The sequence below is a fragment of the Martes martes genome (assembly GCF_963455335.1).
Source record: "Martes martes genome assembly, chromosome: 12".
Lineage (NCBI taxonomy): Eukaryota > Metazoa > Chordata > Mammalia > Carnivora > Mustelidae > Martes > Martes martes.
Genome location: NC_137900.1, coordinates 11,248,898 through 11,318,521, shown reverse-complemented (window position 1 = coordinate 11,318,521; position 69,624 = coordinate 11,248,898). Strand labels below are relative to the sequence as shown.

General features: G+C 37.9%; 1 protein-coding gene across 2 annotated transcripts; it reads left to right on the top strand.

The window, feature by feature from the left end:
- The first annotated feature begins 8,915 nt into the window (after nt 1-8,915).
- On the top strand, nt 8,916-51,012 carry PTAR1 (protein prenyltransferase alpha subunit repeat containing 1). 2 transcript variants are annotated; one of them, XM_080820516.1, is made up of 8 exons: nt 9,007-9,115; nt 18,621-18,790; nt 29,259-29,325; nt 38,655-38,759; nt 40,749-40,962; nt 47,079-47,377; nt 49,709-49,743; nt 49,828-51,012. In XM_080820516.1, exons 1-8 carry the CDS (start codon nt 9,030-9,032, stop codon nt 50,049-50,051), a joined length of 1,200 nt encoding a protein of 399 aa, XP_080676642.1. In that variant the 5' UTR covers nt 9,007-9,029; the 3' UTR covers nt 50,052-51,012. The 2 variants fall into 2 exon arrangements, with proteins under 2 accessions (XP_080676641.1, XP_080676642.1); XM_080820515.1 differs by having other exon boundaries at nt 8,916-9,115; nt 49,709-51,012.
- Nucleotides 51,013-69,624: the final 18,612 nt, after the last annotated feature.

Below are 69,624 nucleotides of genomic sequence, written 5' to 3'. Positions count from 1 at the left end.
GTGGATTATACCTGCAAGAGTGGTAAGACACAGATTCTATTTAAGAAGGAGTTCTTAGGGAAACCTAAGACAAAAGGGGAGAAGAAAATAAAACTACACCCGAGGAAACTGAATCCTTGGCAACTACAGCCATAACATGACATACAGCCCAGCTCCTAACCATATTAACATAAAACCTCTCACTTAAGGCCTATTTACCTCTGTTTCAATTATCCCTAGACCATGTCCAGTTTTCAACAGAAGATTACATGGCATGCTAAAAGGAAAGAAAATAAACAAACAAAAACACCCCACAGACTCTGAAGTGACAAACCTAACACCAGAACCTGATTTGGTAGGGGGTGAGGAAAATGTTCTGGATCACACGGTGCTGATGGTTGTATGACCTTGTAACTATATTAAAAACAATTAAATTTTATACTTTAAAAGGGTGAACTTTCTGGTATTTGATAGTCTGTTAAAAATGGTTTTTAAAAAGCCTTACATATTTATAACTTTTTCCAAAAGTCTTCTTATCCCATCCATACCCACACAATTTGTGAAAATAACATAATAGAATAAAATAAATCTATTGAAATTACAACAGTTGAATGGTAAATTTTAAGAGTTATGATTTTCGTTGCATAATTCTTTTGCTATCCATAACATTAACAATAAAAGAGCAAACATATTTTCTTTTCTCCATTCAACAAATATATACTTAATGTCTGCTTCATGTAAGAAACTGTACTATGTTGTTCGGATACAAAAATGAAGTTGACAATCCCATAAAACAAGGCAATATAGAAAAGAAAAGACTACACAGAGTACAATGGAGTTGAGTTTAAGAATATAGGAGAGCGTTTCTGGCTGGGTGATCAAAGAAGGCTTCACAGCAGAAGCAGCATTTTAACTGGGCCTTTAATCATTTAACAAATGTTGAAGGGTTTATTATGGTCAGGTAATATGCCAGGTGCTAGGAAAACAAAATTAAAAATGAAATGGATTCTCTCACTGATATTTATGTACAAATATGTGTGCTAATTTACATATGTATGGATAACTAAACCAAGTATACAGTAAAGAGAACACTCTTGAAGAATGAGTGGATGTCATCAAAGAACCATAAACCCCTTCAATGGCTCCTTGTGGCCTTTCAGAGAAATTTCAACTGCAAAAATATGGCCTCAAGGGGTGCCTGGGTGGCTCAGTGGGTTAGGCCTCTGCCTTCGGTTCAGGTCATGATCTCAGGGTCCTGGGATCGAGCCCCACATTGGGCTCTCTGCTCAGGAGGGAGCCTGCTTCCCCCTCTCTCTCTGCCTGCCTCTCTGCCTACTTGTGATCTCTCTCTCTCTGTCAGATAAATAAATAAAATCTTTTTAAAAATATGGCCTCAAGTTTTCTCGTGAATAAGCCTCTGATTAAATTCCTACATGACTTCCTCCACCACTTTATTGCATCTGTACTCTGTGTTGGCTGTTCTATCCTCTCCTACTTTCCGCATCCTTCTATTTGTTCATTTAAGTAGTGATTGAGAGCCCCACTATATGCAAGGCAAGGTACAGGGGTACTGCACCACACAGGATAAACAGGGTTCTAGCCCTTGTGAAGTTGATATTCTGTAGGATAAAGATACTGAACCCATAAGACAAATGTTAATTACATTTGACATATGCAACAAGAAAAAAAATACAAGAGTTTATGAATATACAACGATAGTCTTTCTTTCCTCTGAGGTATTTGACTTCATGATTAGTGAGTAGTAAATATTCTACAGTCTTTGGTAAAAACATATATGACAGAGAATGGAAAATAAACCCGTAAAATATTCAGGGGACTGCTATCATAGTGAAGTTGCTAAGATTTCAGCCATCTGGGGCACGTCACAAAATTTTTTTCACCAAGGTGAAGGCCAACTTGTTTCATGTTGTACACTCCACCACTGAGAAAGAGACATATGGGTCACTTTGGATTCAGGAGGCAACAAATCCTCTATTTGAATGTTCTAGTTTGAGTAATTCACTGAGTAACTCATAGTTTTTAAGGGAGCCCAGAGCTTCCAGGCAAGCTGATCTTGGGCCACATGACCAAGAAGACCCAATGGTAAGGGGGAAAATCATGGCAATACCCTTAGGGTTTAGGGAAAAGAGCCCATTCCTCTTCCTGATGAAGATTACCCTTTTGAGAAATAGTTCTAGGCTTGCCACTGGGCTCCCAAGACTAAATAGCTGACCCATGGGATCCCAGATAGCCATGCAACATGAGCTGTCGTGGTGAACTGCCCAGTGTAGCGCAATAAAAACACAAAGGATATAGAAAGGGAGAAAAACTGGAGCTATGCAATCATGCTCATAGTTGACATTCAGGTAACAGCAAGATTGAAATCACTTTACAAACACTGTCAGGTCAGTAAAAGTTACTAAACACTGTCAGGTCAGTAAAAGTTACTAGTTTGCTTCCTTCAATTCCTGAGACATGCCATGTAGGCTCCTTTCTTAGAGCCTTCACACACATTGTTTCCACTGCTGGTGAGGCTCTTTTCCAGCTTTTCATAGGGCTGGTTCCTTCTCATCTTTCATGTCTCAGATTAAATGTCACCACCCAGAACAGACTTCCCGGCCACACTGTCTAAAGCTCTGCCCTTACCCCAACACTGTTATCATCTATCCTGGTCCTTTCCTTTTCCCTTTTGTGCCATGTGTTACAATTTGCTGTTGCATATTGTCTGTTTATTTGAATACTGTGTATCTCTACCATCACACTGTAAGTCCCACAAGAAGGCAAGAATGGTATCTGCTTTCTTCACCATTGTATATCCTACAGTTGGCACAATGTCTTATATACGGTAACACTAAAGTTCGTAGAATAAATAAGTACAACGCTTGGACTCTCATCTTCTCAAGAGCGATATTTGGCCTTCTCCTTCCATAAACCCAGTATTCCATCTTTCACACTGTGATTTGGGAGACCTACCATAGAAATTAAAGTGCTTAAAGTCGGGAAAAGTTGGAGAGTTACTCTCGGCCCTTTCTTGAAACTTAGACTATGGGAATCTACTTCTCTATAAATGCTATACTGTAAGTTAGAGCATAATTCAATATTTAACAAAGAAAGCTCAGCATTTCCTATGGGTGATTTTGACCAAATGTTAATTTTGACGAGTCTCACCACTGCCTTAAAACATGCAAACAGGACAAAAAGGAGAAATAATGTAAATTTTTGTGATAAAATTTCTGAGCTGAAAAATTAACTAAAGTGAGATGAAAGAAAGGGAGGTACTGCTTTGTCTTACTTTAAGGCAATTACTGAAGAAGTCTCAGACTCAACCTCTTCTGTAGTCAAAATGAAACTTTTACTAACTTTCTAAGTGTTTAGTTATGATTTTTTAACCTAACTCTATGGTTTTTATTACTGTAATATTTATACTAAAAAATAAATAAAATGTAAAGCAGAAAAGAGCCCTAAGAATGTATTCATAATTGGGAACTTCTTTCATTTCACCATCCAATGGAAGGCATATCACCAGGAAAATTTCTACAACAATTTGACATCTTCAATACATGAGAAACATTCATCGCAGCATGGTAGCATACCTATCTCCCCAGCTGTTTCCGCATGCAGGTCCTGGACTGGCTCTTTTTCTCTGTTTCTCTCAGACATTTTCTTCTGTTCTTTTCTGAAGATTACATTATAGGTCTCTTGGGCCTCTGTGGTAGGAAGGAAGAAGAGGGTATTTTCAAACTATCAAATGTCAAGAAAAATATCACTTACTCAGCAACAAAAACCTGATTATGCAACTAGTATCCTCACTTCTATATCCTCAGGGATTCTAACATCAGCATTAACTGGTCATTTAAAGTCATCTTCATGATTAGCATCTTGATAACATTTACCAACTTTGTCAGGTTAAAAAATAATTCAAGGTTTAACTAGGAGACTAATTACAATTGCAGTATAATAATTTTCTGTAAACCTGTTTTAGATTTTCATATTGATAGTATTCAGTTAGTCTTGGTTTACTATTGTGTTTTAATACTGACTTACTCATAATGAGGCTTTCACAGAAATAAGTCATAATTCATATAGTGCTTCATAGTTTAAAGATGAGATAATATGTCATAGAAATAAGTCATAATTTATATAGTGCTTCATAGTTTAAAGATGAGATAATATGCATCTTCTCATGTTTATCTCAACAATTAGAATAATGAAGGGCTAGCAATAACAACTAAGTGTAAGAATAGATGGCATTTGTATTCATGGTTTCGTGACTTTTAAAAAAATAGTACTTGATTGTCTATGAAGTTTTGTTTTGGGGGAAATAAACCCATACAGCAAGGCAAAGCGTATACCAAAACTCTCCTAAGTTAATGCACATGTTACTTAAAATTCATTTATTAATTTCTATTCCATTTTTTGAAGTGGTATTTAATATAATAAAAACTTTAAAAATGATTGCTACTTCTGTTAACTTTTCTTAAGAATTCATAAAAACACATAGATAATGTAGCTTTTTGACTAGTGTTATTTCCCTTCTATTTGCTAATTAAGTTCTTGGGTTTTAAATGTTATGATAGTGATAAAATTGAAGTTTGGCATACTATAACTATATAGTTACAATGGTAATATTATGAAGCATTTAAAATTGAACATTTACTTTTTCTTAGTGGAAAGAAGTTTGTTGTTTTTGTAATAATAGCTAGTACTATTTACACTCTATCTTATGTAACATTATCAAGGGAAATGGATCAAATAAATGGAGTAAATAAACAACATATCATAGTGATGTAAGTAGAATAACAGAGTGAAACTGGAAACATTTTAAGTTTCTCCATGGCTCTTCACAAAGTAATTACTAGGCTTCTCATTAAAATCACCTTGGCAGGGCACCTGGGTGGCTCAGTGGGTTAAAGCCTCTGCGTTCAGCTCAGATCATGATCCCAGAGTCCTGGGATGGAGCCCCGCATTGGGCTCTCTGCTTGGCGGGGAGCCTGCCTCCTCCTCTCTCTCTCTGCCTGCCTCTCTGCCTACTTGTGATCTCTGTCAAATAAATAAATAAAATCTTAAAAAAAAAAAAATAAAATCACCTTGTCTTCTTTCCTCGCAAGGCCATCAACATATATATTGGGTTTTTCGTTATAGGAAGTTTAGAGTATCCAGAAAAACATAAAGAATACATATAGGTCTTAATTATCCCTAGTAATTCTATCATACAGACACAACTATTAACATTTCATTTTATATCCTCCTGGTCTATTATACGGATGTATATGTGATTACATTGATATTACATATAATTTGTTTTATATATATAATTAGGGTTGTCTTGCATGCTGTTTTGGTATTTCTTTTTGTCATTACATATCTACCTTTCCCCCACCATCAAATAGTCTTCTATAATATGAAAAGCATGAGTAGGGGGGAAGGGTAGATTGTCAAAATATTTTCACAGGGGGCACCTGGGTGGCTCAGTGGGTTAAAGCCTCTGCCTTTGGCTCAGGTCATGATCTCAGGGTCCTGGGATCGAGCCCCGCATCAGGCTCTCTGCTCAGCGGGGAGCCTGCTTCCCTTCCGCTCTCTGCCTGACTCTCTGCCTGCTTGTGATCTCTGTCTGTCAAATAAATAAATAAAATCTTTAAAAAAATATATTTTCACAGATACCTTAGAGGTCACTTAAAGTCACTTAAAAATCAATACATCTCTGGGCGCCTGGGTAGCTCAGATCATTAAGCATCTGCCTTCAGCTCAGGCCATGATCCCAGGGTCCTGGGATTGAGACCCACATCTGGCTCCCTGCTCAACGAGGAGCCTGCTTCTCCTTCTCCCTCTGCCTTCCCCTGCTTGTGCATTCTCTCTCTTTGTCAAATAAATAAATAAAAATCTTTAAAAAAAATTCAATACATCTCTAAAAAAATATGAGTAAGAAATAGTTAACTGATTAACAACTAGATCTTTGTTTTTATAAACACATACTTAAAAAATTCTTTTTAAATTACAAAAGTTGTAACTTGTTCTTTGTGTCAGAAAGTAAAATTCTCCTATGAATACATCTCCCACTAAGAATTTGGTATATATTCTTCTAGTTTTAATGTGCTTTTAAGTGACTAAATAGTATTTCATCTTACAGATTTACTGTAATTTACTAAATTCCCAACATTGGGCACTTAAGCTATTTGTAATATTTCATTATTTTGCAGATCCCTGAATGAAAATCTTTGATTCCTTCAACAAATCATGCTAAATTTATCATATCCTATTCTTATATACATATCATAGTTAAGTCTCATGAATTTCAATACTGAACTTCTTTGAACCTACTTCCTTATCTGCAAATTTAGGGGGTTAGATCACAGTTCTAATATGCTCCATTTCTAAAAAATTTGAGTTGTAAACATAGTAGCTCCTTAATAACTGAGTGAAAGCATTTGTGAACTCTTAGAAGAAACATGAGATATGTAATTCATGTCTTTCAAATGAGTACAAAGAAGGTGTATGTGCATTGAGGTGTGTGTATGTGGGGAAGGCATAAACAGAACCATACAGAGGAATTATCTTTCTAGATCACCAATTTTATTTCAGGATTGAAGGATAAAGTTTGTTTTTTTTCCCTGTTAAATATATTTTAAGATTTTTAAATCTCACTAATCTTTAAGATAAAGTCTTTGAAAAAAATTGTATTTTTGAGTATGGTGCCCCCAGAAGTCAGGATTTATTTGCTACTTTTATTAGGAAAGAATGCAAGGCTTTAAACGAAGAGGAAGACTTTTCAGATGTAACCCAAACCATTTGAGAATTGGCATCACATTCTTTTTTTTTTTTTTTAAAGATTTTATTTATTTATTTATTTGACAGAGAGAGAGAGAGATCACAAGTAGGCAGAGAGGCAAGCAGAGAGAGGGGGTAAGCAGGCTCCCTGTTGAGCAGAGAGCTCAACTCAGGGCCGGATCCCAGAACCCTGAGATCATGATCTGAGCTGAAGGCAGAGGCTTAACCCACTGAGCCACCCAGGTGCCCCTTGGCGTCACATTCTTAAGAGTAACTAGGATATTTGAAGTAATGCTTGGCCTTGGAATCTAAACACACATTCACTCACTTCACTGCCTCATTTGAGAAGTTGTCAAGAGCTTAAGGTTTGTTTGATTTTACTAATTCAAACCTGTCCCATCTTGCTTTTATACAATTTCGTGAAACTTCTAGCTCATTTCTTTTAAAACCAGGCTAGTGTCCAGACAGCAGGTTTAACTTTTATCAACATACCCAATGTTGGAAACAAAGGCAGAAGAAAAATTATTAAATTTTGACAATTTCTTGAAACAGGCAGAGTGACATTCTTCTGGGGACTCAACTGCCTCAATATTAATACTTTGCTAAGGGCAAAAGGCAATCCTAGCCTGACTGACAACCCCCAACCCCCCCCCCCCCCCACCCCAGGATACTCTACTTTAACATATAAAAATTCCTTTAGAAATTTCCTTTATCTCTAAACCCCCAAAATACCGGTTGGCAATCACCCTCCATGACTAAAGTCATGACTAAAGTCTTGACTAAAGACTCATGACTAAAGTTTTATTAGACAGTAATAAGTGACCTTGTCCCAACAATAGCTAGCCTACCAACAACATCCTGGAAACCTTGCTTCCAAAATTCCTTAGGGACTTGGGCTATCCCTGACCCCCTCTCAACTCGAAAGTATGTAACAGGCCACGTCTCCTGACCCCACTGCACCTCTTTCTGCCCATGGGTCCTGTCCTCGTGCTTTAATAGAATCGGCTCAGGAACTCTACCTTGGCCATTGGCTTCAACCCCTAACGTTCTTTCCTGTATCAATACCCACAGGGAGTACTGTCCACTGAATGTAGTTCACTTACAGTTCTCATTCAATGTTTTATGAATTCTGCAACAAGCGCATGGCTTTTACATTCACAATCGTCTACCTTCCTTCAAACGCTCCACATTATTTCGCATTAAACAGACCATGAACTTGCTTTTAAAAAGTTTTTAAAAGATAGATCTCAAGGAGTAAAGTAAACTGAACCCAAAGCACCCAGATTTCTCTATCACAGAAGGGTGAAGGGAAATGTGACATAAGGCATTTCAAAATCCAAATGAGCTGGAAATCCAGCTTTTCTTACAAAAAATAGTTGTAGCGAGGTTAATGGCTATTAAGAGCAAACTCTGTCAGGGTCTTGGTTTTCTAACTCCGAAACCGACACGCAACCTTCAAAACACATCAAGTGATGGACAAAGTGAAGTACACTCACAGAAAATTAATTTAAAAATTTCCGTACGTCTACTATAGCCTGGGAAACAACTTTTCTTTCCTTTCTCTTCTTCTTTTAATATATTAATTTTTTAAAAAATTATTATTATTTTTTAAATGTCCGCCGAGGGGCCGAAACTGGCACGCGGGTACAGAAGGAGGTCACCGACACGGCCCCACTGGGCTCACTCGCGACCAGCGTCGGAGGACCGCGCCGTCCCTGCATCTGGGAAAAGAGAGCGAAGAGGCTCGCCACACGCCCATGGGCCAACCGCTCAGGAGGACCTGCCCCTCAGTTAAACTTTCCTGCAGAAGCTCCGGAAAGTCGGTTCCCACAGCACTTGAGAGTGGGCGGCCGGGACGGGGTGGGGGTGGGCTTCACGCCGACTCTGGCTCCGGAGGAGGGACTTCAGGACCCCTCCCTCTTCGGCCCCGAGTGAACCAGAAATTAGAATAAAATGTGTAAAACAGCGACCTCAAGTAACTTTGCAAAGGAATCTGCGGCATCTTCCGCGGACGCTTAGAACCTCGGCTACCAGAGAAACGCCGGGGACCAACCAGTCCACCTCAGCCTGGGTGGGAGGCGGGCGCCACGCCCCAGCCTCCGGCGCGTGACCCGGAAGTGCTCGGCGGCGGCGGCGGCGGCGGCGGCGGCGGCAGCGACGGCGGCGGGGGCGGGGGCGGAGGCGCGGCCAAACCGGCGCACACGCGCGCGCTCCCCCGCGGAACTCCCGCCGGCCGCCCGGCGCTCTCCCGGAGGCGCGCCCGAGCCGCCGCGGCCGCCGCCAACATGGCCGAGACGAGCGAAGAGGTGGCGGTGCTGGTGCAGCGGGTGGTGAAGGACATCACCAACGCCTTCAGGAGGAATCCGCACATGTGAGTCGCGCGCCGGCGGCGCCGCCGCCTCCGCCGCTTGCGGGGGTCGTCGGGGGCGGGCAGGGGCGGGGCCGAGCCTCGAGCCGACCTCTGGGGGCACGTCCCGGCCCGCGCGCCCCTCGCCGGAGGGGACCGATCAAAGTCCGGGGCGCCGCGGTCGTCGGCCGCCGCAGGGCCCGCTTTCCGCTACCGGAACGCGCCCGCGGGCGAGTCTCCAGAAGTGACCTCGGAAAATCACAGCGGAGCGACTTTTTTCGCTCCGTTTCCCTAGGACTTCACGGAACTCGAAGGATTTCACGCGTGTGTCCCCAGCCTACATTCGTGTAAGGTACACGGGCACGCACGTTGTGGTCCTGCAGATGCTTTGTAAACACAACTCTTCTGAGGTTCATCCCGGACCGGTAGTCGGGGGGGGGGGTGTCACCGATCATCTTTCCTTCAGTGGGCCAGTTTACTAGCTAGAACTAGTTCGAGGCTGCTTTTGACTCTCGCCCCACTTGTCCCGAGATTGTGGAGGGACTCGGATGGACCAGTGTGCCTTGAAGGTGAACAGAGCATTCACAGGAGTGTAGCTTCTGTAGGCACAGGATGCGTCTGGTGTAAAGCCCCGGAAACCTTGACACTTTTTAGCATTAGCTGATTCATAGTTACGGGGAACATTTTAACTCTTTTCGTATCCAGATGCTGCCGCCCTCTCTAAGTAGGACACCACAGGACTGACACGCGTCTCGCTCCCTCCTTCCTTTGCATGGTACTAGGAGGACTCCGGGAAGATAGCAGAAGAGACTGAATTCTTTTTGACACTTTTGCTTTTATGCAACGAGTGAAAAAGGAAGCTATTAAAAGAAATGTCTACAGTGTACAAAAGAGGAGGGAGAAGCAAGAATGTTTAATTTCCCTTCCTCTCTCTTCTCCCCGCTCACCGCAAAAGAAAGATACATGGAATCCAGTTTTACATTACTTTCACTTTTTCTAATTGTTCGTGAAGGTTTTCTTTTTAATATTTTATTTTTTAAACTGGAACACATGAATTATGCTTTTTTATGCATTTTAAACCGTAGGTACCAACCCTACATCTAAATGAAGTGTTCTTTTCCTTCAAAGCTGTGCTTATAAAAATTAAGAAGACCTCAGATGTCTTGCTCCCTGCGGTACACAATTGGAGACCTGTAATAGTGCCTCATTAAAAACAAAACGCTGCTATCCTCGAAACACACCTGCCTCTGACAGTGTCCTCTTCCTTTCCCCTTGTCACTGCTGCCTTTTTTTTAAATGAGTGTTTGGAATGTTTTCCTGGCAGTAACCATAGCGGGTACTGGGTCTTGTAAAGAATGCTTTGATGCCTTGTATATCAGTCTTTCAGTCCCTTTTTGAGAATGAGAGCTTCAGTGTAAGTTAAGAGACAACCTCAAAAAAAGAAAAAAAGTTTGTTTAAGGGAACGGCCTATTTTCTCATCACTGACGTTGTTTTTCTTGAAGAAATTGTAGCAGAGATTAGAAGCCTAATAAATACAGCAATCACAGTTTCTCTTCTTTAAGGTAGATTGAAAAAGCACATCAGAGGCGCCTGGGTGGCTCAGTCTGTTAAGTATCTGACTCTTGGTTTCAGCTCAGGTCATGATCTCAGGGACTTGAGATGGAGCCCTGCTCCTGCATCAGGCTCCCTGCTCAGCAGGCAGTCTACTTCCCCCTCCCCTTTAACCCCCCTTCCCCCCCCCCCCCCCGTTTTCTCTTTCTCAAATAAATAAATCTTTTTTAAAAAATCAGTGTTTTATATTTGAAGAAACAGACTGAGTGTTCACTGGTTTGGTGGGTGAGAGCACAGTTTGGAATACATCTCAGTTTTTCTGGATCATATTTATTCAAACTCATAAAGGACTTTAATGCCCCAATCATATTTTTAATGGTGAAAGCTCACATGCTCTCTATCAGTGCATAATTTAATATTATTAATAAACATTTGGGTCATTCAGAGATTTAAAAGTTTGAAATAAGTTGCAAATAAGGTGCAAAGAATTTAAGTAGCTTAACTCATTGTTTAATACTAACTTTCAGCCATTTTGTAGTATATATTTCCTATAATAACGATATCTTCAATAATATTACTACACGGCATCTTTAAAAATGTCTTAATGGTTTGGATTTTTTTTTTTTTTTTGATTGCCTGTACTTCTTCCCCTAATCTAGCCCTCTTACTTCCAAAATAAATAGGCTGTATTTCTGGTTAAAAGAAAAAAAGAAGACGTTGTTTATCTCAATAGTTAGTTACCTAATTACACTTTTCAGTATTATAGGAAAAAGTTTTTCATTCTTTTAGTTTTCCTTTTTTCTTCATACACAAGACAGATTGTAATTTTATTAGACATCATCTACTCCATTAAACATATTGACTTTGTTTCTGTAGAAATGCCTAGCCGGGAGGAGTCGAACATACATTGGTTAAGATGTGGATTTTATTACTGGTAGATGTGGATAGGTTACCCTATGTCAACTTCATTCTCCTTTTGATCTAGTGAGGTTGATGAGAATGCAGGAAAATCACCTTGCCCAATGTCTGGCCCTTAGCTGCCACTAGCTAAATATTAGATTTAACCTGAATTTCTGTATTCCTCAGAAAACCATATTAGCTAACTGCATGATGAATGTGAAATACTTTATAAATTGAAAAATACTGTACGAATTTTTGTATGGTTGACTCTTGGAGAATACCATTGGAAAAACAGCTGAAGGCTTGACCCAGGGACTAGCAGTAGCTTAATAAATAGGCCTATGCTGATGTGGAAGATAGCTCTGTTTATGGTGTAATTAAGGTCATGTCAAAAGTCTCTTGCCCACCAAGTTATTTTTTTATTACTGTTTAAAATATTTATTGAACTCTCACTGTTGATGAGATGTTGTAGGTACTATCCTCATAGTGTGGAATGGGAAGTATAAAACATAGTTCTTATACTCAAAGCACAGAAGTATCTGTGGTGGTGGCATTGTCCTGTCTGTGCTGTTTAATATGCTTGCGTACTTGAAATGTGGCTAATGTGAATGGGGAACTGAATTTTAAATTTTATTTAATGTTAATTAACGTATACATAGTGGCCGTATGTGCCTAGTGACTACTGTATTGCACAGTGTAGCTCTGGATGGAGACGTTAGACCCACCTGCATGAGCAGTGAATTAACCCTGCAAAGCAGCTGGTGATAAAGTCTGGACTGGAAGCATGGTGAGCAAGTGCTGTGAGAGTGTATTAGGCATAGGAGGAAGGCTTTGTGTGTCTAGGCCAGGGCCCTTAAGGGAGGTGGGTTTTGAGCTGAACTTTGAAGGCTGGGTAGGATTTATAGTCTCAGAGACAGAGCCGAGGACCTCCACACGAAACTGTAAGTTAACCCAAAGTAGCAAAATGTGATTGAAAAGATAATAGTAGAGTCAGATTATGGAAGTCCTTGACTATGTGGCTTAATTTCTTTCATTCCATGTATGCGTAGCAAAAGAGCACCTGTATTTGACAGATACGCTTCTAGACCCTGGATGTGCAGGTCTAGGCGTGGGGTGCACATATCACACATCGTCCTTGGCCCAGTAGAACAAACCAACACACAGAATATGAAAGGAGCCTGAAAGAATTAGGAGGATACTTTGAAGGAATAATAACAGAGGGGCCCAACTTAAATGAGAACCTCAAAATAAATCTTTTAAGGAAATAGCAACTAAATTGGGACATAAGCGATGGATGAGTTGGCTCAGAGAAAACAGCCTTCCGAGGCAGTGAAGAGGCCCCAGTGATAACTTTGGAGTAAGGGAGTAGTAAGGAAAAGCACATCTTTAAATTGAATTTGAAGAGTAGGAAGCCACAAGTCTGAATTGTGTTCTTACACTTTATTTTTTATCTATGTATTTAAGTAGTAGCATAGTTGTAAACATTTGAATTTGGAATCTGGCAGTCCTGGATTTGAATCTTAGCTTATCAATCAGTAACTGGTGGACTTAGACAAGACTCTTTCTTCATCTATAAAATGGGTTAAAATCCCTACCTTAAATTCCTTGTGTGAAATAAATGAAACACAGAGCCCTGCACACAACACTCAATAGACAGTAGCAGTTTTTGTAGCTGTTTTTAAAATATGTCCAGTGATACCATTCCAGTGATACATGGAGTTTGTGCTCTTTAGAATTGAGAAAGCCTATGAGGTTTCTGAAATATCTTGATCACCAGCAAAGTTTTAATTATCAGTATGAAAGGGTCAGTTCCTTTAGATATTTTGCTAACTTTACTTTTTAGTCATTTTGGAAAGAATTCCAGTTTGAAGGTGAAAAAAACCCTTTTTTTTAAAAAAAGATTTTATTTATCTGACAGAGAGAAAACAAGGAGGGGGAAAGGTAGGGAGAGAAGGGGAGAGAGAGAATCTCAAGCAGACCCTGTGCCGAGCACAGAATCGGACTCAGGGCTCTGTCTCACGACCCTGAGATCATGACATGAACCGAAATCAAGAGTGGGATGCTTAACTGACTGAGCCACCCAGGTGCCCCCCAAATAACTATTAGACTAAGAAGATTTGACCATTTCCTGAATCCTTGGGCTGTGTTTTCTGTATGGTCACTCCACATTACTGGGTTCAGTTTAGTATATTTGAGGACCATTCTTCCCTCCCAAAGGGGAGACTGGGTGATAATACTTTTGAAAATAATATGTGAGCCTACTCTAATTGGTGATGTTTCTGAAATTGCAGACAAGAAAAGCTGTCTAAACAGGAGGAGTAAAGTCAGTGTCAGTGTTACCTGAACTTTGAACTTCATTTGGAAGTCAGTGGATCTCCATTGTGAAGTGAAGCACTCAGAAAGCTGTTGGTGCTTTGTATGATCTTTTTAAGTAAAGGTGTTGGTTCATTCCATTGTGCTGTTTTTTTTGGAGCAGCCCTTAAAAGTAACCTAGTAAGTGAGCTTCGTGGTATCTGAGAATATTAGAACTTTTTCACCATCCCAAACCTTCAGGTCTTTAACAATCCTATGACATTGGTAATGTAGGTAATTATTTGAGTGTCCTTGTTAAATATCAGGGATCTAATTCTCAGAAACCTAAAAATATAAAGGACTGTAATTTAGTGGTAGCAAAAGAATCAGAAATTTCTCTTTTAACATTATTTCACAAGGAAAAAACTGGAGATATATCTGGTATTTTATAGTACATTTCTTGCAGCCATTAGAAATATAAAAATTAATTACGTAGATGTTTAATATAAATTGTTAAATTCTAAAAAAGCATTGTAGGATTGTAACAATGTGGACAGAACTAGAGTATATTATGCTAAGTGAAATGAGTCAGAGAAATACAAATGATTTCACTCACCTGTAGAATTCAAGAAAGAAAACAGATGAACCTAGGGGAAGGAAAGGAAAAATAAGATAAAAACAGAGGGCGGCAAACCGTAAGAGACTCAAATGTAGAGAACAAACTGAGGGTTGCTGGAGGGGAGGTAGGTGGGAGGATAGGCTAAATGGGGGATGGCATTAAGGGGATTCTTGATGTAATGAGTACTGTGTGTTATATATCAGTGATGGATCACCAAATTCTACTTCTGAAACTGATACGACACTGTATGTTAACTAACTTGAATTTAAATAAAAATCAATAAATAAAAAGAAAAAAAAACATTGTAGGAGAGCATGTCCACTATAATACCACTTCTGTAAAAACACTTAGAAAAAAAGGGTGCATATCCAAACAGTAGTGTAGACAGATAGACAAAGAGACTTTTAGTTTCTACCCCCCATCTCGAGTTTTCTAACTTTTCTTGCATATAAAATTAGAATTTAAATAGCAAGAAATCTAGAAGGAATTTATCTAAATCCTGCTTGCTTTCACTGATGTTTTTTATCTTCAGTGTCTTGGGTTTGGGGCTGACTATTAAGAGATCCAGATTTTTAACTTAGCATTAGCGGTGTGACCATGTGATCTTGGGTAATCATCTTAACCTCAGTTTTCTTGTCTGACAAAATGAGATACTGGGGGGAGTGAGGTCCCTCCCAATTTTAAAATGATTCTAGAATCCTATTCTAAATTGTGTGAAAAAAAAAGTGGACTACGACCTGAGGGACTCAGCATAGGAGAACTCTGAAGTCAAATACGCTGTTAACTTGGAAGCCTATTGACCTACCTATCTTCATCAAGTACAGATTATATTTTTAGGAAGCAGCAAAGCACTGTATTTTAGGGTCAAATCACTTGACAAAGGCTTAATGTTTTTGCTTCACCTTGCCATCTGGTTTTGTTTGTTTGTTTGTTTGTTTAAGATTTTATTTATTTATTTGACAGACAGATCACAAGTAGGCAGAGAGGCAGGCAGAGAGAGGGGGAAGCAGGCTCCCTGCTGAGCAGAGAGCCCAGGGCTCGATCCCAGGACCCTGGGATCATGACCTGAGCCGAAGGCAGAGGCTTTAACCCACTGAGCCACCCAGGCACCCCCATCTTGCCATCTGTTAATCAAATAACTTTTCCGGTTGGCCTCAGTCTCTTGACTGAATTAAAGATAATACACTGCATCTTTGCCTGTTACTTCACAGCTCACCACATGCTTTACCTTGTAATATTTGTTCTTCCTAAGAGGCATTATTATTCCTCAGATAAGGATCCCGATGACAAGTGGCTTGCCACATTCCCATTTGACTCTTAGTGGTAGAACGGAGGCTAGCTAGAACCCTGGACCTTGGAAGATTGACTACTTTTGTCTACATCCTACTACCTCTGATGTTTTGTTTTCCCTAGTGCTTTACTTTCCGTGATATGGCCACTTCCATGAGAATAACTGTCAGGTTTCTCAGTCAGAATTTGAAAGCTGGAGGAGACCTAGTAGTCCATTTCCCTTATTTAGAGTTGTAATGCAGTTCCACCATTTTACAAATGAGGAAATTAAGGTCTGTAGAGGCCAAATGATAGATAAGGCCAATGTAGATGAAATCCTGACAGAGCTAGGACTTGGATCCATCGCATTAGAAGGAAGTCAGAGATAATGTTCTTTTGGAGAGTCAAGAAGGGATATTCTTTGAAAACCATTTATTTGCATATTTTCACTGAAGTGCATGATAATCAACCTTTCAGGAGCAGTAACTGAGCATCTGCTGTATCAAGACATTATTGTTTTTTTAAAATTAGTTCTCGGAAGAATGGTACCCAACTAAAGAAGTGTGTTTTTTATTCGTGCAGATGGCTCTGTCCTTTCATTTAGGTACTGAATTAATAACTGGACATTTTATTTTTGGCGTTAATAATGAGTAAGGCAGGTTTTTACATTGTGAATTTCAGTAACTGCTCCTCCCTCGCAAATGGACTCTACCAAAAGGTAGGATCTTTTATTCTTGTTTATTCTTGTTACTCTAGCATTCATATTGTTGACTTAGGCAGTTAGTTCTTTGAAGTGTTGTAAGTGGTTATTAGATCTCAGAGAATAGACTTTCTTAAAATAATTACTCTGTTTTCTTCAATTCTAGCTTAATTTTTTAATGTTCTATTTTATATAGTAAGACCTGAATACCAGACAATACCAGAGATACAGGCAAATGCTCTGGACATGTCTAGGTGTCCTAATGGTGAATTAGGTAGATGTCACATTAACCAAATACAAATGCAAAACATTTTGAAATACCGGATGTTGAGCTCAGATGTGCTCAGTGTTGTTTCATGCTTCCTACAAAACTTTGTACTACTGGAATGGCAAAGTGTTAACATTTTATTATAGATATTGATACAGTTTGCATCAAAACTATCAGTACTTCAGAGGCTGGGACCACCTTGTTTTATTTTTGCATTTTCGGGACTTAACATAGTACTCAGTACCTTCTGGTACTCAGAGAATGTACTGATAGGATATATTAGAACACCTCTGAATCAGCTGAGCCAGTTGTCGAGACCAAAAGCCTTAGGTCTTAAAATCTACTTCAAGTGAAAGCAGCTTGAACGAATGGTTAGTGACTTAACCTATAGAGAACTTCGTTTATCGATGGGTCCCTGTATCATTAATGAAGTGATCAGTAGAAAGTACGTTATGTCTGAGCTATCTAGTGTGGAGTTTCCAGGAGAAATTCTATTGTAGTTCCACAGCTTCCCACCAATTTGTGATGGTGGCCTAACAAAGAGGGCTTTTCTTATAACCTGTAATTGTACCTGTTTCCCCCTCTTGTATCTACCAAACTACTGTGTTCTTGGTTGGAGAATTCCAGGGACGTAATAGAAAATGTCATACATAAGCTCTGAAAACCGGTTTTTTATTTCTTTAATGTAGGCAGTTATCATAACATCTTTGTAATTGAAAGGCGTGTGCAGTTTTTGGAAAAACATCTTTATGTTTGCTGGTTCATTTACTCTGTATGTTAGCTGCTGTACATTTATTAAATTTTTGCCTCGAATGTAAATTTTCAATATAAGGGGAGGGGGATTGAAGGACATAGATGCCACCTTAAATGAAAATGACCTAAATTCTGAAATGTATTTTGTGTTTTAGCAACATTTATCAGTGTGTGTGTTTTTTTTAATTCAATGATTTATGAAAGATTATAAAGAAGAAAAAATGGCCCCCAATCTTACTGAAAAGATAACTTTTATTGATAATTTGTTTCTCCTCTGCATAGATTACGAGGCAAGTGTAAGTACATTTTTGACATATTTTTAAAATGGAAATAATACATACAAATGATTAGAAAATCTAAACTGTATAAAAATAAAATACTTTGTCTCCCCCCAAATTTCTTGGGCTCCTTCTTCAAAAAAAATTATACAAAATGCTATATACTTAGTATTTTGCTCATTTTCTGATTTTATATGTCTTGACAGCCTTTCCATACCAGCGTATGCAAATCTGTCTCTACCACCTCTACCTTGTACACCTCTACCACATGGAATACCCTATGTATTCTACTCCTCTTATACTGATACATAGCTAGATTGTTTCCAGTTTTGTTGCAGTGTTGCAGTAAACATCCTGTTGGCATATTTTGGTATAGGATAGTTTCTGAGCAGTGGAATTACTGGGGCTCAGAGTATATGCAATTTAAAATTTGGAAGACATTTTCAAAATTATATCGAAAGATGAGTTTTCATTTTTACCAAAAAGTCAGCATACTAATTTTTCCATACTCTTGTCTGTTTTAAAAAACATTTTTTAAATTTCTACTAATCTAGCAGGTAAACTAAATAATATTTTTAAGAAAGGGAAATATGGGAGCGCGTGGGTGGCTCAGTCAGTTAAGTGTCTGACTCTTGATTTCAGCTCAAGTCATGATCTCAGAGTCCTGCAATTAAGCCCACAACAGGCTCTCTGCTCAGCAGGGAGTCTGCTTGAAGAGTCTCTCCCTCTTCCTCTGACCTTCCTCTCTCTCCCTCTCCCCCCACAAAAAATAAATCTTTAAAAAAAAAAGAGAAAGAGAAATATGTTACTTTTCTTTTTAATAGTCTGTAGGATTTGAAAAATGTTGAAAAAACAAATAGTCTTATCTTTAATTCTTCATTTTGTTTTACATATTAAGAGATGAAATTGGCCTGATCCCATGCCCTGAAGCTAGGTATAACCGGAGTCCCATAGTCCTGGTTGAAAACAAACTTGGTGTGGAGAGCTGGTGTGTCAAGTTCCTCTTACCATATGTCCACAACAAGCTCCTTTTGTACAGAACAAGAAAACAATGGCTGAACAAAGATGGTGAGTATGAACTCTGTCCTCCTCCTTTGTTTTTTAGAAACCACATGGAATACAGGGGGAGGAACCTTCTCTGGGTGTTGGCATTCCTGGATTTGGGTTCTGGCTCTTTCATTCGCTGCCTGGGTGGCAGCTTAACCTCTCTGTCAGATGAGGAGTTTGAACCTGTCAGTAGTTTCTCGTTTTGCCTCCATGGTGATACAGGATTCCAGGCTACCTACTGCAGCCTGGACAGTACATCAGAGCGGTTCTGATTTTACCTTTTTAAGTATCATGGTTATTTATAAAATTTTATTTGAAGAAGACATCCTATGGCCGTAAAAGAAAGTTGGAAAAATACTGAAGAGGACTCTAGTTCCTTCAAGCTCAGATTCTCTGGCTTCTAATCCTTTAGGAACTCTAAAAGCAACAGATCTCATTTTGGTAGCAGACCAAATGGGATAACAGAGAGATGATGGTGTTAGTCACACTGTGACCCAGCTCAGTGATTTCTGGAGGTGCTGTTGTGCTGTCAGTCCCCGCTGAGCTTTGGGCCCTCTGTGTCTTCTTTCTATGCTGATACAAGCAAAAGAAAACCATCCCAGCTTCCACTTCTTTTGCTCCTCGGAGACGGTTCTTGCTGCACGGGACAATCTCTGTTCATCCTACCTGGTCTCTTTTCTTAGCTTCCCCCCCCATATGAGATATTAAGCACCCATGTGCATGAATTACCTTTGCTTTTTAGGTAAAAAAAAAAAAAAAAGTAGAATACTCATCTATGTTCTTAACTGTTTTTGTAAAGCTGCCCGTTCCTATATACAGCCATACCTTCTGAAGTGCTCAGTATGCCTAGAGGCTCATTTTGAATAAGAACTTTGTTTCCTAGAGAATTTTAACTACCAGTTTGGTAGCCATTACCATGAGCCTACTCCTACCAGAAGCTGTTCTAAGTACTGTGGGGATGAAAAGATGAATAATACGTGTTCCTTTTACTCAAGAAGCTTACAGTTGGGTGAAAAACAATCTCTTTGTGGAGTGTTGCCAAAGGCATGACATACTGATTTCCTTGTATTACTCTTAGCATTGTCCTTAACATACTATGATAATAGCACTTTTCTCTGTTTAGACCAGTAGAAAAGGAAACTGACTTGAAGATTTAATGTGAAATAGTTTCTGTTTTCTGTGTGTTTCACTCAGTCAGTCCTCTGATACATATTTCTTGTAAGACTCTGCCTACGGAGGCACCTGGGTGATACAGTGGGTTAAAGCCTATGCCTTTGGCTCAGGTCATGTTCCCAGAGTCCTGGGATCAAGTCCCGCATCGGGCTCTCTGCTCTGCAGGGAGCCTGCTTCCTCCTCTCTCTCTGCCTGCCTCTCTGCCTACTTATGATCTCTGTCTGTCAAATAAATAAATAAAATCTTTAAAAAAAAAAAAAAAGACTCTGCCTACGTTTATGGCATAGCTTAAGTTTGTGGCATAAACTTAAAGGAATAAGTTTAGTCGTAAATTTAAAAGTAGGGACATTTATGCATTTTTAGGCCCTCTTTCATTCTCCCTTCCATCTCCCTAAAGTGGATAGTTTGTTTATGAAACCTATAGTAAATTTTAGTAACATTAAGGTATAAAGTAATACCATATGAGTCCATCAAGGTTGTTTTTTTGTTTCGGGAGGGTTTTTTTGTTTTGTTTTTTGTTTTTGTTTTGTCAGATAACAGCTGTATTGTGTATGTTCGTGCACACAAAAATGTATAATTGAGCCAATACATAACTAGCTTGGGGAGGTGGGGAGACAGATGATGCTCTGGTAGTAGAGAAGAAACAGTATAAATTTTTTAAATGTCAAAGGCTACTGTTAATGTTGTTTCAGATCATCATTTTTTGCCCATTCATGTATGCTAGCCTAGCCTGCCCTCTCCCTGCAGCCCTCCAGGTCCTTCTCTCCATTTCCCAATGTCTTATCTCTCTGGACACTGCCCTGCAGACTTTGCTGAGTCTCCTCATCGTGAAGTTTTAGTCTTGGTAGGCCCAAGAAGACCCATGCAGAAGATCAAATGGTTAAGCTCACTCACACAAATAACTAGCATCTAAATTTTGAATTCTGGCGCAACTGTGTGTGAGTACAGAAGCAATTTGATATTATTTTAACTTATATCTTCATGGAAACAGTTTTTAGTTTCCCATTTTTGGTGCGTGGCAACAGCGTAGTTTAGTGTAGTATCACATACTACTCAGGTTGTGTATTGTATTAACAGTTAAAAACATGGAAGTGAATTTCTAATGTGACAGAAAAAAGGTACCTGAAAATGTTGATTAACATAAGAGAATTCTGCCAGACTTGTTAACTAAAGCAGTTATTACACAGAGGTGAATATTGCTAAGGAAAAAAGGGAAAAGTATTAGAAAAAAGCAGTTATTGTGAAAATGCTATACCTTTAAAGCTGTTTTTGTAGAAAACATATATAAGAAGAGCCAAGTGAACCAAAGCTCTCAGTTTAAGGATTTCAGAAATGTCAGTGTCTGTGTTTGATCATGCCCAAATCCTAGGCATCACCTAGGAATGTATTCTATGACTGAAGGTGACCTTTATTCTTGGGATAGATTTCTTTCTTTTTAACCGGACTGAATTCATGCTCTCATTAATGTGCTGAATTCTTTAGATGTTTGGAAAGCATCTGTACTAGTTAGAGTTCTCCAGAGAAGCAATCAGAAAATTTTATATAGAGAGAGATTTCTTGTAACAAATAGACTAACATGATTGTGGAGGCTGAAAAGTCCCATAGTCTGCTTACTTCAAGCTGGAGACCCAAGAAAGCCAATGATAAAATTTAGCTTGAGGCTGAAGGCCTCAGACCCCAGGGGAGCCAAAGTTTTAAATCCCAGCCCAAAGGCCAGAGAAGATTAGGTGAGTTGTCCGAACTCAAGCAGACAGGAAGCAAAGAGGTTTGGGCAAAGACCTCTTGGTTCCTCCTTTTGTTGCAGACAGGCCCTCTACAGATCGGATGATGCCCACCCACATTGGGGAGGGCAGTCTGCTTCATGGAGTCTGCTGATTTCAGTGCTAATCTCACAGCCACACTCAGAAATAATGTTTACTAATGTTTAACCTGGACACCCTGTAGCCAATCAAGGTTAACGATAGAACCAAAGTTAACCATCACAGCATCCCTCTTCATTACTTAGAGACTGATGTTTTTTAAGTCTGCTGCAGTGGTAGCCATATTTGGTTTGGGAGGGGAATGATACTGTAATTCTGATTTTTGAGAAATCCACAACAAAAATGAAGCAAGAGAGAAGTCCACAGCATTGGAGTCCTCATTGAGTAGAGGAGCTCTGTCCCGCACTTGGACTGTGTTCAGGTGTGTCCTCCCATCATTTGCGCTTGCTGCTCCCTCTTTCTCACAGCCTCTGCCAACTGTGTTCTCTCTTTACTGGCCATCTTCTGCTCTTCGTGTCTTCTTTCTCACCTGGACAATTGTGATGACCCCATAGCTGGTCTGCCCGGTTTTCAGTATCTTCTGTAGTCTGTGTTCATCATGCCATTAGCCAATCATTTCAAATGTACTTCTCAGCAACACTTCTTAGAAACACAGTTTGAGAGATGCTTTTCTGAAATACGCATCTGTGCATCTTATTTCATGATGCCTATAGGGTCAGGTTGGGGTTCAAACTCCTTGGTACGGTATTCGAGGACCTTCACAGTCTGTCCCCAGCCTTCATTACCAGCTTTTCCTCTGCCTTACGTTCAGCATCAGAGCTTGTATATTCTCAACTTCTGATGGCAGCTCACAGATAGATTTTGTTTTGGCTCATAAAATGTTTCTTAAACTTTTTTTAATATGTTCGGTAAACATTTCAAGTCGGGATGAACTTTGAAAGTTCAGATGGAAATCTGGATTTGTCTTCACTTGAAAAATCAAGAGTGTTGGATACATAAATTTCCGCACGGCAACAGTTGGCTGGGTTCTCCCAGCCTCTGCTTTTCTTGACGGGGTAAGCCTGTTGCAGTTTGCCACAACGTCCTCATGTCCTTCAGACACTAAGGCAGAGTGTCAGTTGCTACTTATATCAGGTTTGCTTTGCTACTTTTTTGATGTTCATTTGAATGTAGAAGCATCAGAGTCTGCAGCATTTGACATACTTCCCAGCCACAACACACTCTGTGCCATCCTTGGACTTCACCGTGTCCTCCTGCTTTACTTCCATGCCTTCGCTGAGGCTAGGTTCACATCTTATGCTGTCACCATTGTTGTGATTGGCAGTGCGCGTGCGCACACGCAAAAACTGTTTGACTACTTCGGGAAGCCAGGATTACATCTCTTCAGCCCTACAGGAGTCCTTTATTCAGATCGCTTGCAAAGTAGCACTTACCACATATCATCGTAGTTGATTATTTAAACATTTTCCCCAGGTAGATTGCGAGTTTGTTAGAAAGAGGGATTGTGGCTTGTCTGTCTTTATGTCCTCAGCTCCTTTATGTTTTCAATAGACATTTGTCAAATAAGTAATGAGAGTTTGGTAAGCAAGAGGATTTAGCTTAGTCTGGCTATCGATTCAGTGACTGTATTCTGTAATGAAAGGGCCTTTCTTGTGTTTATCACATAGCTTTATCTCAGACCTCTCTTCTTGTGGTTACCAGAATGTATTTTGGAGAAGGAGGTTAACCAATCCACACGATCTTGGACTTATTTCTAGAGGCATGGAAACATATCTCTGTCAGGGACAGTTGGCAAATGCAATGACCATTACGAGGTGACTGCAGGCTCTGGGCCATTTCTGGAAACTCATTGTTGCTAAGAAAGAATTGATTAGTCTTCGACTTTTCCTTAGCATCCTTTTGTCCTCTCCTTGTCACAGTTGGAATTGAGCTACTTTCCTTGATTCATTTTCTCCTTGTGATGTGATGATGAATTAGTCATATATCGGAGTGGTTTAACAAAGGAACATTTGTTTGCTGGTATGTGTTCTGGTATTTGTAGAGAGATCTGTTTAATTTTAAAAGACCATAGGGACATCAGTACCTCACATCTTCTGGGTAACAAAGAATATGGGGTATGGTTGATAAAATGTAGAAGTAAAATAGTTTTAAAAAGTTAAAGTAAAATAGTTACCGTCAACTGTCGATCATACATGTTTATCTTTTGATCTTGGTTTGGCCCTGACTTGAAGAGGACAAAGTAATTGTAGACAGTGTGCTAGAGTGGAAAGAACATCTGCTTTGAAGGAAAACATCTAGATGTAGACGTAGTTGGTCAGCATGCTGAAGTCACTTAGCAGTGACTTAAGGCAAATTATTTAACCTCTTCCTATTTCTTCACCGAAATAAGGGAATTGTAAAAGGTTTCAGAGGGTTGTTGAGAGGATCACATGAGTTAGTGTGTCTAAAGCACCCAGGGAGGTGTGCCACGCATACTAGGCTCTCAGAAAACACGAGTTCCTTTTCTGATTTAACCAGAACCAGTGGGGAAGAAAAAAAGAAAAATACATGTAATTCAGGAATGATTCTTTAATTATGTCCAATATTTCTAAACCGGTTGCTTCTCTTTCTTTGGCCCTTTCCCGTCTCTGATATTTCGCTTCACCCTTGCCTCTTGGATCTGACTGGAATGCTTCCTGAAGGAGGTCCTGTCTGAACTTGAGTCCTGCGTGGGGAGGACTTGGCAGTTTGTCAGACAGGACGGGAAAAAGGCTTGTGGCTGCAGGTGTTTTATACACAACCTGTGAGGCCGTCGATGTCGTAAATCCTGAGATTCTTAGAAGCTGAGGAATGAGCTGCCGAGCAGTCACTGCTTAGCCCGCGTAGGCGATTGTTTTCCTCCCTCTGGTGGCATCCAGTCCCAGTATAGCTGGCGGAGCTGGGCTAGGAGGTACAGGCTCGGATACTGGAATTATCGTTGCGTGCTTAATGTGTGTCAGGTATTGTCCTAACGCTTCGTGAGTGTGAATCATGTAAGACCCATGAGGTGGTGCTATTATTAGCTCCATTTTACATCTGAGGAAGACACAGAGGCACAGAGAGGTTAAGTGCCTTGCCCAGGTACTTCCTGGAAAGTTAGACCTGGGCTTTGAATCCAGCCATTGCTGATATCCTAGAGGTAGGATGAGCCCCGCTGGTAGAGGAAGGCTTCTTTTGATTAGCTTTTCTTTCCACACAGCCACAAAATGAAAAGTGGCAACTTGGGTATTTTCTGTGTTTACTGGTTTCTGCCTTGTCCTGCCTCACAGAAGTATCTCTGTGATGGAGGAGGAACTTGCCTTCACTTCTGAGTGGGGAAGGAGAGTCGTGTTAGAAGTGTAGTTGACCCTTCTGCAATGCAGGGATTACAGCACTGGACTCACCCTGCATAGTGCATTCAAAAATCTGCATATAACTTCTGACTCCCCAAAAACTTAACTAGTAACAGCCTGCTGTTGATAGAAGACTTCCTGATAACATAGTCAACACAAATTTTGTATGTTACATATATTATTTACTGTATTCTTACAATAAAGTAAGCTAGAGAAAAGAAAATGTTAAGGAAATCATAAAGAAGAGAAAATACATTTACAGTACTGTACTGTATTTATTGAAAAAAATTAGCAAATGGACCTGTGTGGCACAAACCCATGTTGTTCGAGGGTCAGCTGTTCAAACAAATGGCGACTACCTTTAGTTACACACATTTATTTTTTTTAAGATTTTATTTATTTATTTATTTGACAGAGAAAGAGTGAGAGAGAGCATGAGAGGGGTGAGGATCAGAGGGAGAAGCAGACTTCCTGCTGAGCAGGGAGCCTGATGGGGGACACGATCCCAGGACTCCAGGATCATGACCTGGGCCAAAGTTAGTCGCTTAACCAACTGAGCTGTCCTGGTGCCCCCACACATTTCTTTTTAATGCCAAATAAAGAGAGTCCAATAAGTACCAGGTTACCTAGGTAGTGTAATGGATTTTGAAAAGTTGTATACTTGAAAAGAAATTCTAGAAGTCTTCCCATCATACAGAAGGATTTCCATTATCTATTTAATACGTGGGTTTTTCTCATTCCTGATTTTAAAAGTTTAGAAGTTTACATAGTTTCACTGTAAAAACAACGGCCTTATTTCTGATTTCTTTGATTAATGTTGAAAGTATTCATTTTTTGGTTGGTAAGTAGCAATGGTATTTCGTTGGACAAATCTTTGGTTTGGTTGAGCATTTACTATGTGTCAAATAACTGGAGAACTGGAATGTATCTCATTTGGTTCACAACAGAGATTGACGTTCTCATCATTCTTGTTTCACAGATAAGGAAACTGATGTTCGCAAATGTTAAGTTACATAGGCAATTAAGTGGAGAAGCTGGGATTCAAACCCAGGTGCCATGGCTTACAAATCCTCCATGCTGTCGGTACGCATGGAACTTTTTGGACAGGGGCCATATTTTTCTCATCTATGTTGAGTGAATGAGTAATCTGAAGATGTATTAGAGAGGACCTGCCTCCAAAAAGTGTAGTCTCATCAAGAAGAGATTATTTATACAGTATCAGTAATAAAGTAAGATACTCACGAACATAGAAATGAAGATTGCTTCCAGGTAGGTAGGTCAGGAGAGACTTTATGAAAAAAAAAATTTTTTTTTTTAAATATTCAGATATAGGAGGACATTTCTGGCAGAGAGAGGAGCAAACAGGTAAAGCTGATTATCCAGAGAAGGTAGTCAGATAGGAGTTGTTTTTTTTGTTTTGTTTTGTTTTGTTTTTAAGATTTTATTTATTTATTTGACAGACAGATCACAAGTAGGCAGAGAGGCAGGCAGAGAGAGAGGAGGAAGCAGGCTCCCCGCTGAGCAGAGAGCCCGATGCGGGGCTTAATCCCAGGACCCTGGGACTATGACCTGAGCCGAAGGCAGAGGCTTTAACCCACTGAGCCACCCAAGCGCCCCCAGATAGGAGTTGTTTTTAGAGAATGGTGGGGTTTGGCTCAGGTGGAGTATAGCACATGGAGGGCAGGTAGTAGAAGGGAGGCTAAGAAGGAGATTGTGGGTTCTTGTTTTTGACCAGGTTCTAGTTTTCTGGTACATTTCTCCAGTATCCCGTGCTGTAGTCAAATTCTGATACCCACAGTCTCTTGGAGAGCACCCTGTGTGACCTTCCGTGCCTCTATCCTTGCTCATACTTTTTTCCAGTCTGCAGTGCTCTTTACCACTTTATTCATTTATAGACTTCCCTTACTCCAGTAAGAATTAATTTCAACGGCTTTGGTGGTTCCCAAAATATGGTACATGTTTCCAATTCATCATTATTTCATTTTGTCTTATATAATTCTTTGTATGTTTTCTCCAACTAAAGGGTAACGTTCTAGAAGACAAGATCGGGTCTTATTTATCATTATATCTCTTCTGCCAGTCCTAAGGGCCCAGTTTAATATTTGCACATAATCAGTACTTGGGATATTGTGGAATTAAACAAGTTATGGTATAGAAAATTATAGTTATTTTTCTTGGTAAATATTAAATTAGTGCCAAAAGCTTATAAAAGTAAAAGAATGAAGAGGTTAATAATTAGGTTATTCTGTATAGACATATTGTATTTATGCATATAATGGCTTGTAATGAGGAAGATAGAGGTCAAAAATGTATGCTAGGGGCACCTGGGTGGCTCAGTGGGTTAAAGCCTATGCCTTCGGCTCAGGTCACGGCCCCAGGGTCCTGGGATCGAGCCCCAAATTGGGCTCTCTGCTTAGCAGGGAGCCTGCTTCCCTCTCTCTTTCTGCCTGCCTCTCTGCCTACTTGTGATCTCTGTCTGTCAAATAAATAAATGAAATCTTTAAAAAAAAATGTATGCTAATCCTATCTTTAATTTATTGAATGTTATAGTAATGAAATGATAGGCTTACAATACATGTTAATTTCATAAGATGGTTGAGAATTAATTGATTTTTTCACTTAGAATATTTTAAAAAGAATACAGAGATATATTTATGCATGTTCTTGTGTTTTAAAAAAGTTTATTAAACACTGAGATGTCCCAACTATTTATTATAGACAGGTATTTTAATTGCCATGTAATTAAATTATTAAAAATAGTCAGATGCTGACTTTGCCATATACTGATTGGGTGCCCACGAGCAAATTATTTAAACTCTCTAAATGTCAGTTTCCTTTCTGTGAAGCGAAACAAGAATATCTTGAACCATAATCATGAGAAGTCAATGAAATGATGTAAATAAAAGACCTCCAGTGGTGCCTGATATACACTAATGCTAAATAGTTATAATTATTTTTATTATTTTATTTTACTTGGTGTTTGGTTGGTTAATATGAGCTTGGTAGAAGTTACTTTAATTTCATGGTCCTACATTGATCATCTTAATCCTAAAATTCTCTTTTCAGTTTTAGTAAAATGAAGACAATATGTCTAACTATATTACTGATTTTGCCCTATTAAACAAGCTTATGGAGCTTATTTGAATGCATGGAAATTCTGACAGTATCATGATTATCAAATAGCTAATGAATATTGAATAGGCTGTTAAAAAACAAAAATAGAAAATACTGCACAAAAACAAAAATTATTTATATTAATGATTATAAATTAAAGTTGTAAAATAAAACAGCAATAAAGTATAATTTTTTATCTGCTGTATTCCTTTTAAAAATACCATTATATAGGTTAGAGTTACAGGGACATAAGTGCACCCCTGTTATCTTGGCAATATGAGTGGAGGCTGTTCATTTGAAGGACAGTTTGGAAATGCTTAGTAGGAGCCATACTGGTATTTGTATTGTTTGACATAGTAGTTCAACTCCTGGGAATATGTACTGAGAAAATAATCTATGAGACAAAAAGTGTGTTTACAGTAATATTATCTATAGTAGTAAAAACAAACAGGAAAAACCCTAAAGAATGATAAAGATAAATGATAGTGTATTACACTAAGGGTTGTTTCACAGCTGTTAAAAATGCATACTGTAGCAGTACTGGAGAATGCATGTCAAATAATACTGAATGGAAAAGAGAACAAAGTGGTGCATTTATCATTGCTATGACTATAAAAATGTGGGTAAGAAAGGGTAATCTTTGCAGGTGAATGTAAATGAATTGTGTTAAATGATTATGAGTGGGCCTTTTTTCCCTGTCTGAAAATTTGCAGATAGTCAGTTATTGAAATATTTGTGGAATTAAAAGAATAATGGTATGGAAATTGTATTTCTTTTCCTTGGTCAATACTAAATTAGAGCCAAGAACTATTAAAAGAATGAGTGAATAGTCTTTGTAGCCATATTGTATTGTAAAGTTATTTCAGTGTCAACTTTTGAGAGTAACTTTTATCATAAAGTAGAAAAAAATCTTGAGGGTAATCTTCATATTTCTGACAGCTTAGAACAGGGTATCTGCCATTAAAGTTATTATGACATAGTATATATATTAGTATAACATCAGGTACAGATACACAAGATATAACTTAAAAGAAAGAAAAGCCAGGCTTCAAAGGGTAGGACTATTTTTAATGTGATTTCTCTTTATTTTAGAACTGATAGATGTCACATGCACCCTGCTGCTTCTAAACCCAGACTTCACCACTGCGTGGAACGTAAGGTACGTCATTCTCATCAGTGATAACATGAAATTTTATCCAAATTTCTGAACACCTATAAATCCCATGAGTTGTTAGCTTTTTGAAAAACGAAATATAAACCATGTATCTATGGCATTTTATGCTTCTTCTACCCGTCTTTATAATATCTCCACAATAATTCTGACTTACACTTTGCTTGTTTATGCATGTTTCTGTCTTTTCTCCATAAACTTTCTGTCTGAAGTAGAAATTACCATTGCAAATTACAGTACACCATTTTCTTTTATTTTTCTTCCTTTTTAAAGGAGCAGGGGCAGCCAGCATAATTAGTTGGTGTGTAAGGCATTGGTTTATGTATTAGTGAAGTGTAGTAGAAAGTGTGTAAGAGGAGGATTCAAGGCCATGACCTTTTAGTCTCAATTTAGTCACTAAGATTGTGACCTCTGTGAACCAGTTACTTGAAGTCTCTGGCACTCAGTATTTTGGGAAGGGGGTCACATTTTATTAATATCTTACTTCCTTTATTTATTTTAGCTTTAAACACAAAATAATTTTATAGGAATACCAAAGTTCAGACTAGGTTCGTTTTTTTTTTCATTGAAGTTTTTTCAGTTAAGCACTATGTATGGTTGGGTTTGTTTTGTTTTGTTTTGTTTTGTTTTTAAAGAAAATGGTGATCTCTTAGACTATCACAAATTCCCTTAGAGGAAAGCAGGATATAAGTTCTAGATGAATAAAAGTGAAGTCCTGTTGAACACTGTGAATCCATTTTAAATTTTCCTATAGGAGAGAGCCATAGATTATGGTTTTTTTATCTTTAAAGATGACTTAAACAGGGCACCTGGGTGGCTCAGTGGGTTAAGCCTCTGCCTTCGGCTCAGGTCGTGATCTCAGGGTCCTGGGATCGAGCCCCACATCAGGCTATCTGCTCATTAGGGAGCCAGCTTTCCCCTCTCTCTCTGCCTGCTTCTCTGCCTACTTGTGATCTCTCTCTCTGTCAAATAAAATCTTTAAAAAAAAATTTATTGATTGCTGTATGCCGAGTTCTAGGCACTGGGAATAGAACTGTGAACAAAACAAAGAAAACCCTGTCCTGGTGGAATTTTATTCTAATAGGGGAAGAAAAGAAAGACATTACTAAATGAAATATACACTATCAAGTGGTGGTTAAATCCTCTGGAGAAAAAGTGGGACAAGAAAGGGAAGACGACACAGAGGATGGGGAGAATAGTATTGCAGTTCTAAAGAGGGTACATTTGAGCAAAGACTGGCATGATTTGGGGATCAATCTGTGGGTTCTGGGTAAAAGCATTCCAAGCAGGGAGAACAGTAGCAAGTGGGAATGCTCTCAGTGGTGCTGAAAGTGCTCTTGGTGTTCTGGGACAGCAAGGCGGCCCGTGTAGCTGGAGTAGCTTGCATGAGGGAGAGAGTGATGGACCAGACCTCGTAGGGCTTTGTCAATCTTCACACGCTGCTGGAGGAACTTGGACTTTTACTCGGGGCGAGATAGGAAGGCATTAAAGCTGAGGAGGGACAGTATCTCACTTGGGTTTAGAAGCTGTAGCTCCTGTGGAAAGTGGACTGTAAGAGCGCAGGGAGCGGTGAGGAGGTGGAAGGTAGGCCATGGTTGTGGTGATTTAGGTGAGAGATGCTTGTGACTTGAAGTAGAACTTAGCAGTGGAACAGGTGAGAAGTAGTGATTCTCCCTGTATTTTATGAACTGTATAAGCTTTGACTGTATTTAATAAACAATTTTCAAGACAGATGATGAACTGGATGCAGGAAGGAGAAAGAAGAGGGTCAAGCTTGACTCTGGTTTTTGGCCTGAGCAACTGAAGGGACGGAGTTGCCCTTTACAGAGAGGAAGAGGAAGCAGATTTAGGTGGGGAGTGCCGGGTGGAAGTCAGGAGTTCAGTGTAGCACGTTAGGTTTGTGTGCAGGGAGTTGTGTAGGAATCTAAAGTTGAGGCGGGAGTTCTAAGCCTGATATAAATTTGGGAGTCACTAGAAAATGGGTGGTATTTAAGGCCATGAGATTGTTGGAGGGATGTGTGAGGCTGTTGGAAAATTGGAAATTACGTAATATTCATGGCTCACCGGTGATTCACATTGTATTTCTGTTGGAGCGCTGTTCTAGAGTTTGTGTGATGAGGAAGAATCAGCACAGGAGACATTTAGGAGGGTGCTATGAACTTAAAATTGAGAGCTTTCTTAAGGGTAGGGACCATGTCTTTGTTTTCCAAGCATCCAGCCCTCTAGTGCCTGGTATATACTTAGCTTGTAGACTGGGCACTGAAAAAAATTAAGTTCAGTGAAAATGAATTGAGGGTAATAGAGTAGGAGTACCATGTTTATACTTGTTCTCCAGTTCCTTGTTATTACAGAGGGTTTGAAAATCCTTCAACAAGAAAAGACTCTTACTAGCATAATACATACGTCTATAGTTGTATATACATACATGTGCACACACACATATATATAATTTATTGTATATTTTATAGGGTAGTACAGTATAGGAGAAAGAACCTAGTCTTAAGATATGTGGCTGTTAGTCCTTTTTCATTAATTAACTAGCAGTGGACTTTAGGCAAAACCTTTAGCTTCACAATAGCTTTAGTTTCTATAAGAAGTTTGAACTAGGTAATGGTTTTTTTTTTAGATTTTTATTTATTTATTTGACAGACAGAGATCACAAGTAGGCAGAGAGGCAGGCGGAGAGAGAGGGGGAAGCAGGCTCCCTGCTGAGCAGAGAGCCCGATTCGGGGCTTGATCCCAGGACCCAGAGATCATGACCTGAGCCGAAGGCAGAGGCTTTAACGCACTGAGCCACACAGGTGCCCCAGAATTAGGTAATTTTTTTATGATTCCTTTCAAACTTTTTTTTATTTTTTTGTGGTTTGGTGGTGGAAAGGGAAAATTGCTCCATAAATCTAACTTCAGTGATATTCACAGCAGTTGATTTTGAAAATTATTCTAATAAGATGATTAATAAAGTTTTATGCTGGATGAATAAATAGGAAATCTTGATTTTAAAAGGATCCATTGTGGCTATGTATTCTAGTAAGTTTTAATTTGTATTAGTAAAACTAATTAACATGAAGACAGAATCAGGAGTACATTTTATGCAAAACCACCAGCTTTGGAAGTAAATTGGTCTAACCTTATAAGGTCTCTTGCAAATCAAATACTCAACACTTTATGTTTAATTTTTGGTATTTTTCTTCTGCAGTAACTGGGAAACATTCATTTATTTTTACTGTATTTTTATAAACTGCTAAAAGATAGTATTAATACATCAGTTGTTCATTTTATAGGTGTTTTGGTCTTAGGGGAAAAAACAGTTGCAAGAATGGGTTTTTGAACTGATTTCCTGTAATTATAGTGAGTGATGGATATACTTTTAAAAATCTACGTGGTTATAGAAAAAAAATCGTCTTTTGGGGGACGCCTGGGTGGCTCAGTGGGTTAAGCTGCTGCCTTCGGCTCAGGTCATGATCCCAGGGTCCTGGGATCGAGCCCCGCATCGGGCTCCTTGCTCAGCGGGGAGCCTGCTTCTCTCTCTGCCTCTGCCTGCCACTCTGCCTGCTTGTGCTCTCTCTCTCTGACAAATAAATAAAATCTTTGAAAAAAAAAAGAAAAGAAAAAAATGGTCCTTTTTTTACTTTGAAATTCGATGTATTATTCCATGAAAGGGCTAGACTACATAACAGTGTCCTATTTTTTCCATCAGTCTATGAACATAGAGTAAGCAAAACCTCTTTGAGTAACTAAAATAGCTAACACCAAGCTTCAGTGATCGTGTCCTTTACTCATAGCCTATTAAAATTGGTGACTTTGTTTTATGTGGATTTGATGTCTGGTTCTGGCACTTTGAATTCACAGATCTGCAGTATAAGTTACTAATTCTCCCCCAGCTTCAGTTTTCTCATCGGTAAAACTGAGATAATACTATGTTGTGCCATATGAAATTGTTTTTTTATAAAACAAAAATAGTTCAACCTAAGCATCCAGATCCTGGTGTCTTACACCATTCTTTAATAAAAGGAAACAGGCTTCGTGAAGAAATGTCTGATTCTAGGACCAAGGCAGGAAATCTCTAAGATTCGTCTGGAACATCTCAAAGAGCCAGACAGTAAGGAAGTGCTCAAAAAACAAAATGATGAAAATATGTCAAAGGCTTCTAGTGGCCAAAGCTGGAACAATTTGAGCACTAAAATAAAATAATACTGGGTTATACCCTAAAGTATAAAATGGATGTTCATACTGACATAATTGTAGAAACAAATAGTAGACAACAGACAAATCTCTCATATAGAAGGTTTCCAAATAATTTATCTAGGCAGCCGCCTTCGAGGATTTCGAGTGCGGCTCCCTTCCTCCTTAAGTGTAACTTCTTCCAAAAAGTACAGTGGAGAAACCGGACACGGACCATCTTAGCCAGGTACTCAAGGTCAGTGTCGGCCGTGACAAGTCATGCTGGTATTTTGTGCCCCTGACTGTGATGTGATAAAGATGGCACTTACCTTTTGTGATCTCTTCCTCCTCAAAACAGTAATCTAACCATAAGAAAAACATATATAAAATACCTCAAAAACATATATAAAATACCTCATTAGTACTCATAAAAACTGGCTCTGAGGAGTCTATGGAGACATAACCAAATATAATGTGATATTCTAGATAGGATGCTGGACTAGAAGAAAGACATGTGGTAAAAAGTAAGGAATTCTGAATAAAGTATGGACTTCCAATAGTAATTTACTGGTATGATTCATCAATTGTGACAGATGTACCATAATAATGTATTACTAATAAGGGAAGCTGGGTACAATGTATGCAAGAGTTCTCTGAACTATCCTTACAACCTTTGTGTAAATTTAAAACAATTCCCAGGGACACCTGGGTGGCTCAGTTGGTTAAGCAGCTGCCTTCAGCTCAGGTCATGATCCCAGGGTCCTGGGATCGAGTCCCGCATCGGGCTCCTTGCTCGGCAGGGAGCCTGCTTCTCTCGCTGCCTCTGCCTGCCTCTCTGCCTGCTTGTGTGTACTCTCTCTCTCTCTCTCTGGGATGGATAAATAAATAAATAAATAAATAAATAAAACAATTCCCAGATTAAAACTTTAAGATTTTGTTTATTTTCTTAAGTAGTCTCGACACCCAACGTGGAGCTCAAACTTACATGAGATCAAGAGTCTCATGCTCTATCAACTGAGCCACCCAGATACCCCAAAAGTTTATTTAAAGAAACAAAAAAAACAAAAACAAAAAAAATTGAGTATTGGCAATTTCCTATATTTCAATACAGGATTGTTTTGAGGATTAAATTAGATAATGTATGTAAATCACTTAACACAGTGCCTGATTCAGAAGTGTTCAGTAAATGGTAATTTTTATGAATATGAGTCTTCCTATTATCATTACTGTTATTTCAGACAGAATAACTAAAGATGCATGGGGGAAAAAGATGGCATTTGTTTATTCAGTTATACTGTGTGCCAAGTACTGAGCTAGCCAGTGGAGATTTTGCCATGGACAGATACACATAACCCCTGGTTTCCTACAAGTTTTAAATCAAGTGACAGCAGAGGGAAACCATAATTAATACCTTGAGACAGAAAGAAGACACAAAAGCTTTAAAAAAATAAGATAAACCAGGGACGCCTTGGTGGTTCAGACGGTTAAGCATCTACCTTTGGCTCAGGTCGTGATCCCATGGGCCCCACGTGGGACTCCTTGCTTGGCGGGGAGCCTGCTTCTACCTCCGCCTGCCGCTCCCCCTGCTCATGTGCTCTCTGACAAATGAGTAAAATCTTTTAAAAAATAGAATAATAAGATAAACTTTGTAGAACTAGAAAACCCCTCCCGTAATATCCCACAGGGTTGCACATACAGCATTGCCTGTTCCTTACCAACCCCTCCTCTTTACGACACAACACACGTGGCCTTTTCCTTACCTGTATACGTCTCCCCCACATTTATTTGACCTTTGTTTTATTCCTTCCTCCTGTTTACAGTGGATCACCTAAGGCTTTAAGGATGAATCTCAAAGCCCTGCTTAGTCAATATGCCTGAAAATAAAGCCACCTCAAATTGAAGGCAGTACTCTATTTCCTCAGTAAGGAAAGTCCAAAAAAATTATTTTAGGCTAATATTAATATGTCAACTTAAAGATATGTATATGAAATAAGCAAATGTCTTAATGTGTTATTTACTTTTTAAATTTAGTTAGATACCTTTAAAATAACTTGTTAAATGAAGTATTTGAATTTATTAATTTGTCATTTTCCTACTCAAATTTCATTAAACAATTTAATTCAAATGACTCACATGGCTTATTGACATCAGTGACTTTGTCATCACAAGAGTTATTTTTTTTTAAAGATTTTTATTTATTTATTTGACAGAGATCACAAGTAGGCAGAGAGAGAGGAGGAAGATACGTAGAGCACTTTTTGAACCCATGTGTGACTGAAATTTTTCTCAAGATCCCTACTGAATGTATTCAAGCACTTGATTTTCTTTTATTATATCTCTTGGTTAAGTGCTAGCTTTAATGTAGTCATTTACTATATTCCTTTTTTAAGTGATCTTTAAAAATTTTGTTTATGGGACGCCTGTGTGGCTCAATTGGTTAAATGTCTGCCTTCAACTCAGGTCATGAGTCCAGAGCCCCTGGGATCAAGCCCAGCATCTGGTTCCCTGCTCAGCAGGGAGTCTGCTTCTCCCTCTGCGCCCTCATTCCTCTTGTTCGTGTTCTCTCTCTCTCTCTCAAATAAATAGATAAACTCTTTTTTAAAAAAAAGATTATTTTTTTTAAAGATTTTATTTACTTATTTGACAGAGAGAGATCACAAGTAGGTAGAGAGACAGGCAGAGAGAGAGAGGAGGAAGCAGCCTCTTCGCTGAGCAGAGAGCCCGATGCGGGGCTCGATCCCAGACCCTGGGATCATGACCTGAGCCGAAGGCAGAGGCTTTAACCCACTGAGCCACCCAGGTGTCCCTAAAAAAAAGGTTATTTTAAAAAATTTTATGATAATATTCAACGCCTACAGTGTTGAGGCCTGTGTCCAGGAATGTTAATTAAATTGATATTTAAATTCTGCTTCCTTTTTTATGATTCTATCAGGTGATCTTTTTAAGCATCCACATATACCATTGATTGGGGTTCTTTTAGGCTAAGATACCTTCCCAAATATTTTGTGCAAAATAAATTAATAGAGCACCCATAGGGGCATCTGGGTGGCTCAGTGGGTTGAGCGTCTGACTCTTCATTTCGGCTCAGGTCATGGTCTCAGGATTCTGAGATGGAGCCCTGCGTCAGTCTCAGCATGGAGTCTGGTTGAGATTCTCTCTGTCTCTCTGGCCTTCCCCTGCTGGCTCTCTTTCTGTCTCTCAAAATGAATAAATAAAGTCTTCTTTTTATTTTTTTTTTTTTAAAGAGCCCCAATTTAAGAAACTTTTTAAAGATTCAGGTATAAAGTGACTCCTCTTTTCTGAAGAAAGTTTGGACTATTTCCCCATAGATATATATGGGAGTATAGGTAGTTAGTTGTAATAAGGAGAGGTTTTTAATTTAGTAAATGGAAATTAGGCTTAATGTGGCAAATTCCACACCGTAGCGGTTTTTAAACTTTGGTGTGCATCACCTGGAGTGCTTGTTCAAACACCTTGCTTTGTCACTAGTTTCTGATTCACCGGGTCTGGGCTGCGGCCTGAGATCTATATTTCTTACAAGTTCCAAGTGATGGTGATGTTGCAGTTAAGGACCTACTTTGAGAAACACTGAAGTACGAAGAATTATAAATACAATTATATAGAATAATATTTTGCCCCTTTTTACACTATAGGTATCCTGACTTACTGTATAATGAAACCTTACTGATTTCAGAAGAAAAAGGATGCGGAACTGTAAAAGTAACTGGCTGTTGCATTAAATATCCTTTCAATGACACACAGACTTCCTGTACATTGAAAGAAAAATAGTCAATAAACCCATTTGTTAAAGTATCCATAAACCTTCTTAGTATCTCTTGAAATTATATCCTGGAGTGAAGTACCTAACCTAAAATGATTGTAAAATAAAAACATTTGTCATCACTGTTAAGTATTTTCACCAAGAAGGAAATTATTTTCCTTATCAAATAAATTTTAGAAATCACACATTGCTGTTGGAAAGAAAATGTATAGTGGTAATTAGGAGCTAAGTTCATCTAAGTATGTGATCTGGGCTCTGGCCTCTTCTTGGGATTAAAGTTCTCTAAAATAAATGAATTATCCACCCTACCACAGGCAGGACTTTTTAAGATTAATAAATTCTAGTAAATGATCTAATTTCATTATAATAGATACATTGAAAATTAATTGGGAGTATAATCAGTAATATCAGAGCTTATTATAAAAAACTTATCTGAGAAGTTAAATCAAAACCTAAATTGTATTTACTTGAGAAACAACAGTTGGAGAGCTCTTGCATGACATTCTTTATAACTGCATGAGAGCTTTGAACACTTTTAAAATGACAACAGAAACCTCACATTGCTCTTACTTGTATTTGTATTTCAAAAAGGAATGTTCTAGTGTATCAAGGGCCATGCAGGCAGTTTACCTGGTAATAATATCTTTTGGGAACTTACCCTAAGTAGTAGTAGAAATGAAAGACATCTTAAGCACAAATCTCTGTTTCAGAAAAGTAAAAACTTAGAAGCAACCTAAATGTCTATAACCAAAGAGGAAAAATAGCATAGCCACTCAATGAAAACTATTTGGCTGATTTAAATGTTTGCTTTAAAGATTATGTAGAACCATGGACTAATTCTTTAATTCTTTAAGCTATAAAGCAGAATATAAAATTATATGTTAAAATGTATATGCATATGAGGAAAGACAAAGGGAAAATTAAAAAATAAAAATAGTAATTTTGTTAAGATAGTGATTAATGAATGATTTTTTTTCTTACACCTTAATCATGTTGTGTGTTGCTCTTTATGTATTTTTGGTAATGAACCATATCATGTCCAGCTTAGGAAGCTAGGACAATTCTTGACCAGTGTTGGATCTGCCTTACAGATCCTGATGTCAGGCCTTGTAAGTTTTGGAAATGAGATAGCCAGAAAACCTCTTTGCCCTTCCCAAATAGGTAACTAAAGTTCCGCTGTCGATTTAAGAGCTTCTGTTTCTGCTTATGAATCCTGTTACTGCGAGATTACAAAAATATATTCTTGATTACCGCGTGTGATACTTAATGAGTTTCTTGTTTTCTTATTTTCTTCCCAGTGAGATTATGTTAATAGCCATGCAGTATGTTTGGAGGGAAAGGTAGAGTAATGGTTCTTTTCATTTTTCTTTTACAGAAAAGAGCTCATCCTCTCTGGCACTTTAAATCCAATTAAGGACTTGCATCTGGGAAAACTGGCCTTAACTAAATTTCCAAAGAGTCCGGAAACGTGGATTCACAGGTGTGGTTACTTTACACTGTAGGTTTCGTAGGGTTCAGAATTGCTGGAGAAACAAGTGTCAAGCAGGGTCACATATGGGTTCAGAGTGTGAATTCTAAAGTCAAGTTACCTACTTTCCAGCTCCAAATGCCATCATGTGCTCCCTGTGTGACTTTCAGAAATGATTTAAGCTCTTCAAGCCTCAGTTTTCTCATTCACAAAATGGGAATAATAATTACACCTATTTCAGAATTAATGGTTGGCTTTCCATGAAATAATGTATATTAACACTACCACAGTGCCGGGCACATATTAAATGCTCAGCAAATTTTAGCTGTTACTGTTCATTATGAACTATCTGAGCAGTCATAGAAATGGCATTTAGATGGTCAACTATAATGAGGAACGTGGGTTTTATAATTCATTCAGATATATTTCTGGTACGGATGGTTGTGGTGATGGCTGTGGTTATTAAAATTAACAAAATAAGGCACGCCTGGGTGGCTCAGTTGGTTAAGCAGCTGCCTTCAGCTCAGGTCATGATCCCAGGGTCCTGGGATCGAGTCCCACATCGGGCTCCTTGCTCAGCAGGGAGCCCGCTTCTCCCTCTGCCTCTGCCTGCCTCTCTGTCTGCCTGTGCTCACTCTCTCTGACAAACAAATAAATAAAATCTTTAAAAAAATAAAAATAAAAATAAAAAAATTAACAAAATAAGGAAGATAAGGGCAGCTGAGGTGAGTGGTGTAGAGGCAGCGCTGAAGTTGCTAAGACTGTAAATGCAGAGAATATTTTTAGCGTAAAGGCCTGAGTCAGCCCCAGTGCACGTGAAAAGTCTCCTCGCCATCCTGGCTCTCTGGAACGTATACTCAGTTTTGACTAAATGAGATGGTGTGGGCTGGCTTCCTGGGGTCAGCGGGGAAATTCTTCAAAGAAGTCTGTTTTCGATTTACTAAGCTGCTTACAACTTTTCTTAAATCCTGAGCATTTTTAGGATCTTAGTCAGTTCGAGGTATCTTCACTATGATCTTGCCTTTGGCTAGCACTGCAAATCAGCTACTTCCATGCTGGTTGTTTTTTCTTAGTAGGAATTGGGATAGCACTTCAAAGAGGCCTGTGGTTGTGTGTGTGGAGGTCTGGAAAGGAGCGGTGGCTGGGGAGGGCAGTGTTGTTCTAGGCTTGTCTAATATTTTATATAAAGCAAGCTTTTGTTTTATAAGTTAAGTAAAAAAAAACTTCTATTTGAAAATGACAAAATAAGTTTTCTTACTCAATTTCTAGTAACTTCTGGGTTGGAAATTTTTAATCTAAAAGAATGCTTCTTATGAGAAAATACTTGTAAAAACTAAGCACATTAAGTGGCCAGAGATGCTTTTTTAATGCTTTTCATTTAAATAGGCATGCTAATGAAAATCTTAGGGGAAATATTTGTGGATAAAGACATTTTAAAACCTCCTCATAGTTTTAACTAATTATATCGTATTTGTGTCCTCCCAGATTCTATGCTGTAACATAGAAATCCTGCTTAATGAAAGCAGTCATAATGCAGCTTCTTGTTTGCAGCAAATACACATAGGGTGAGGCATGCACGTATAATTAAGATGTGAACTGTGACTCCTCCTCTGGTATTTACCAGCCATTAATTAATATCCCCTCCACCACCGCAGTCCTCCCTCCACATTCGCACCTTGTCTTTGCATTTTCTGGCCAAGTGGAGTTTCTGAGTTGTTATATTGGAGTTGAGGCATTCTCTTTCTGACAAATTTTAATGTTCTAGAAAGGTTTCTCTTTCCTCTTTGTCCTTTCTTCCCCCTCCTCCCCATCCATGCTGCTGAAGCTAATTACATCTTTAAAAACAAAAACAACAGAATAATCCCACTCCCCCAAAACTGGGCTCACGGACAGGGATTGTTTTGCACTGTATGGATGGAGATTGAGAGCAAAGAAAACTGATTGTTTTCCTGTCCGGTTTATGTTCTTTCCTCATTTTCATTCCCACATGTACCTTCACAGGCGATGGGTGCTACAGCAGCTCATTCAGGAAACCTCCTTGCCTTCCTTTGTGACGAAAGGAAACTTGGGAACAGTTCCTGCAGAAAGGACACAGAGACTGATCCAAGAAGAGATGGAAGTCTGCGGCGAAGCGGCGGGCAGGTACCCGAGCAACTACAATGCCTGGTCCCATCGCATCTGGGTTCTCCAGCACCTGGCCAAGCTAGACGTGAAGGTAAGGCTGTTGTTTGTCTCCCAAGCCACATTCCCTGTCTGCGCTTTAAATCTTCTGACAGTAGGTCCTCCTCAGAAGAGCTTTTAAGGAGGGAAGTAGAGGAACTAATGACCTAGCGGCCTGGAAAGGATCTAGCAGCTGATCCCTCCAGGGAAACCCTGGCAATTTAAAAAGTTTGCATTTCTCACCGGTGCCGTTTCTGGCACTCTTAGGGTTAGTATATTGGTAGAATGAGGACAAGTTTAAGCAGTAAGAATACGACTGAGCATAATTCATTTTGCGCTGAAACAGGAAGGGATTATTAGGCCTTATAGCGCTGGAGTTGCTCTTTCTTAGTGGTCTCTGCTCGTGTGACTTAATGTGCTGAATCAGCTGGCTGCCTTCTCACCATCTCCTCTCTTGGGGAGGGAAGAGACCTCACCCGCTGTTCCCAAACTTGCCCATGTCTGTAAATTACATTAGGATTTCTGAGTCCCACCCCAGGCCTACTAAACTGGGGAGAGGGTAGGATTTAAGATCAGTATTTTTCACAGGGCTCAGGGGGTTATCTGGAGACAGAGCTGGGTTGGAAGCTGTCATAGCCTAGACCCTTCAGTTTAGAAATGAGATCGAAGTTTCCAGAGAATGTTAATGGCTTAGACTTAGCCACAGTTGCTTCACTTACTATTCATCAGGACAAGAACCAGGTATCCTTTTCTCCTTCTTACGTACTATAGCTATAGCTTCTCTATATTTTTCTTCACTTCTTACGTTTCAGTGCCATAAGAGTGTAGGGTCCTGCTCTGAGAGCTTCTCAGGCTTGAGACAACTTAAAGGGGCCAGAATACCTCAAGTGGTACTTTCAGATTAACTGGGAAGCATTCTCTCATTTCGTTCAGCAGCCCCTTCCTTCATTCCCCTCTGCCCACTCTGTGTCCCAGCCAGAGATTCCTCCGGGGTAAATAAGAGTTTTCATTTCTGGGGAATTTTAAGCCAACAGTTCTGGAAGAGTAGCCCTTCTCCTCCAGTTGTGTGTTTCAGGAGGAGAGGCCCTTAAAGGAGTGGAAAGAGCGAAGACAGAATCCTACTGACCTGGCTTCACATGTTGGCCTTACTAGCTATGTGTGAAAAGTAAGGCTTTCATGTTTCATCTGTGAAATACAGCTCCACTGCCTGCCTCAGTGGATTATTCTGACAATTTGAGTTCATGTGTGTAAAGTACTGGGCACCTAATAGAGGCTTACTGCATTTTAGTTCCTTTCTCTGTTCCTCACAGATAGAAGGTTTAGGTGAAACTGACTCCCTGTTTGCTCGATCAACTCAATGTAATTTATTCATGAAAAAGTACTGAAACTCTTTCATTCCCAGACAGTGCCTTGTATGCTGGGTGTGGCATAATGACGGCGAGATTGCTCTCAACAAATTGAAAATCTAGTTGAGGAAATGGATACCAGCACTCACAAAGCAGTTTGACCCTCGCAGGAGCTGAGGGAAGCACGGGGGACAGTGGGAGCACAGAAATGGCTTCTCATCTAGGCTGGGCTCATTGGAAACAGCCGCCAGAAGGAAGGCTGCTACATTGTCAGGAGTCCGGAGGAACAAGTTCAAGTCATCTGGCGGGATGGGGGAGATAGGGGAGTTCTTACAGAGTCTGGTCATCTCAACTCCACAACTTGATAGTGTGTAGGGGCTGGGAAGGGGCATGGGGAGCATTGAGGATAAAGAGAAAGGCAGAGTCCAGGTGAGCTGAACGGTCTTCGGAGACCTGCCTGCCTTGATGTGGACCCTTTAAAGTGGCATTCCCTTAAAATCAAGAACACGGGGGCAAAGTGAAATTCTTGTTTTTTTGAGGCTATCTGATGTTGAAGATGACAACTCATTAGTGGTGTGTTGATTCAGCGGCCTGAGTCCACTGCCAGGCTCACATGTTGTCCATTGGCTATGCCCTGCCCTTGGTTGAGCTCCATAATCTTCCTTTCCCCCAGCCACTGCAGCCCTCTCAGTGAAGAATGCTGAATTTGCACAATCCTCTTTACTGTTCTTAGAAGCCACTGGGCCTAGCTAGGAGATCATGCCCTCCTGTGCTTTTTCTGTTAGAGGCAGTCAACACAGAAGTACCACTGGTCTAAAGCAGCTTAAAAATACATATAAAATGAGCTGATATCTTTTTTACTTGGGAAATTGTAAATGATTTTTTTTTTTAAGATTTTATTTATTTGAGAGAGAGACAGCACAAACTAGGGGAAGGGACAGAGAGAGGGATAGGAGCAGGCTCCCCACTGAGCAGAGAGCCTGATGTGGGGCTTGATCCCGGGACCCCAAGGTCATGACCTTAGCCTAAGGCAGACATTTAACTGACTGAGCCATCCAGGCACTCCCCAAGAAAATTTTTTTTAAAGTGCTGGTATCAGGCATTGATAAGGCTATGAAAGCAAGCATTGTAGAAATTGGTGTGATCTTACTGAAGGACAGCATGGCAGCATTTATCTGACTCTACAGAAAAAAGGTGTTTTCTTTCTAATCTAGGAGTTCTGCTTATGGGAATTCATCCTAAAGAAATACCGGGAGGTACAGTAGGGTGGTGTAGTAATTAAAGGCCCCACTCATTGGTCAGACAGACCTAATTTGAATCCTGACTATACCACCAGTTTGATTTGTGGCCTTGGAGAAATTTCTTAACCTTACTAACTTTTAGTTTCTTCATCAGTAAAATGGGACAGGTGAAAATTCCTACCTTACTGAGTGATGTGAATTAAATGGGAAAATCCACGTAAAGTGGCCATCGGAAGTGCTCATACTAAGTGTTCAATAAACACAGGCTATTAAATATGAAAGTTTGATATATAGAAATGCTAGTTATAATAGTGAAAAAGTAGAATCAGTCTAACCCTCCAATAATAACAGATCAGTTACATTGTAGTTCACCACATATTGGAATATTTTATTGTTTCTAAAAATTATATTTTGGAAGAGTATTTAAAGAAAAAGTTCACTATAGGATAAGAATCTTTAAAACTAAATACGAGATGGTCCTAATATAATTTTTTAATATTAGCTTTGAATGAGATCTTAGTGTTTGGAACAGTGCTTGACATATTGTAACTGCTTAACATATTTACACACACACAGTGCTGTTACAGATATATTGGCTTGTGTTTCCATAATATATACATGTATTCATTTTCTAGTAAAAAAAAAAAAAGATAATAAAGAATCGTGAACAGTGCTAGAGGATGGAATTACGAGTTTTTAATTTTCTGATTTATTTTCTGTTTTATTTATGACTGTGTGTTTTAGGTAGATATTTATTTAAGTAAATTTTAAAATAGCCTCATTTGTGAGGGTGGGGTGAGAAGAAAAACTCAAAGTTGAACAGAATTTATTACTACTAGCCAATTAAAAGTTGATAATGGTATGTCACCTGAGAAAGCACACAGCGCCATTTCTGCAAAAAAAGACATAGAGATGGCCAATAAAGACATGAAAAGGTGTTCAGCATCATTAGCCATCAGGGAAATGCAAATCAAAACCACAGTGAGATACTCATTTCATACCAGGTAGGATGGCTGAAATGAAAAACAAGTTAAAAGTGCTGACAAGGTTGTGGAGAAACTGAGACCCTTATACATGCTGGTAGGAATGTGAAATGATGCAGCCGCTGTGGAAAGCGGTTTGGCATTTCCTCAAAAAATTAAACCTAGAATTACCACATATGACCTCGCAGTTCTACTCTTAGGTATATATCCCACAGAATGGAAAACTTGTTACAGCAGTGTTTGTAACAGCGTAATTCATAATAGCCAAAAACAAGTAACAACTCAAACGTCCCATATCCGAGGAGTAGATAAATGCAATGTGGTATATCCACACAATGGGATGTTATTCAGTCATAAAAAGGAACAAAGTCCTGATATGTGGATGAACCTTAAAAACATGCTGATGGAAAGAAGCCAGGTTCAGAATGCCCATCTTCTATAAATTCATTTATATGACATTCAGAATAGGCAGAGCACGTTAGTGGGTGCCAGAGGCTGAAGGGAATGGAGATTTAGGGGACTCGTAATAGGATTCCTAATAGGAATTTGGGAGGTGATGAAAATGTTCTGAAATGAGACAGCAGTGATGGCTGCATAAGTCTGTGTATATACTGAAAACTACCAGTTTATTTTTCAACTTCAAAAACTGGTTCTAAAGTACATTAGGAAGCATAAAACTTCAAGAATAGCTAAGAAATTGCTGGGAAAAAATATTGTTTATATCTCTGTGCCTTTTGATTTTAGTAAAAAAAATGCCCCAAAATTCCTGTTGAAGTTTCTTTTCTCATTTAGTATGCCCCTTAAATATAGGAAGGGAAAAGAATATAGTGAATTTTTCTCTTAAAAAATCTGAGAAAATTTTTTAAAGGAATTACATTCATGTTGAAAATCTATCATATACGTGCTATTTTTTGTCTCGAAATTAAAATAATTAAAAATTTTACGTATAGAAACATGCAATAAGAAATAATCTAAAGGTTTTTCATGTTACATAAATTCCTTTGAAACAGTTTTGTACTCTTTTCAATCTGTATTAAGAAACCCTACCAAACCAGAATTAAAAAGCTGATGTATTACTGCCTTAATACCCTGCAGGTTAATTCTTCAAAGATGTAATAACCTCAAGGTTAGTATAGATTTTTCTAAGGTGGAAGTTTATCTGGTGCTGTTTTGCTCACCATTTTAATCAAATGAACAGTCTTGTTTGCCATTTCTCAGAGATCCACCAGCTCTGGAAGAAATCTATTTGGCTTTGAATAAACTCATTAGAATTTAAAGGAGAAGCTTAAAGCATTTCACTGATATATATATCAACTGTCCTTTGCTGGGAATAATCTTGTTCCTCTCTACTAGTCATTTAATTCATCAAATTGTTCAGTTCAGTCGTTGATTCATTCATAAAATACTTATGTGTTCACTCTGATGCCATTGAGTATAGAATGTTGGAAGCATTAATTAGGAATGAATAAATATCTTCAACAACTTACAGAATTTAGTGGGGATGAAAAGATGTGCAGAAATTCTATAATGTATGGTAGAGCACACAGGAACCATGGAGGTTCAGGAGAGGGAGAGATTTCTTCTAGGGAAGAAAGGAACCGTGAGGAATGGAGAGGGGCTCTCGGTATGAGAGAAGGCATTTGCCTGGGCCCCTTGAAAAGCAGATAGAGGAGGAGCACTTGGGCTTTGTGCTGTCTGTATTATTCACTGTGGGCAAGTATATGTTTTTCTTAACTGGTCTGAAAGTCCTCTAATGGAATGTGGGAGGCCCTCAATATAGCTTTTGCTGATCAGAATCCATTTGCATTTGCTACTTGTCCAAGACACTGCCAAATAATTTATTTTTTCATAACTGCTGCTTTTCTTTTTAATCATTCCATTTGAAGTTGCTTAGTTTTGCAGGATTAAGTCTTTTGCAAAGACTTAATTCACTGCTGGATTTTGTCTCCTCTACTTAAAAAAAAAATCATGTATCATTGATGTTAATTGAGTTTGAGATGAATAGTGAAAATCGTGCGCTCTCGAAAATTCCTGTTACTCATGCATCGTATTTTTTGTACTAAACCCTTAGAATTAATAGTGAACAAAACTGACCGTCTCTGCCCTCATGGCACTTACCGTGAAGAACAAATAATACAATGAATCAATTGTTTAACAAATAATAAGTTAGATATTGTAATGTTCATTAAATATTAAAGTTCATCAAAGTAACCTTTGAGTTTATATTTTCTCTCAACATCAGCATTCTTGTAAATAAACACCCTAATGTTCATCATTATTTTAGAATAGTTTTTCTATGTATGTGCCAATCAGAATGTGATCGATCAAGGTCCAGAGAAAGAATGACAAATAAGTCCTTAAATTGTGTGTGTCTGTGTGTGTGTGTATAGACACACACACGTCTTAGAACTTTATTAGGGAAAGGGGAAACTAGCCTTTACTGAGCTTACACTGAGTGTTGGACATTGTATACAAAGTATTGATAGAAACAATGTTACCAAAAAATACAAGGAACAAATCAAAGAGAAATGCAAAACATTAATGGAGAAAGAAACTACTTTGGCAGTGCCTCTTCTCACTTCCCTTTTTTCTTCCTACAAGATTCTTCTTGATGAACTCTCTTCTACTAAACACTGGGCATCCATGCATGTTTCAGACCACAGTGGATTTCACTACCGCCAGTTTTTGTTAAAGTCTTTGATTAGCCAAACTGTGATAGATGATTCTGTATTGGAGCAAAACCCTTTGAGAAGTGAGCCAGCTCTTCTAAAAGATGAAGAAGCAGCAGCTTCAACAGAGGAAGCGAGGATAAATCTTCCCCGTCTTCTAGAAGAAGAAGTTGAATTCAGCACTGATCTTATTGATTCCTACCCAGGACACGAAACCCTTTGGTGTCACAGGTAAGAGGACGGAAAATCTATTTTCTGCATGGAACTGCTTGAGTTCATGAGAGCTGTAGGTGGTCTTCTGTCTTCCGCCTGCCTGCTCAGGTGGTAGGTAACTGATGGTGGAGCTTTGCGTGAATTCAGAGGAGTTTATGTTACCATACTTCTTCCTCGTGATCTTCAATATGAGGTTCCTCATGCAGATCTCGGCCTAACGCTTAGGATGCAGGGTATTCAAGCTTGACTGTCCAACAGAGTAGCCTCTGTTACTTCCAAACTGAGAACAGAAGTTTCTCAACTCTCTCCTTGGAGATTCTGATATTTATAGTATATCTGGGATGGAACACTGCCATCTGGTCTTTAAAAAAACAAAAAAACCTTAACAGGTAAATTTGATGCAGAGTCGGATGTAGACCATTGATTAGGCCTTGAGAATAGTTAAGCTTATTGATGGTCTGCAAATTAAGTTTCCTTAAGTATAAGCTCTTGACACACAGGGCAGGATTATTAGGAAGCAGTGAAAGAAATGAACAACCTCATAATGTGGGTTCTGAGTACATTTGACAGCAAAATAACTGTCATATTGGAATGAAGTCCAGGTGTGGGAACCCCCTGCTTGGTTCTTTTTTGAGGCATCTCCATCTCTATAAATATGGATTCTATTTCAGACTAGAGGATTCTGTTTATAAACAAAGGGCTTGCTGTGCCAGGCAGGAGGTAGGCATTTTAAATATTTGTATGTTTTTATATTTTTAAAGTTGTTGAGATTTGCCCCCTTTTGCCAGTCTAGTCTATCTTGTAGGCTATTTGAGGAGGTGCGTTCAGCTGCTGCTCTCTGCTGCAAGTATTTAGAAGATGGAAGACCATCTCCCCTCTTCGGCACCTTCGTGAAAAATATTTTTCTCGTAAAAATAAGACACTCTTCCTCTACATTTTCTAGAGAGAAGATAGATCTTAACTTCCATATTGTTTCGGTGTTAACAGATTTCTGTTGCTATTCTATATTTAGGTGCATCAGTAGCAAGGCTGAGAAAATTTAAAAATTATATTTGTGTTTAAGAGATAGCTATTAGCGGAAGCCTTGTATAAAGATTAATTGAAATTTGGGGTGAGGCATGAGGAGAAGTGACAGTTTAGATGACCTCTATATTATACAGGCCAGTTTTTGGCTCTTCATTCATTGCCCTGAGGCACCTTATCTGTCCTTTAAGTTTTATCCTCTATAAAATAGGTAAATCATATGCCCCCTGTCTACTCCAGAATATGCTGGGAAAATGAACAGAATTCTCTTTCAAGGGCTTAGAGTTGTTTATGAATAATGAGATAGAACAACCTAGAATCTATGTAGTTTACCAGTTGTGAACAGGAGATGTGCACCCCCACTGAGTCAGAATTTTTGCAGATTAGACACATAGATCTTCACTGTTAACAAATAACTCCTCAGTTGTTAAGCATCTGCCCTCGGCTCAGGTCATGATCCCAGGGTCCTGGGATGGAGTCCCTCATCGATCTCCCTGCTCAGATGGAGCTTGTTCCCGATCCCCCTGCTTGTATTCCCTCTCTCGCTGTCTCTCTCTCTGTCAAATAAAATCTTTAAGCAAACAAACAAAATCAAATAACTCTAGATGAGCCTAAGGGCAGGAGAACTGCTCTCCTTAGAGGAAGTGCAAGAGCTGTGCCTTTTACATGCTTTTCTCAGAGCCCAGCACATCCCTACTGCATGTAATATTTAATGAGACTGTAGTGGTGGGTTTTGGGAAAAGTTCAGTTGGTTTTTAGATAATACATGTTCTTGTTAAAGAAAATACAGAAGATAGAGGCCATGGACTAAAAGCCTCTGGATGATCTATTTAATCCCCTTGTTCCTGAATCACTTCTGTTTTAGGATATCAGTGAAGTTAATTTTTGCTTCTGTTTTGTTTTTTAATAGCAGAAATTGGACTAAGACCTATTTCTCATTTTGTATTGTAGTTACAAAGAGTAACAATTCCAAGTGATTATCATCATCTCAGTCAATGGTGTAAAAATCCTTTGGGGTCAAAAAAAAAAAAACAAAAACAAAAACCCAAGACCCTTTGGGGTCATATGTAGGATTCTTTCTCACAAACAGTCCAGTAATCTGGGCTTATAAGACTCTGGTCTAAATACGCAGAGACTTACGTAATTGTTCCTCCTCCCCACCTCCAGGTAACTCTGGTCGCTAAGGGGGGGCAGCAGAATGAGCACTATATGTTTTGAAATTATCAACTTATTACTATTGTGTTTTTTTTTCTCCCCTGAAAAGCTTGACTTCATGATAATGATTTTTCTTCTCTGTGTTCCCTTTCTCCCCCTCCTCTTTCCCAGGCGGCACATTTTCTACCTTCAGCATCACTTAAGTGGTAGGTTTCCTCACAGTGTGACCCAGTTGTCACCTGGAGACAGCCCTGGGGGGACTCTGAGTGACTTGCACCTCATCCCAGCAGGCCCACACATGTCTCAGGCCATGGAGGTGGACGGGCTGAATGACTGTAGCAAGCAAGGCTATTCCCAGGAAACCAAACGCCTGAAGCGGACCCCAGCTCCTGACTCCCGGGGCCTGGAAATGGAACATAGGTTCATCGATCAAGTATTGTCCACCTGCCGGAACGTAGAGCAGGCCAGGTTTGCCAATGCCTACAGGAAATGGCTGGTTACGTTGAGTCAGTGAAAGAGGTAGATTAGTTCCGCGAGGTCACCCTTTTAGTGCAATATTGCTTTCCTTTCTTCCTTACATAGTTGCATGAACTGTTTGCTATGATGTGGTCTTCATCTTTAGGTTAAAAGTCCGTAGTAAATCTTTCATTTATTTATTTTGTTAAGAACTGGCATTCCTTTGGGGATAAAATAACTGTAGTTTCTTCCTGCTAAACAGTGAGTCTTAATTTTTTTTTTTTCTTAACTTCTTATCCTTTATATTTCTATACGTGTAGCTTCTTATTTGGTTCTCCTGACTGGTTCACAGACACGTCTACCCACCTCAGTGCAATTGCTGCATAGGCTGGTTTTCTGTTTTTGTTTCTGTTTTTTAATTAAAAATTTATGTTGTTCAGCTTTAGAATAATACAAGCTCAAAATTACTCATATCTAATTATTGTTTTGAAAATCAAGTGGCCAGATAGATGGATTTGTGAAAATATAAATCATTTCTCTTTCTCTATTCAAGTTACTGACCAATGTAACCAAAGTCAGAAGTATTGGAATTTATATAAAAACATGCTTCCAATGTGTAATCCATTTTAAAATGGTTATTTTAAAAGAAAAATGAATTTTAAGAGTTTATGTAATTACAGGACTGGGAAATTATTTTTATTACTAGTTTTGATAGATTCTTTTTACCTCAAATTTGGTACAGGCCAAAAACACTCAAGTTAGCCCATGTAAACATCATTTGTTGTTTAAACCTGGAATGTCTTTTTTAGTTCCTACTACTTATTTCCCTTTTAAATTCACCATGAAAAGTGGGGAAAATATGCATGGAAATGTATCCATAAAAATCTTTCTTTTTAAAAATTTAAGTTCCTGAGGATATACTTAAACTACAAAATTTTTATGAAGTGATTGTTAAAAGTTTGCTGGTAAATGCCAGAGGAGAGAATAGCTTTTGAAGATTAGTTCTTCAACCTTTGTTTAAAAAACAAAAAACAAAAAACAACTTAAAGACTTTGATATTAAACTTATCAGGGATGAGGTACCAAAGTAGCCACCTCACAGCTATATCTTATCTTTTCAATAATAAGGGCTGGGTTTTTCAGGTCTGTGATGCAGGGTGGGAAAAGGGCCTGGTAATGTTTACTTTCTTATTATATTTTCCCCTATGTAAGTGGTCTGTGTTTATTTCCCTCTCCACATATCCTTTTCTTTATTTTCCCAATCCATTCCATATTTTTTTGACACTTTTCACTTTTGTATGTTTTTCCTTAATTGTCTTATTTTGAGGATGTGTACTGAAGATACTCTCTGTCCTCTTTACAGTGAGTTTCATATCCCATTAAACACACACACGCACAAAATACTAAAATGAACTGCCCCTCTAAAAGTTCCCCTAATGACAGAAACTGCCTATTGTCCTATATGTATGCGGAATGTAATAGTGGCCGAAGTAAGTGTGACCGCCGTACTTTGCTTGCTCTCCTTTTATCCTTGCTAGGTCACCTGTAGGGTGAGGGGACAGACCTAGGGAAAGGCAAACGTCTCCTGTCTTCTATTATGGAAACCCTGGGCTTGAGAGAGGCACACTGCCTTAAGTTTAGGAGAAGAATGAGTTCTTTTTGTGCATCATGATTTTGATGAGTAGCAAACTGTCAGGTAAGACTTAAGAACACCAGGAAAAATTGTTCAGCCTGGCTCTTGGTAGACAGAAGCTGATTTTCTCTCTTGGGGCAAAATTAACCTTTTATAGTTTTCATAGTATTTAGGTAAGAAAGTAACTGTCATTATGAACATAATTCTGGGGCCCTTTGCGTACAAAGCATATTTTGAATCAAATACCTCAAGGTCTACATAGACCTCTATGGATAAAACCATTAGTTTGTGATTTTCAGCACCTGCAGGGCATGGTGGGGAGACTACACAGAGAGGGCATGAGAGTCAGCCCATTCCACTAAATACATGCTGCCAAATCCTGGCCTCACTCAGTATTACCTTTTTTCCACACATCAGTCTGAGTATCCCAAGTACTAGGGCTTCTTATGCTTTGATGTGAGAGTGTCAGGACAGTAGTAGAGACAAGACCCTGTAAAACATCAGCTCAATTTGATCGCGCCCCCCGCCTTTTTATAGCCTCCACCTTTGATGTTATCTGTCTTCATGTGTTTTAAGGCCCTTAATCCACCCCTTTATGAAGCCACGCAGTCCTATAAGATACCTTGGTCTCTTGTCTTCCTAATAATGTTTTGAGTAGGGAGTAAAAATAGAAACATCTAAAGGGTATTTACTGTTTGTGACTTTTATGTGCTACTTTATTTCTACAGTTTGCATTTTTCAAGTGTTCATTCACAGAACCACCTAGTATTGCCCTATGTGGTTGTGTTTTTCTCTAAATGGTTGACATCTACACTCATTAGCTGGAGCGTGGTAACATCTCTTTGGATGAGTTTATGCAGTGGAAAGGTGTGTCTATTTTCAGGGACTTGTCAGTCTTTTTATTTTTTTCTTATAAATAAGTCATTGTCGGAAAGATAGTTTGGATTGACACACATTTCATCAAACTTCCATTGGGAGAATAGTAGGCTATTGTACCTTTCTGTGGATCAAGAATACTACTGACAAGCCAAAAGCAATAAGATCTGTAAATACCTCCACCACCACCTTCCTCCCTCATCCCCTTTTTTTTAAGTACACCTATTTTGTTAATATGGTGTTCCCACATTATACTGTGTGCCTTGCACATTGTGAGGACTCATTAAATATTTATCAAATTAATAAATGATTAACTGTTTGAAGAAGGGAAAGGTTGATCATGAGTAATGCATAGAATGAGTTATGATTGAGAAATTAACAGATTAGAGCAATGGATTGTGAATGAATGATGTATTCTCGATTCATGATACTTCAGGTGAGCTTTTACATATACAGTAAGGTAGTTTAGATTTTTTTCTTCATTTAACTACCTTGTTTAAACTCATTAAATCCCAGCCAAGAAATGCAGTTCTATAATTATGAAATAACTGTACTTTAAATATATATTAAAAATTCACAGAACAAAGCTCGTTTGCATTAAGAACACTACTTTCTGTTCATATATAATATTGGAGGACAGATCTTGCCAACAGAGCCAGAGACACTGGGACATTTGAAGAAATTCTTTGCTTTCAAAGACTTGATCTGTATTTGTGCCTGGATAGTCATTTTATGCTTCTCCTTTTCTCCTCCCCAGCTTGACTTGTGGACCTTTTAGGTATTTCTTAAACCTATATGAGTCATTTTTTAAAAATTTAAGGATTAGTTACCTATTAATATCCCCTTTTTCTTTTCTAGGTTTTAACATTTTCTATTACCTCTTTGGAAACCCTGGTCTCAGACTCTCAATCATATCCCTTACTCCTATGGTATGGTTCTAGTTAAATTCAGGACTTCATTGTTAATAGGATAAAACCTATACAGGTTGTCACCCAGAGCCATTTAAATCTTCAGATGAGGGCTTATGTGACACAAGAGAGGAAAACAAAAGTTCCTGGACTTTTCCTGTGGCAGCTGATAGGAAAGCGTATATGGTGGTAGACTTTGTGTGATTTCCACATATTCAGGTCGTGTCAATTCATGCTTATTATATAAGGAGAACTTTTAATATTGTTGAGAACAAATTAACAGTAGTAATTTTCTGTAGCACAATATGGTATCTGGCATGGGCTAAATATAATTTAGGAGTACAACTGCCTCTTGCTGTACAACAGTGTAATCTCTTAGTCCCTCTTAATTATAGAAGATACTAAAGATTTAGTTTAAAAAAGGAATAACATATATTCTTTCTTTTGCAGAAAGTTTTTTGTAAGCTTACAGTTATTTTGTTACTAGAAAATTATATTTTAGAACTTTAAAGTATTTAAAATATTCTAGAAAATTTGAACAGCATTATTAACTTGTGTCTTCTGAGTAAATGTCTCAAACAGAACCGTGCAGACCCTGGTACTTGGCGTGCTGCCGCCTCCCCGTGCCTATATGTACTCTCAGTGTGCTCCTGTTGAATGGAGCTGTACGTGGAGGCACAAGAAGGCATAGATACATTCAGGGGCATGAAGGCAGTGGGCAGGAAAAAAATCAACCCTGAAAATTCTTGTCACACTATGTCTTTTAAAAAATAGCTAAACATACTGTGTTAATTTGAGTGCCTTTCTTCTTTCTAGAGGGAACACGATTATATTTAATGTTCAGGTAGAAAACAAAGGATGGAAGTTTTATCAAACAGTTGATTGTAATTCGTTACATTGATTCCAGCTGTTAGGTCTGGTCCCATGGAGTTTGTGTCCTTCCATGAGATACTGATATGAGCAGGTAGGATGCTTTGGTTTGTATTTCTTAGTTAGCATTTTTAAGCACCCTACCAAGAAGAATTCGTTCTTTTCCCTTGGCAACTAACTTTTTGGGGGTCGGAGGCATAGTATTTAGAGGTAAGCATGTGTGTAATTAAAGATCAGCGTGAAGCCTGGGCAGCCCAAGGTCAAGGGAAGGAGTGGCACTGTGCCCTACATGAAGGCCAAATGATTGTTCTAAATGAATCTTTTGCCTCAATTTAAGGACTTTAAGAATTCCCTTCCAAATTCCATGTTGAAGGAAAAAAAAGTAAATACTAAGATGAAATTTAAAATGTGGCATGTTGTATTTGGGTATGGAGAGGGGAGAAATAGAAAGTCCCTATTTCAAGATAGCAAATAACTTATAATTTCATAAAAATATACAGCTAAAGATTCCAAAGTGCTTTTCCAAGGACTGTTGAATAATATATTCCTAAATGGCAGCAATATGTCATAGTTTATAGTGGAGACAGAAAACCATTGTGTCAGTTGTGGATCTGGGGTGTGTGTGTGTGTGTGTGTGTGTGTGGCAGGGTGTGCCTCTGGCTCTCAATTTGGACATCTGTATTCTTGTTAGGCCATGTTAACACTTAAAACCAAACTCTTTGCTCAAAAAAAATAGAGAGCATTAGCTTAGTCTGCAGATGAAACTTTGTGCTTCCAAGAATATTAGCTCTTTATAGGTTGTGCTTTTTGGACAATAATATGGTTCACAAAGCTAACCCTGGCATTTCTTTCATTAATCTGTTATTCCTCAGGGTGTAGAAGATTTAGTAAATTTAGGACAAGATTTTATATTCAGTGGCAAAAAAAGAAAAGGCAAAAATACGCTAAATATATTACTAGTTCTTAAAACTTTAGTATAGATAGTATTTTTTATAAACCACTACCAGTGCAGTAGCTCCTAGACGCTCTGTGACTGCCTCATTGTTCGTCTCGCTGCTTCAGTCCCTGTGGCCCTATTATGAATGTTCTCTTACACATGTCTTCTATGGAAACGATTTCTGTAATATATTGTTTTCCACAATGGGCAGAAGTTGGGGGTGTTTTAGTTTAAAATCATTCTGTTTTTGGAAATCCTGTTCAGAAAATTACTATTGGTTTTCAACCCGACAACTGTTTTGGTTCTTAAAACTTCAGCTTCCCTGAAAGAAACCCTGCACGTGTCCAGTACACCGCATCATGCCTGGTACCTTGCAGGGATCCAACAGGTCAGAATTGCTGAAGGCTAAAAAGTAGCTTACCTCTGTGTCCTCACCATTGCCCACATTCTCAGCTTCAGGAGAAACACAGTATTGTGCTAAAGATACACAATTCGGCTCAAACATAAAAGGCAAGGTATACAACTGCGCAAAACACCATAAGTGAAATTTAGCTACTTTGAAGGCATGTATGTGTGCGTATTCACATACATGTATGTATGGACATTTAAATGAGATTTGGAACTTGAACTTATATAGTGATTTTTCAGAGAATTTTATTTAAAGGGTTTTTATTTTCATATTTGCTTAAAGTGCTCCTATTTAAAGGTAGTTTTCTTTATTAAACCAGCCCCCTCAAGCAAATTTAGAAACCTAACACAAGTGCCATTTGCCTGAATTAACCAGAGATATTCGTGTAAACTATTATTCTGTCTTTGGATGATTATCAACCATGACATTCTAGCTTTTCTTCCATATCTTTAGGGAATCGGCCTTAAATTTATGTATGGCCATCGCTTCCTCAAAGTACTATATGGCATTCTTCAAATGTTAATTTATCCCTGTAAAGTGATTAGTAATAAATCTGAGGTTTTTTCATGCCCTAGGGATGAACAATTTCACATGTTCAGATAGTGACTCACACAGCTTTCTATTAGAAATGCTCATATAGTATCTTCCCTCACTGGTGTCATCTTGCATTTGAAGCAGGTGTTTTTTTCTTACCGGTTAAAGAATGAGTATAGACTGCATTCATAGTAGGTGCTCAATAAATAGTCAATTATTGATCTGCCATCAAACTAACAGTTATCTTTTCATGGAGGAGTATATTTTTAGAGTAATATATGCTTGAAACTGAAAAACTATATCATTTGACATGAATTACTAGGCTTATTTAGGCTGGAGTTAGTAACATGCGATACAAATACTTTTGTGTAGAACATGGTCTGAAGGTAGGAGATGGGAAAAGTTTAAGCAGTATCTTTTTGTGCAAGACATTAGTAAATATGAGTAAATGTCCTAATAGGCTGCTGAACTCGAGAGGTAATGGCTGTAGACTTCTGCAGTCAGTTTCTGCATTGGTATACCTAGTATGACCTAGTATTACCTGTCTTAGGTACTGCTCATTTCTCCCCAGATCTCAGTTGCTTTCCAGTGTTTTAAAAGTGGTAGTGGTGAAATGTGAAGTTATTTCCAATAACCTGTACTTCCTTGTTTTCTCAGAGCATCTTTAATATGAGGGAGAAATTTTTATGAATGATATTTGTTTCAGAATCTCTTAATTTGTGGCTTTCAGAGCGTTTTTGACAGAGCTTGCCCAATGTGATCACATTTAAACAGTTTAAAAAACAAACATTCCAACCTGAGCTGGGAAGAACAGAGTGTAGCACCAGTGTAACTGGGCATTGCCTCCTGGTGAGGTTCTTGATGCCTGACTGTGATGCTGGCTTCTGACTGTGGTGACCACTGTCAGTGTTCTAGTTTGATGTGTGGTGTTCCTAGGAGAAGGACTAAATGGGTTCTAGATTAACTTGTACTTGAGATGGACAGAGTAAAAACGATGTGGTATAAATATGCCATTATTTATGCACACTACTACAAAAACAAAAAAAAAAACAGAGGAGGGGAAGAAAATGATAAAAGGTCAGTGATATTTTTTTATAGCCTCTAAAAAAATTTTTTTAATCCAAGTCTCTTGGACACTAAGTGGTTGCTTACTTTATTTAACCCTGCGGGACTTTAATTTAACGGGATGGCTCTCAGATACCATGTGTACTCTGCTATTAGAATGGACCATGTGTATGAACTTTACATTGTTGAAGAGTTTCCAGAAATGGAGTATTTAGGTTGCAGTTGATGTTGTTTTAAGATTTTCCTGTAGGTTGTGGTTAAATGGACAAGTTACATATCTGATCTGTGGTGCAAAGGCAGATCCTGGGCATTAAAGATAAGTTTGGCTAACTTATTTTACTGAAGATACTAATTGTCTTCCCTCTGATTGCATTGCTGTTTCTCTTAAACTACTTTTCTCAAGGTAACAGTCTGCATTAGACGTTCTTTTAGCTCTCACAATGTACTAATTCACATATTTTAAGGATTAAATATTTTGTGAATTCTTTTTATACTTAAAATGTATACCTTGCAGAGGGATAAAAATAAATTTTGCAGTAAAGTATGTGCAGAGGGTGCTTATGGTGTTCTGGGACTTAGTTCTCCAGAGTGCTTAAATTATGATGCTAAATTCGAAGGCTAATATATGAGTATAGATTATTTGTATTAGCACTGTCCAATAGAAATAAATGGGAGCCACATATGTAATTTTTAATTTTCTAGTAGGTGTATTTAAAAAGTTACCAGTGACATTAACTTATATTTTAATTAACCCGGTATATTAAAATATCATTTCAGTATATAAGCAGTATACAAAATAATGGAGATATTTTGCCCTTTTTTTTTCCCATCGTAAGTTCTTAAAATTCATTGTGTATTTTCCACTCACAGTGCATGTCAGTTCTGACTAGCTACATTTCAAGTGCTCCAATAGCCATGTGGCTAAGGGCTGCTATATTGGACAGTGCAGATTCATAGGGTACAAAGTATGACTTTATTTTAAATTGGGAGGTGGTGAGGTAGGCATGAAATCATGGTACTTTAAAAATTATTTAGTATACTTAGAAAAGTATCTAACAGAGTTATCCATATTGTCTTCATTTTAAATTTGCTGTAGAACTAGCTCAATCTGTTCCAATTTGCCAAGCATTATTTAAGGAGGAAGAAATTCCATGCCATGTAAAATACCATGATATGCTCATTATAACAACACATTATTAACACATTTTTCAATGTGTTCACTAAATTCTGTCCTGTTTCTTCAAAATAATAGCTTAAATTGCATGTTAATTGTATATCTGTACTTGTTTTTATATTATTCTTATAATAATGTGTATTAACAAACAGCCCTAGGATTCTAATCTTCCTCTGCATCTGTCTTCCAGTACTTACTGGTACACTTATTAAGTTGTTACAAGTGGCAGAAAAGTAGAATGAACCATTGGTTTTTTCCATTAGATTGTTTTATCATGTGATCATGTACCAAGCCAGCTATAAATTACTGTATTTCTGTAGACGATGGAAAATAGTGTTTATGTCTTATCTTTGCTAAATGTTTGCAATTTCTAAGTAAACTTTTCATCTCCTAAGATGAGTGTAAAGTGTGATATTATTTTTGCTTGTTTCAATGTTTTAACCTCAGCTCCAGTCTGCCAAGTGGTCCTGTTTAATTGCTGTAATGGTGGTAGTGGGGTGGATGTGTGAGCTGTTGTCTCAGCAGATTGATTACTTACAGTTGTAGAAAGAATTAAAAATGTCATTTGTGTCCAGGACATTAAAAAAATGTCAAAAACAAATTAAAGAAATTGTCACACTTGTCTTTAGAGTGCATTAGTAATGACTAATTGACTTATGAAAGTCATTATAACTAGATTTGCTTTTTCTTCTACATTTTAAATGAAGGCATAGAGCAGGGAATTGATAATTTCAGTGTTAAATCCCATGTTTTCTTAGCTTTGAGTCTCACTTCATATGCTTTAAGCTGGACACAGCATTCAGCATTAAATGGTTTTAATACATGAGCATACTCTGAAAAGTATTTGATGAAGTTGGACATTTTTTTCACTCAAGATTTTAAGTACTACAAAGGATGTTTTGTAGGAAAGGCCTTTATTACTTTGTCCCATGACTCTTCAGGATTGTATTTTAAATAACATACTATTATCTAATGCCTATTTTTGGTAGAAAACAGGATACAGAATTTATCTGCATCATGCCAGAATCCCACAAACAGTGTTTAAAACTACAGTACTGTTTTTGCTTTGATATGCTAGGGAAGGGAACCAGCTCACTAAAGACAGTGTTGATCTGAGTTAGCAGATTACAAAAAAGAAGTTCAGACAACAATTAGTATTAGCAAAGTGCTTCCCTGGGAAATTGCTGTGCTTAATAGGGTGCTTCTTGAATGAAAGATTAATGGTAATAACAGAGGCAAGATGATACATTAGCTAATTAAAATTTTTAAATACGATAAACCTTTCATCATTTGTGTATATTTAGCAGTACCACTTTCCTCATGTTGCAAGCTCAAATGTTGCTTTTGGTGCTTTTTTTTTTTCTCTTTTTGAGAAGGAGCAGTGATTTGGCTTGTTTTTGTTGTTATTGTCTCAAAAAGTGCCAAGGTTCCTATCTGTCCCACTCTACTCCAGAATGGCTAGATGGGGCATCAACTCTATTTAAAATAATAAGTTACAGTATGCTCTTTTCTTATGAAAAGTGAAGTATCATTATATGTGTCCTATGTTACAGCAGAACTTGAAAATAGAAGCAATAATTACTATAGTATCTTCTCTTTCACAGAAAGATTCTTAGAGTAATCCTGGCTGCCAGGAAGAATTCCCTTACCACTCCTTATAATTATATGAAAAACAGACAGGTAATACCTACAAATTTATACTTTCAGTATCGAAATCCTCCGAAGATACACAAATCTCTTGTATTAGATTCTTTATATACTTCTCATAGTAATTACGGTATGATTGACAGAAGGTTTGCTTTCTGTGTAGAGGAGCTAACTGTGAGCTGAAATGGTCCTCCATCATATTATTTTTGTATTCTCCTATTTCTTAAATCGCTAGTGATCTCTCTAGAGTAATTGGGATTGGTAGAGCATCAGTCACCCATCTGTTTTATTTTCAAGGAAATTTTGTAGAGACTTACCCTGTAAGGTTCCCTGGAGGAAAACTAATCACCAGTTCTCTCTTGTCTGTAACTAAGTGGGGACACATCTAATTGGTAACATTGAGCTCGTAAGCCTTGATGTTACTCCATGTGAAGACATTTTTAAGTTAAACCATTTTGTGTGGCATTTATTATAGTAAAAATCAGAAATGACATGAATACACAATAGGAGATTCAGTAAATTGGTATTTTCCTACAAAGGTATTATATGTACTCGCAAAAACAAAATATAAAATTACATGAAAAAGATCTCATAAATTAATTTTTGAAAGGAAGTTAAAGAGAAAAAAATAATGATGTTACAGAGAAGTATGTAAAGTAAGATTCTGATTTTAGTTTAAAAATTAAAATTAATTCCCATTTTCAGAAATGGCAGGAGCAGCACTCCTACTGAACACTATCTAAAATGTTAGAAAAAATATTAGAAGTTTTCTTCAAAGCAGGTTAAAGAAATCCACATCATACTGAAACTGCAGAACACCCACAGAAAGATACCATCTTAAAAGTAATTGAAGATAAAGACATTAAATCCATAGCCAACTTCTTGTTATAGTCAGAAGATATGAGAATGATAATGTGCTGGAGTTATGTAACTACAATTATAGAATATTCTACATACAGAAAGAGTTCTTTGAGGAGCAAAGGTAAAATAATCACACATGTAATAAAATCATACTCACATATATGATTCCCATTTATATAAGGTTTTAAAAATAGTCAAGTCTACAAAGTAAGCAAGAAAGTTATTACTGTAAAGGTCACAATAGTGGTTGCATCTGGTTGGGAAAGAATGGGGCCACGATCAAGGATGGGAATTTCAGGGATTCTGGCAGGGTTCTGTGTCTTGAACTGAGCCATGTGGACATGTCTTACATATTTTGTGTACTTTTCTCATTGCTACATTCACAATAAAAGAAGAAGACCTTTTAAGTTAGAGTACAAAATTGTTTTTAATAAAATACCATATTTATGGACTAGCCAGTCCATAAAATATTCCTACCAAATTGACCTATATATAGATTCAACATAATCTCAAAATGCATCCAACATAATTAATCTGGATCCCCACCTCACACCATATATAAAAATTAACTCAAAAAGGATTAAAGACCTAAATGTAGAGGTAAAACTATAAACTCTCAGAAGAAAACATATGTGTACATCTCTGTGGCCTTGTATTAGGCAATGTTTTTGTTGTTAGGACACCAAAAGCTCAAGTAACCAAAAAAAAAAAAAAGATAAATTGGACTTCTTCAAAATTAAAAGCTTTTGTACTTCAAAGGACACTATCAGGAAAGTGAAAAGAAAACCCACCAAATAGGAGAAAATATTTAAAACTCATATATTTTATAAGAGATTAGTCCCCAGGATATATTAAAAACCCTTACAACTCAACAGTGATAAGCAAATGACCCATTAACTTGTGGGGGAAAGGATTAAGGATTTGAACATTTCTCCATAGAAGATACACACATGTCCAATAAACATGAAAAGATGCTCAACATGGTTAGTCATTACAAAATACATATTAGAGCCATACTGAGATACAACTTCACATTCACACAGTGGCTATAATAATAATACAAAAACAAGTGTCAGCAAGTATGTGGAACTGTGAGAGATTTCCATTTCCTATTTTCATCTTATGTTTTTATTTTAATTTAAATTCAATTAATTAACATAAGGTATTTTTTGTTTCAGGGGTACAGGCCTGTGCTTCATCAATCTTAACGTAATACCCAGTACTCACTGCAACACTTACCCTCCCCAGTGTCCATCACCCAGTTACCCTATCCCCTTACCCCCCTCCCCTCCAGCAACCCTCAGTGTGTTTCCTGAGATTAAGAGTCTCTTACGGTTCTCCCTCTCTGGTTTCACCTTGTTTCATTTTTTCCTCTCTTCCCCTATGATCCTCTGCCTTGTTTTTTAAATTCCACATTCCACACATCGGTGAGATCTTATGATAATTGTCTTTCTCTAACTTATTTGGCTTAGCATAATAGGGTAGTATGATAATGCTTTTAATGTGTCCTTAAATAATTTTTAAAGTATTCCCATTTTTGAGGGAGGGTGAGAGGAAAGACTCATAGTTAAGCAGACTTTATTACTACTAGTCAGTCAGAAGTTGATATGGTATGTCACCTGAAAAAGCACGTTGGGTTATTTCTCCAAATAAGAATTCAAACGGCCATCATGTATCCAAATTAGGTATCTGGGAGAAAGATGAACCTTATGGCTAGACAAGGGAAACATATTACAAATTGGATTTATAACTAAAAAGAAATACATGCACTTTGGGATTTGCTGAGTTGCGTAAGTCTGTAGCAAAGTAGATCAAAGAATATAAATCAATATATATCAAACTGAAACAAGCGACCAGAGGTGAAAATATCCAAAACAAAGTACTGAGGCCACACTCCTGGCTTGTTTATTGGCCTAACCAAACAATGTCACAATCTCAAATGACACGACAGCATGCGGTTAGAGGAAATGTGTAAAGATGGCTGGATGTGAACAGGCTGAGCTACCTGTATTTTTGCTTAGTTACACTAATTAAACGTTATGGGTAAATATGTCAAACTTAAAAGTATGTCCTGTTTGCTGAGATGAAGTTAACAACTGTCAACATTAATAAAACAAAGTATTTTAATGTGGCTTCTGGATCTGTTTATTTCAATCATAATGCCTTAATTTGAACTATGTTGAGCATATAAGTACACTGGAAGATGATGAGAATATTGTTATTCAATCTAGAATTCTAATTTTTAAGTTAAATCAATAGAAAAACATGTAAATGTCCCAATTTATCTAATTACAGAAGCAACATACCATTGAAAAGTTTGGAAAAACAGAAAACAAAAATTACTTGAGTTGCCTCAATCCTAACAATTTTTTTAATATATGTTTTATATGTAGTAACAAAATGTTGGATCCTACTTTTTAAAAAAATTAACATTATATCATAGTAATTTGCCCATATAATATAATCTGCAAAAATGGAAAATGTTGGATCTCAGATGTAGGATGTTGAAAATTTGAAACCCAATCAAAGAGACATTGTAAAATATTTTTTAAAACCTTAAAATTAAAATAAATAAATAAATAAAACCTTAAAATCTTATAAAATCAGCAAAATGAATTTTTAATTTGAAAATTTGATTAGAATGTTTTTAACACTTCTAAAAATTCAATTTGCCAGCACATTTGGAAATAGGATAAAATGATCAAAAAGTTAATACATTTCTTTCATCAAAGTTGATGCTTGTTTTTTTCCAGCGAACTTACTTCTTAACAGATTTCATATGGCACAGATTCTAACTTCAGCAAATATTTGAAGAGACCAATATTTTATTTTTTCTTCCACCAGCCACCCTTCAAAACTACAGAGATGACTTTTGCAGGTTATATAATGGTCCCCCTAAACACAGTTGGCTTTGGGGTATAACTTTGACCTCTAACCTCTGGTGTATGCTTTCCTACCTTGAGGAGCAATCTCTAGGGTGAATATTAGACCATCAGTCATTTATTCCCTGCCCTGGCTTATGATTCCACTGATGGGAACCGGTTCTAGGCTAGCTGCACTCACATAGCCTTGCCCCTTTGAAGAATCTATCCCACGCTAATTCCTGGAAGAGTCACACTCAGAAAAATGGTCCCCTCCCAGAGCCTTACATTTTCCAGCAGGATAAAACAGGGTTGCCTTTTAACTTGTTTTTAATGAGTGTACCATTTTGGGATGAGCTGTGTGTAGCCCATAAAAGAAAGACAAGCATTCTTTTATGTGCAGATACTACAACTATGATCTTATCTCAAACTAACAGTGACTTGAAAAACAACTGACCTCCCTCCCTAATTACTGCAACTACAGAAGTACTACAGATGAATTATTCTGGAACAAAGTTGATAATTACGGAAATCTTTCCCAATATTTAACAAATTTAGAATCATGATCCCTTACAAGTGAACTGACTCCGTTATACCACACATGCTTTATCTTGGAGAGCAGCACATCCAGAACTAACATAGCTCAAAGCTAGGTGTTCTCTTCGTAATTTTTTAAAGGATCGATGATCTTTTTTTGCTATGTTTTTTTTTTTTCATGACTAAAGCAGGCATCTGGTTTTACTGCCTTAAAAATATTCAGACTAAAAATATTGCAGCCATGATAGAATCAGCAACAAAGCCCGGCACCAAAGCTCACCCTTTCATCACTGTGTAGAGGGGACCCAAAGTTCTCTGTAAGGGAAAAATCTGACTCTTCTCCAGGCACTCTCTCTTGCTTCTTTCTATCAGAGGGGCCATTTGATTTAGGGCACCAGACCTTCCACAGCCCCTTCACATCCGTGAGAGAATATAGGTCTGTCCCCAGCTGAATTGGCTCGGTTAGGCAGCTGTGTTTCTGGCCACAGAAAATAACCAGAACCCGGGTACTCATTAGAGAAGGCAAACTCATTGTTGCCTAACTTCCATAAAATCTCAGTTGAGAAACACAGTGCGAATGTGGGGTTTCTGAACAATACAAAGATCCATGCATTCTTCCAAGAGTATCAGAGAGCCAGGTACTCATAAGAGCAAGTGAGTAGAGAAAGAGCACACGCTTTCAAGTGTGAGCTTCCTTTTATCACTTACTAGCTGCGTAACCTCTCTCTGGCCTCCACGATGGATCACTTCCTATTTTAAATTTTTGCTATCCTATCATATTTTATGTATCCTCAGAAGCAGCCTTCAATTGCCTGAGATAAAGTAGGGGATATTATTTCTACAGTTAACTAATCAAGTAAATAATTGACAATACATAAGATAGAAAGGAAGTCTAATGTATCTTAGGGACTTATACATGGCTTAATATTTTAAGATACATCAACATGGCACATCAGTAGCCCAACTAAGGAAGAAAAAAAAAAAACAGATCATTTCCGCTGATGCTGGAAAGGCATAAAATAAAGTCAAGACTATCCAACAACAAACAGAAACAGACTCATAAATACAGAGAACAAACTGGTGGTTGGTTGCCAGAGGGTAATGGGTTAAGAGGATGGGCAAATAGGTAAAAAGGAGGGGCACCTGAGTGGCTCAGTGGGTTAAGCCTCTGCCTCCAGCTCAGGTCATAGTCTCAGGGTCCTGGGTTTGAGGCCCGCAGCTGGCTCTCTGCTCAGCGGGGAGCCTGCTTCCCCCCACTGTCCCCCTGCCTGCCTCTCTGCCTACTTGTGATCTCTGTCTGTCAAATAAATAAACTCTTAAAAAAAAAAAATAGGTGGAAAGGATTAAGAAGTACAAACCTCCAGTTATAAAATAAGTCAGAGAGATGAAAAGTATAGGTCAGAGAATATAGTCAATAATACTGCAATAATATTGTACAGGGACAGATGGTAACTCCACTTAATTGAGGGGAACATTACATAATATATGGAATTGCCAAATCACTATGTTTTGCACCTAAACTAATAGAACATTTTATGTCAACTATATTTTAAAAATCTTTTCGAAATAAAAATGTAATTGAAGATTAAAACCGGGTAAATTTATAGGATAGTTACCCCTCAATCTCTCAGATTCTGTATACTCTCACGTGCTCCCTACAGTTTTATTTCCCATGCAGGCATTACTTTAATATTTGAGGATAACTGGGCCACTTATCCTAGTTAATATTTTAGTGGCCATGAATTCATTTGCTTTAGAAAAAAACAAGGTGTAATCTAAATGTGTACAGTTTGACCTCTAGTGAGAAATGGGTTAATTCAATGAAATTTTTTTGTAAATTGAGTGAACTTCTGTGGCATGTTGGTTTATATGAAATTAATAAATAATGGTTGTGATTGTTTGTTATTCCAAAAAAAGACTATCCCTGATTTTTTAAAAAAGCACTTAATAACTCAAAGGACTCAAAAGCTATTATCTTAATAGAAGAAAATCTATCTGAAACCAATAGCCACGTAATTCTTCACAGAAACATTCATTAAAATTAGAAACAAAATCAGGTCTAAATTTTCACATTATTTAACGTTTAACACTGAATTAGAACTCTGGCCAATGCAAACAATACATGGCGCAGAAATGAGATCTACATTTGGGACAAGAGGAAACATAATTATCATTACTTACGAACAATATTATATACTAGAAAAACCATGATAATAAGATGAAATTTCTAGAATTAATTCAAGCTCAGTAAGATGCTAGACCTAAAATGAATATGTAGTTGGCTCGTTGTTATCGGAAGACAGCATTTTTGCTTGTTCTTAATACAGCAGCAGTAATCGGTTTCAAAACATAATACAATTCAGCTGAAAAAATTCTATTCACAATATATTCTAATCTCCTAAGAAATGTAGAGGACCTATATGAAGAACGCCACAAAACTTCAGAGAGCTATAAAAGGAGAGACATCATGTTCTTCGATGGAGAGAATGAATTTTGTAAATTTGTCAATCATATTTTGTATGTGTAACTCAATTGCCAATAGCAATGCAGTCAGTTTTCCTTACAAAATGATTGCAAAGTTTGAAAAAACAACTAAGTGACGCTATCAATGGGGAACAGACTTCTGTAAAAATGGAATAATTTAAGACATACAGACAATACAGGCATAAAAGTAGACAGACACATGTACAAAACAGGTTCTACTGCATACAAGAATTTAATATGTGATCAGTGGGGCACTGGAAACCACCAACAACAGGAAAGATTATTCAATAAACTGGAAAATACTCATTAAATATTTGGGGAAAAATCAATTCAGATACTCATCTCATACTTTTGAGTGGGCTAAAAGGATAAAAGCAAAATACGTAAAACCATTTCAAAAGATCTTGACAAAAATAGAAGTAAATCTCAAACCTCTCCAGTAGGGAAAACTATTATGGAAAGGATTAAATAATTCAGAGAAAAATGCCCAGTGGACTCAAAATTTAAGTCCAAAATTAAAACTAAATCCTAGCACCTTAAACTAATAGAACGCTGTATGTTAACTATACTAGAATTTTTTTTAAAAATACTAAATCTTAACAATAAAAAGATAAACTATGAGTCGAAGGCAACATTTGCAGGAGTGCCACAGATAAAGAAAATGTTGTACTTTTTTACACTTTATTGCAAATTTCTTACAAGTTTATTTCACTTTTTTTTATCCTTTTTTTTTTTAAAGTAGGCTCCATGTCCAATGTGGGATTTGAACTTGTGACCCTGAGATCAAAGTTGGATGCTCTCCCAACCAAGGCACCCCTAAAATTATTTCAAATAAAAAATATTTATGAATACCTTGATCTATGAAGAATTCCTGCAAGTTGATAAAAACACTAAGACCCCAGTAGACGAATGGGTAAATGCTATAGACACAGTGCAGACACCCGTGAACATACACACACACGGACAAAGAAATTAAACAAGGTTAACAGATATGGGAGGAAAATATTGTAGCAAAGAAATGCAAATTAAAATAAGACTTCAATTTATAATTATCAAATACACAAATGTTTTCGGTTTTGTCTTTCATAATCAGAATATATTCTGATTATATATTCTTTCTCATGAGAGGTGGACGCATAAATAAGAATAATTTAGTTGTTTGTGTAAAGAGTATTGACATACTTGAATACGGTGTTCATCATTTACATTAATGAAAAACTTGGAAACGACTTACATGTCAAGATATTCAGGAGGTTATTAGATAAGTTATGAAATATTATACAGCCATTAAAATGGTGTTTATAAAGAAAAGTTTTGAGCCAGATATTTTTATTTTATTTTACTTTTAAAATTCCAGTATAATTAATGTAGAGTGTTATACTATATTATTGTTATATATTATATTATAATAATTATAATATTATCAATATGAATAATATTAATATTAACATAATATAATGTTATATAATATTATATTATATTAGTTTCAGGTTTAAAATATAGTGATTCAGGGGTGCCTGGGTGGCTCAGTGGGTTAAGCCTCTGCCTTTGGCTCAGGTCATGATCTCAGGGTCCTGGGATCGAGCCCCGCATTGGGCTCTCTGCTCAGCAGGGAGCCTACTTCCTCCTCTCTCTGCCTGCCTCTCTGCCTACTTGTGATCTCTGTCTGTCAAATAAATAAATAAATAAATCTTTAAAAAATAAAATAAAACAAAATAAAATAAAATATAGTGATTCATTAATTCTATACATTGCTCAGTGCTCATCACGGTAAATGTACTCTTAATCCCCTTTACCTGTCTCACCCATTCAGCCGCAACCATCCCCGGCCCCAGCCATCAAGTTTGTTCTTCATAGCTAAGAGTCTGGCGTTTGGTTTGTCTCTTTTTTTGTTTGTTTTGTTTCTCAAATTCCACAAATAAGTGATACCATGGTATTTGTCTTACTCTCTTTCACTTAGTAATAGCCTCTATGGATCCATCCATGTTGCTCCAAAGAGCAAGATTTCATTCTCTTTTATGGCTGCATAATAGTCCTTTCTATGTATAGACCCATCTTCTTTATCCATTCATCTCTCTATGGACACTTGGGCTGCTTCTCTAATTCGGCTATTGTAAACAATGGAGTAGTGGAATTACTAGCTCATATGGCAATTCTATTTTTAATTTTTTGAGGAATCTCCATACTGCCTTTCACAGTGGCTGCAGCAGTTTGCAACCCCATCAACAGTGCAAGAGGATTCCTTTTTCTCCACATCCTCGCCAACACTTGTTGTTTCTTGTGCTTCTGATTTTAGCCATACTGACAGGTGTGAGGTGATACCTCATTGTGGTTTTGATTTACATTTTCCTGATGATTAGTGGTGTTGAGCATCTTTTCATGTGTCTGTTGGCCATCTATCTGCATGTCTTTGGAGAAATGTCTGTTCATGTCTTCTGCCCATTTTTTTTTTTTAAGAATGTATTTATTTGGCAGAGAGAGATCACAAGTAGACAGACAGAGAGAGGAGGAAGCAGGTTCCCTGCCAAGCAGAGAGCCCGATGCAGGGCTTGATCCCAGGACCTGAGATCAAGACCTGAGCCGAAGGCAGAGGCTTAACCCACTGAGCCACCCAGGTGCCCCTTCTGCCCATTTTTTAACTGGGTTATTTTTTGGGGGGGGGTGTTGAGTTGTAGATGTTCTTTATATATTTTAGATACTAATCTTTTATTAGATATGTCATTCATAAATATCTTCTCTCATTCAGTAAGTTGTCTTTTAGTTTTGCTGTTTCCTTCACTGAGCAGAAGCTTTTTATTTTGATGTAATACAAATAGTTTATTTTTGCTTTTGTTTC

What these genes read in the sequence shown, in the direction of transcription:
- PTAR1 (XM_080820515.1), top strand. Translation starts at nt 9,030, where the DNA reads ATGGCCGAGACGAGCGAAGAGGTGGCGGTGCTGGTGCAGCGGGTGGTG. An exon ending in TTCAGGAGGAATCCGCACAT is followed by an intron (nt 9,116 to 18,620) that starts GTGAGTCGCGCG and finishes TTACATATTAAG; the next exon opens with AGATGAAATTGGCCTGATCC. An exon ending in GAAACCCTTTGGTGTCACAG is followed by an intron (nt 47,378 to 49,708) that starts GTAAGAGGACGG and finishes CCTCTTTCCCAG; the next exon opens with GCGGCACATTTTCTACCTTC.